The 72,089-nt window shown below is 46.0% G+C and overlaps 1 protein-coding gene across 1 annotated transcript; it reads right to left on the reverse strand.

Annotated features, from left to right (window-relative positions):
- Nucleotides 1-311: 311 nt before the first annotated feature.
- Nucleotides 312-42,565, reverse strand: LOC147684350 (red-sensitive opsin). The gene is made up of 6 exons (XM_086940250.1): nt 42,323-42,565; nt 18,747-19,043; nt 17,999-18,167; nt 17,503-17,668; nt 2,459-2,698; nt 312-2,086 (listed from the first exon to the last, which is right to left on the reverse strand). The coding sequence occupies exons 1-6, from the start codon at nt 42,429-42,431 to the stop codon at nt 1,970-1,972; spliced, it is 1,098 nt and encodes a 365-aa protein (XP_086796376.1). The 5' UTR covers nt 42,432-42,565; the 3' UTR covers nt 312-1,969.
- Between the last annotated feature and the right edge of the window lie 29,524 nt (nt 42,566-72,089).

A 72,089-nucleotide genomic window follows, 5' to 3' on the forward strand; every position in this document is an offset into this window, starting at 1 on the left:
TTCATGATTTTCTAGGGCCATCTTAGTAAATTTCTTTTGCAGAAATGCATTTTCAAGATAGTGTTTGGGACAAGTGTGTGGGTCATTTTAGCAAATACTGCTCACTCTAGCTCTTGAACAATCATATCAATATCCATTTACAAAGGACCATCTTATTGATCTTAGTGGTTTCGAGTCGCCCAGAGAAATATCAAAGTTGCCCCGCCCAGCTAGATCCTCTGCAGTGTGCTTCATCGTTGTTGGGTCAACAGCATATCAGGATGGATGGAAAGGGGACCATATGGTTGATTGCGTGCTATCACGAGGTTTACTTCTAGAGGCAGGAGCCCATGAGGTCTGCATTCTTACTCGCTATCACCCAAGACATTCCCTTTTCAGAGGGCCAGTTCCTTTCTTTGTGGTGGAATTCCATGAATACTGTCCAAGAAATGGAAATTGTTTACAATGCTCAGAGTTTGCATTTCCACCTAATACTTAGTTTTGTTTTTTATATTTTGCAGAACGTTGACACCCATTTGATGGGCGTGAATACATTCTATAAATCGCTATAATACAAATAAAGGAAGGTTTATCTCTGAGATATTCAATGCATCTTCTAAGGTGATCTACTGCCAGTCCTTCACATTTTCGCGCACAGGATTTATGTTGACTTTGGAGAAACTCTGCACTCCACATTTGCCCAGAGGCCTGAGAACAGGAATGGGCAGAGACAAAAAACAACAGCTTTCTCATTTTACATCTAGTGTACAACCAGATCCCAGGATTATGAGACCAGTACCATACCTCTGGCATCCAGAATTGAAGGGTGCATCTTAAATGGCTAGATTTAAATCGAATCTCTGGGATACATATACATACATACATGGCTGTACTTATTGCATTATTTAATATATAAACATCCATTTATAGAGAATATACTAGGGGCAAACACACATTATGGTCCTAAGTAAGATGCCTATGTGCACCACCAAATGCTCCAAACTTGCTTCTTGCCCTTTGCACCTTGGTGCACCATGCTAGAAACAATACATACATGATAGCATTGAATGATTCTGATGACGTCATAACGAACAGAACCACAGGTCGAGACGTTTGCACTCGTCATCAGAATCATGAGATGGCACTGTAGGACCATACCAGAAAAAAAATAACCATTATATATTTTATATTACATGATGTATTTTTGTGTCTTTCCACATTTAGCAGTAGGTGTACAGGAAGGCCGGAATCGAGTCTGTGGGTCAGCCACGACGAGAACTTGTTGATATCTTGCTGTTAATGAGTTCCAACCTTCGAGAGGTTTGCATTTTGGCTGGTATCTCGACACCACAAAGGGCCTCCCTGTTCCTGTAGTCCACTTAAAACAAAATCTATGCCTTAGAACTGAAGAAAAGCTAGCTAAAATGAAAAAGGATAACCAGAAAAAGGGGCAGCAGTCTTTCGTAGATCAGAGATATCCGGCTTCCAGCCTTCTGAAATATATCAATAGATAGGTAGGTGGACGGACAGACACACTAATCGATGGATGGATGGAGAAGGCATGGGCAAATAGTTTAGAAATGGGTAGCAAGGGGAAAAAAAGAAAGTAGAGACAAAGGGACAGAGTAAACAGGAGATAAATAGATATGCTGGAGGCAGAGAGAGGGAAGAGGGAGAGATACAGAGTAGTGGAAAGAGGGGAAATAGAAAACAAGATAAAGAGATGGCCATATAGATAGGTGAAGGGGTAGATATAAACGTTGGACAGGTAGGCGGGGTGATAGGGGGGTGATAAAGAGGTAAGTAGACAGAATAAATGTTTACACCCCTAAATGAAGAAGGCCGTGAAGCCTCAAGGGACGGTTCAGTGTTTTTTTAAGTGAACAGATGGTATTATTTAGAAAACTGGGGTGAGGATTGGGTAGAGATATGCAATATGGAGACAGGGAAAGGCTCCAAACTGGATTGAGTGGTTTCTCCAGTGCTGGAATTATGCAGGCGACACTGAAGAATTGGAGACGGAGGAGACCTCTGTTCGAGAAGAAGTAGACAGTTCAGATCCATCGTCCACCTTCTTTCCAAAGAGCTGATAAATGCAGTTACGGAACTGGAGGAGGAGAAAAAGAGAGTACAGCATAAGTTAGTACTTGAGCGGAAGCAGCTAGGTAATTGCAAATTGGTGTCACGTGGGAAGGTGGTGATGATTTAAATATTTGTCCTTTCATTAATACACTAGTTTTTTGTGTTTTTGAGAAAAACTTTGGGTCTTTTCACTCATCTTTTTTATGTGCACAGTATTTAGTTCTGCTGAGAGCTTCAAGACATTTGCTTTAATCAGAAAGTCAACATCATTTGAGGACTGTTTGGCTCCTGCTGCTAGGTGTTTCATTCAAACAGATTTGGTTCATGCCACCCCTTCTGTCCCATCCTCAGCCCTGCCCCAATCCCACAGAGAGATCCCATACGGGGCCCCACTCACCTGGCGGTTCATGAACACGTAGATAATGGGGTTGTAGATGGTGGCGCTCTTAGCGAAAAAGGCAGGTAAGGAGGCGGCCAGCGGGTGGAAGGAGTAGCCAGGGTTGGCAGCAGCAAAGCATGCAAAGAAAGTGTATGGGCCCCAGCAGAAAATGTAAGCTATGATCATGACCACCACCATTCGGGACACCTCTCGCTCAGCCTTCTGAGTTGATTCTGATTCTTTTTGCTGCATGGCGACCTGTGGATGAATACAACCATCACTGTATTAATCAATCTCAGCTCTTTGTTAAGTCATCACATTTCTTGTACATAAACACAGTCCTCTTTTTTTTATTTATTCCCCAGTAACTCAAATGACTCATATATACATTGTCATAACTTCATATATGCATATGATCAGAAAACAGTCCCCAAATCCCGCGACCAAGTTTACGTTCCTTCATTCCTTTAACTGAATACAAACTTAACTCTAAATTAAATAAGTTATACATCTTTGCCCTCCAACGTTCAAAGGAAGGGGTGGCAGCTTGTAGCCATTCAGCCGCAGTACACAACCGGGCGGCCATCATAGCCATGAAAATCAAATGTTGGTGCTTAAACAAAGGAGTATCCTTCACAAGTTCAGGCCCCACACCCAATAATTACAGGTGTAATACTTATTGAACTTCTGATAATCCTAGACAAAAATTGCTCACATACTAACAATGTAATTCGTCAAATGACCACAACTAAAAAAGATATGCAGAATATCCGCATTGTCTCCCCCCCGTACCGAAAACATTTACCATCATGTCCTGCCCCCCATTTAAGCATACGAGTCAGCGTATAATACAAATTAAAAACCGCTTTGAAGCATTGCACTTACAAATTGGCTGAGAGCAATGCTTCCCTAGATCTTATAATAACATATTTTAAAGATATATTGTCTACTCCCAATATCATAGACCATTCAGCATTATATTTATCTAAATCATCCTTTCTATACAACAATAATAACTTATAAACCACCCCAATTTTATCCTGCCGCAGAATGGCCTCAACTACTGCATTGGGAGCGGATGTAATTTTTTTCCGACTAATGAAATCATGGACTTGAAGAAACTTAAAAAATTAAAGTTTAGACAAATCATACTGTCTAGACAACTCTTCATAAGACATTAAAGAACCAGCTGTGTCATAAAAATTCCCCACTTGAACAATACCGTTTGCCCTTCAGCCGAGGCAACTCTGTCCCAAAAAATAGGAGGAAGGAGCTTTACTACATTCGTTGGGGTATATTTAGGCAGTTTTGCCACTAAACATAGCTTACGTATTCTTTTCCATACGTTAAAAGCAGAAATCAACACCTTAAACCATGTCTGTTTAAAGTAGCTGCCATCTATTTCTTTAAATAAACATTGTCGCGCCTCTGTTCCCAACAAAATCTGAAAAATAGAAGGAGCCTCTGCAGCATTGGCTATATCTTCCCCAGTCAACAAGATCCGATCCGCATCTTTAACAAAAAAAAAGCATAAAAATACAAAGCAAAATCAGGAATGGCTAATCCCCCCCGTTCAATTGGTAGCGTCAGAAACCTCATGGCCCGCCTAGGTTTACCCGGTGCCCAAAGAAACTTAGAAAACACAGACACTCGATGTTGAAGTTGGGCCTGTGTTACTTCAAGAGGTACAGCTCTAAAAACATATAAAACCTCAGGCAAAACATTCATTTTGATGATATTGCTTCTACCAATTAATGTGAGATGTAATCGAATCCACTTCTCTAGTGATTCCTGAATGTTAAGTAATAACATCGTCCAGTTAGCATCCACTAGTTCCTGCAGTGATAATCTGATTCTAATGCCCAGGTAAGTGACTTCTTTCACGACTCGCATATCATCCAGAGTCACCTTTTCAGTAATTAAAACTTGTGTTTTAGTAACATTTAATTTATAGCCGGAAACCTGGCCAAACAATATAGCAAGCTGCTCGATCTCAAGAGCGCTAGATAAGGGTCCGTAGTAGTTACTGGTATATCGTCTGCGTATGCAAACACCGAATAAGGAATATTATGCACTACAAAAGGCTTAATCAGAGAGTTATTGCCTAACTGTTCGATAAACGGATTTATGTACAAAGCAAAAAGCAGAGGTGAACGGAGACATCCTTTCCTTGTACCCCTGGTGACATTAACTGTCTCCGATAATAGGCCCATTGAGGCAATCGTAGCGACTGGAGAAGTGTTTAGAACCTGTAGGGCAGTGACAAACCGTTTTCCAAAACCCAAGTGAGACATCAGTTCCCACAGGTCCTCCCACTCCACACGGTCGAACGCCTTTTCTGCATCCAATAAAATTAAGCCTAATTCCCGTCTTTCTATCTGAGCGACATCGAAAAACGTCACCACCTTGTTAACATGCGTAACAGTACTGTGTTCAGGAATAAAGCCATGTTGGCTCTGCAAGACTAAAGGGCTGATGATCTTGGATAAGCGGGTAGCCAAGATCTTAGAATACATTTTGCCATCGCAATTTAATAATGAAATCGGCCTATAGGATCCCACCACTTCTGGGTCTTTACCCTCATTACTAAAGACCACAATAGTGGCTTCTGCCCAAGATTTAGGGGCAAATCCCTCCTGTGCAGCCCTAAATGTGCTCAACATATCTTCTTTTATTAGTCTAAAAACAATCTTATATATCTCGGCCGGGAGTTTGTCGGGTCCAGCAGCCTTCCCCAAAGCTAAGCCATTAACCGCTGCTTCTAACTCTTCCATCATGATTGGACCTTCCAACAGAGCTGCCTCGCTAGGATCTAACTGTGCTGTAATCCCATCCAAAAGCTATATATATTCAAGCCGAGTGTGTCCTGTCAAGTATATAACTCAGAGTAAAACTGATGAAAGATTGATAGTATCCCTTTAGGGTCTTGACAAACTCTCCCGCACTATCTTTCAGTGCTCTGACCCGGCTCGTAGCTTCTTTCATATGAAGCCAAAGTGCCAAGCACCGGCACAAGGTTTCCCCATACTCATGAAATACATACAAAGCTTAATGCCTCACCTCTGAAACATGCCTTAAACGAGTCCCAAACCATTGCATAATGGGCAGAGTGTCTATTAATGGAAAAAAAACTCATTAACCCACCTGGACATATGGCCTTTAAAATCTTCATTAAAACAAAGTTTCCGATCAAATGAAAATGTTTTTAAAGGCAAATAATGAGCAGTGGCTGTGACTTCCAGTACGATAGGGGAATGATCGGATGAAATCCTCAGCAAAATTTTGATCGAAACCTCACCCAGTGAAGCTGCAGATAAAAAAATGTATCTAAACGCACAAACTTTTTATGAGGAAAAGAGTAATATGTATACCCAGGGTCTGCCGGATTTAATTTACCCCAAACATCAATCAGACCATGGTCATTTAACAGGTTGTACAGAGCTTTGAACACTTGTGGCTTCCGCCCACTGTGGCTTCGAGGTCCTGTCTGCAAGTCTGAAGTGGAATAATTAATATTTATATCCCCGCATATTATCACTGGTGTCCCCCAGGTTGCTAATTCTATGTTTAATTCTTCCAAAAATAGCAGCATCATCTAAGTTGGAACCATATATAGGACAGACTGTGTATTTAGTATCCCCAATCCTGCACTTTGCAATGGCCCATCTACCAACTTTGTCTGCCAAACAGCATCCCAGGGTAACCGTATTACGTTTAACTATTATCGCCACTCCCCTAATCATGGTAGATTGCTGTGAAGCCACCACTAGAGAAAACCCAAGTGTTTCTAGAATTGACCTTTGTGACCAGGGAATATGTGTCTCTTGGAGACATACAAGATCTGGCAGAATACTACGTAGTTCTGCCGTTACTCTATTTCTCTTATTCCAATTGTTAAGGCCAGAGACATTTAATGAACACGTCTTTACCCCCTTAGCCGCCATAATAATATCCAACAAACAAATCAATCCACGGCAACATAGTGAACATAATAACACCAAACATTCCCCAATAATTATAATGCAACACACTTTCATTATTTTCTCCTTGAATTACTGTGGCTGCTTTTACCCTTTTTACTCCACTTTAGTGACCCACCCCAACTCCTACCCCAGAAACCTCTCCCACCTCTCAACCCACCCCGAAACAAGGCTTTAGGACCCATAGTCCTATAGATGCAGTCAACCGAACACCCCCTGCTACTACTCACGGCTCAGCCCATACTCAAAATAAGTTAAAGCACGGCCCAATATCCTGTGCAAATACCAAAAAGACCCCGCAAAGGGAGAAAGGTAAGGGAACCATAACAAATAGACTGTCACCAAATAAGTGATCCACTACTACAATATTGATTTAAATGAACCCAGCAATCATTAAATCTAGCTCAAAAACTTTAGCAGAGCCTTCACTAGAAAAAAAATAAGGACGATCTTTGAGGATCACTTTTAACTTTGCCGGGTTCAGCAAATATGCTTGGACTCCTTTGGCCTGAAATCGGGCGATCAATTCCCGTAACTGCCATCGAAGCTCAACCGTGTGTCGACAAAAATCTGGTTGCACAAATAAACACAGACCTCAATGTCAACTCTGTAAGACACCCGAATGCGGCTTGCCACTGTGTGGCTCCACTCAGCCTGCCCCTTGCTCCTTTTGTGTCTTTTTGGAAAGTATCACAGGCAAACTCCTCTTTCTATGCTGTTGGTAAAGCTTCTTCTGTGTGATGACATAAAGACATATAGGCACCGGTTGCCATTTATCCATTGGGCTGAAATAGAGGAACACTCTGAACTTTCCATTAATGGATCTGAGAAATACCAGGCTCCCTTCCCAATCTTTGTTATTATCCATCTTCAACAAGCTCTCACCCCACATCAAATTATGTTGAATCCATACAATAATGGGACACTTTGTATTGCCCTGACAGGAAAGAAAGCATTGCCCTGAAAGGAAAATATGTATTGCCTGAGTGGGAAGACTATATTGACCTAAAAGAGAACACAGTTTTGCCATCAAAATGTAGACCTGCTCCACAAGATATTCCTATGTTCCAAACTCCCTTCCTCACTGATTGTCTCCATGGACACAAAGGTAACAGAAGTCTACTGTCTTCTAACAGCACCTTGTTAACAGTCATTGAGGTGGGAAAATCCAGTCTTCGAGGTAAACACTTTCCTATCCTGGGCTCACAGGCTTTAAATGCCACTACTAAATCTGGAACCTGATTTTCTGAATGGATGCATTCCATTAAAACAAGTCACTTCCAGCAGTAGACAGGTCTCAGCTGTTCCATGCTTGCTCCCAATCTTTACGTATCACTGCAGAGACAAAACAAGTTACTGACCTGTATACTGTGGTTCTCCAGTATTGACATATTTCATAGATTCACATGCATGAATATTCCCTGTTGTCGAGGTGGGAGTCCCACGGTGTGTATAAGTAGTAGTCTTAAGACTACTAGTTATACACACTGCGGGACTCCCACGCCAAAGCCTCATACAGTAAAACCAAAACCATTTCGGGTAGAACCAAACTTCAGCCAATCAATCAATCAATCAATCAAGTACTTGTAAAGCGCGCTACTTACCCGTGAGGGTCCCAAGGCGCTGAAGGTAGGGGGGGGATGTGCTGCTATAGCTCGAAGAGCCAGGTCTTGAGGAGTCTTCTGAAGGTGAGTCGGTCTTGGGTCTGCCGTATGTGGGTAGGGAGGGTGTTCCAGGTCTTGGCGGCGAGGTAGGAGAAGGATCTGCCGCTGGAGGTCGTTCGTTGGATGCGGGGGACTGCGGCGAGGGCGAGGCTAGCAGAGCGGAGCTGGCGGGTGGGGGTTTGGAAGCTGAGTCTGCTGTTCAGGTAGGCTGGTCCGGTGTTGTGGAGTGCTTTGTGTGCGTGGGTGAGGAGCTTGAAGGTGATCCTCTTGTCGACGGGGAGCCAGTGTAGGTTTCTCAGGTGGGGGGTGATGTGGCTGCGGCAGGGGATGATGACGATCAGTCGGGCGGAGGCAATTTGGATGCGTTGCAGTCGTCGTAGGTGTTTGGCTGGGATTCCTGCGTAGAGTGCGTTTCCGTAGTCCAGTCTGCTGCTGAAGAGGGCCTGTGTCACTGTTCTTCTTGTTTCGGTCGGTATCCACTTGTAGATCCTGCGGAGCATGCGGAGGGTGTTGTAACAGGAGGAGGAGACAGCGTTGACCTGCTTAGACATGGAGAGGGAGGAGTCGAGGACGAATCCTAGATTGCGTGCGTGGTCGGTGGGTGTTGGTGCTGTTCTCAGTGTGGTCGGCCACCAGGAGTTGTCCCAGGCTGAGGGGGTGGATCCGAGGATGAGGACCTCCGTCTTGTCCGAGTTCAGTTTCAGACTGCTGCTCCTCATCCAGTCGGCGATGGCCTTCATTCCCTCGTGGAGGTTCGTTTTGGCGGTGTGTGGGTCCTTGGTGAGGGAGAGGATGAGCTGGGTGTCGTCGGCATAGGAGATGATGTTGAGGTCGTGATGGCGGGCCACTAGTGCGAGGGGGGCCATGTAGACGCTAAACAGCGTCGAGCTGAGGGATGAGCCCTGGGGGACGCCACAGATGATGTGGGTGGATTCGGGTCGGAATGGTGGGAGGCAGCCGCACTGGGTTCTGCCCATGAGGAAGGATGTGGTCCAGTCAAGGGCCTTCTCTTGGATTCCGGCTTCTAGGAGGCGTGTCTTTAGCGTGCGATGGCAGACCGCGTCGAAGGTGACCGACAGGTCCAGGAGGATGAGGGCTGATGTTTCGCCGTTGTCTAGTTGGCGCCTGATGTCGTCTGTGACGACGATGAGGGCTGTCTCGGTGCTGTGGTTTCGTCTGAATCCGGACTGGGACGGGTCCAGGATGTTGTTGTCTTCCAGGTGGCGGGTCAGAGCATGTTGACGATTTTCTCTATGACTTTAGCCGGGAATGGGCAAACACAACAGGTGATTGACCGAATGTGGATCAATGTCACACACTCACCCCAGTCCAAAGATCTGGGCCCAAATCCATCGTTTTTTTGCACTCCACACCACCCTGGGTTAGACAATGGCGATATGCAAATCAGCTCTGACCCTGTGCCCCATGGGAACAGTCCAGTCCGAACTACAAAAGCCATGTCCTTCCCAGAACGGAATCAAGCATCCGAGGACCGGACCGGTTTCGAGGTAACACCTCTCATCAGCCCGGCTAGCTTGACTCCAAGTGGTGTGGAGTGCCTGGGACCCACGTCTGGGCATCTCCAGCGCACTTAGGGCGGAATATGCAAACACAACAGGTGATGGACCGAATGTGGATCAATGTCACACACTCACCCCAGTCCAAAGATCTGGGCCCAAATCCATCGTTTTTTTGCACTCCACACCACCTGGGGTTAGACAATGGCGATATGCAAATCAGCTCTGACCCTGTGCCCCATGGGAACAGTCCAGTCCGAACTACAAAAGTCATGTCCTTCCCAGAACGGAATCAAGCATCCGAGGACCGGACCGGTTTCGAGGTAACACCTCCCATCAGCCCGGCTAGCTTGACTCCAAGTGGTGTGGAGTGCCTGGGACCCACGTCTGGGCATCCCCAGCGCACTTAGGGCGGAATATGCAAACACAACAGGTGATGGACCGAATGTGGATCAATGTCACACACTCACCCCAGTCCAAAGATCTGGGCCCAAATCCATCGGATTTTTGCTCTCCACACCACCCTGGGTTAGACAATGGCGATATGCAAATCAGCTCTGACCCTGTGCCCCATGGGAACAGTCCAGTCCGAACTACAAAAGCCATGTCCTTCCCAGAACGGAATCAAGCATCCGAGGACCGGACCGGTTCTCGGATGCTTGATTCCGGTCTGGGAAAGATATGGCTGTTGTAGTTCGGACTGGACTGTTCCCATGGGGCACAGGGTCAGAGCAGATTTGCATAAAGCCATTATCTGACCCAGGGTGGTGTGGAGTGCAAAAAAAGATGGATTTAGGCCCAGATCCTTGTACTGGGGTGAATGTAAGACATTGATCTACATTCTGTCCATCAAATTGTTTTTTGTAATTTTCTCCCTGAGTGTACTGGGATAGCTCAGACGTGGGTCCCAGAGCCTCCACACCACTGGAGTCAAGCTAGCCGGGCTGATGAGAGGTGTTACCTCGAAACCAGTCCGGTCCTCGGATGCTTGGTTCCGGTCTGGGAAAGATATGGCTGTTGTAGTTCGGACTGGACTGTTCCTATGGGGCACAGGGTCAGAGCTGATTTGCATAAAGCCATTATCTGACCCAGGGTGGTGTGGAGTGCAGAAAAAGATGGATTTAGGCCCAGATCCTTGTACTGGGGTGAATGTAAGACATTGATCTACATTCTGTCCATCAAATTGTTTTTTGTAATTTTAGCCGGGAATGGGAGCAGGGAGATTGGCCGGAAGTTCTTGAGTTCCTTTAGGTCTGCTTTGGGCTTCTTGAGAAGGGCGTTGATTTCGGCGTGCTTCCAGCTTTCCGGGAATGTCGCTGTTTCGAAGGAGATGTTGATGACCTTCCAAAGTTGGGTTGCGATAGCTGCGTCTGCTTTGCTGAATACGTGGTGTGGGCACGAATCAGACCTTGCGTCAGTCAGGTCAGGTGGTTGGCGCTGGTGGTGTTCAAAGGGGAGGTGGGGTCTAGCGTAGTCGGGGCGGTCGTGGTGTTGAAGCTGTCGTGGATGTCAGCGATCTTGCGATGAAAGAAGATGGCTAGTGAGTCACACAGTTCTTGTGAGGGCGGGATGTCGTTGGTGTTGGCGCTGGGGTTGGAGAGTTCTTTTATGATGCTGAAGAGCTCTTTGCTGTTGTGTGCATTGTTATTCAAGCTGTCTTTGAAGGAGGATCTCTTGGCTAATCTGATGAGGTGGTGATGTCTGCGGGTAGCGTCCGTGTGGGCTGCGTGGTTGTCTGGTGTGCGTTTGTGGAGCCATGTCTTCCCCAGTTTTCGGCATGCGCGTTTGGAGGCCTGGAGCTCGTTGGTGAACCATGTGGCTCTCTTGCTGGTGTGGCTGTTGGGGGGTTACTTGAGCGGGGCGAGGGTGTTGGCGCAGTTGTCAATCCACTGTCTGAGGTTGAGGGCTGTGGCGTTAGAGTTGGTGGGGTCGGTGGGTGGGTTCTTGGCGAGGGAGGTGAGTAGCTGGTCTTCGGTGACTTTGCTCCAGCAGCGGCAAGGCAGCTGTTGAGTGCGGTGGTGCGTGGTTGGTTTCTTGAAGGTGAAGTGGATGCAGCGGTGGTAGGTCCAGTGGAGTTCGATGGTGTGATTAAAGGCGATGTGGGAGCCTGTGGAGAAGATAGGGTCAAGCGTGTGGCAGGCGGTGTGGTGACGAGTTGTCTGAGGCCGAGGTTGGCGATCAGGGTGGTGGAATTGGCGTTGTTGTTGTTCTTGAGGTGGAAGTTCAGGTCCCGAGGAGGATGTAGTCCGTGGAGGCGAGTGCGTTGCTGCTGGCGAGGTCGGCTATGGAGTCGCTGAACTGAGCCCGGGGTCCGGGGGGTCTGTAGATGAGTGTTCCTCTGAGGGTGGTGTTGGGGTCGGTGTGTATCCGGAAGTGCAGGTGTTCGGCGGTGTTGAGGGTGTTGTCTGCGTGGGTGGCGACCTTGAGGGTGGACTTATGGACGATGGCTATTCCTCCTCCAATTCCGTTGGCGCGATCCCTGCGGGTGATCTTGTAGCTGTCCGGGATGGCTATGGCGATGTCGGGCGCCTAGGAGTCGTTCCACCAGGTCTCGGTCAGAAAGGCCACGTCTGGGGCGGAGGTGTCGAGCAGGTCCCAGAGCTCGATGGCGTGTTTGCGTGCAGAGCGGGTGTTGAGGAGTATGCAGCGGAGGTGGTTGGGTCTGGTCCTTGGAGGTTTGGTGGTTCTGTCACAGGTGAAGCTGCAGGTGTGGCAACTGAAGGGTCTGTGGGTCCATTTCGGGGCTGCCTGGAAGCAAGCGTGGTTTCGGCCGGCGTTGATTGCGTGGAGGCTGCTGGCGTCGTAGTGGAGTCAGGTGTTGTGGCGTTTGTAGGGTCCAGGGGTTCTGGCGCTGGGTGCGGTGCAGGCGCGGACGGGCCCAGACGGGCTTGCCTTAGGCGCACCTTCTGCGCGTCTAAGGCGCGCCCACTGCGCGCGGCCACTTCTCGGTCTGCATAAGAGGAGGCTTGGGAGGGAGGAGCAGCTGGGAGGCGGGAGCAGGGAGGCCAATGGGAGTGCTGGGGGGCGGGCCGCAGGGAGGCAGCGGCGGGTGGGGGGGGAAGACGGTGGCAGAAGGGGCACCAGGAAGCGGCAATCAGCGGGTCTGCAGGCGACGAGTGGCGGTGTGGGGGCGACCTGCCTGAAAGCAGGGTCAAATGTCACTCCCGAACACCGTCGCTCGGCCTGTATTTAGAGGAGGCCTGGGAGGGAGAAGCAGCTGGGAGGCGGGAGGGAGGAGACCAATGGGAGTGCTGGGGGGCCGCAGGGAGGCAGCAGCGGGAAGGCCGGGTAGGGGGTAGTGGGGGGCGGGGGGAAGACGGCGGCAGAAGGGGACCAGGAAGTGGCAATCAGCGGGTCTGCAGGCGACGAGTGGCGGTGTGGGGGCAACCTGCCTGCAAGCAGGGTCAAAGGTCAGATGGCAGCTTCTGAATCATTCCTCTTCCTCAGAGCCACTATAACTCAGATTTCAGAGTATGAGTGTGCAAAGTATACTGGCAGTCGCCAGTACGTTGTTATAGTTAGGGCCATGTTTCCAGAGGAAAAGCGTTTTGTGACTTGCCTATATCTTTGATGAATCCTCATGAAACGAACCAAAAAAGGGTGCTGATGATTCTTGTTGTGCATGGAAACCTTTGGGCGATTTATCATGCGGGGCTGAGAAAAGGGGGGGGGGGCAAAATATCGTGTTTCCCATGTTAAGTCCCATAGACTCTTTAGATACGGCTATAGATCGAACCCCTGGACGGAATTACACCACATTTGGCAGAAAGATAGTTTTTAGTCTGCAGATTGTGCTTTTTGTTATTTGGTGTAAATACGTTCAGTAGTTTTGTGAGCTATTAAAGAAAATCCAAATTTGTAAATCTGTGACCGCAACTAATTTGCGAATAATAACAAGCTAGTACAAAAATCTGCAGCGCTCTGATTGGCTGCTAACACTTCAACTAGGAAGTGTTGGCATCCACATAGAGACTCTTCTTCATCCAAGTCCAAAAAATAAATGCAGAAAAAAAGAAAAGGTGCAGAGTAGGAATACCCTTACCCTCTAGCTCGGGTGCTGGAGTCCCAGAGGGACTCCACCAGGGCTAAAAAGCATTTTGAAAAAAGGTTTTTGCCATAAATTTGCAAATTTGAAGAAAAATTAAAAAGACAAAACAAGCGCAGGCTCCTGTGCTTGTTTTGAAATGGGCCCCCTGGTGGGCCAGGTCCTGGGGTCATTTTATAAAAAAAAGGAGGGGGTCTATGGGGCCCTTCATCCTGAGGCTCTTTGAGCCCCGTGGGCCATCACCTCCTGGGGCTTTATTTAAATATTGAAGGGCGGCCACACTAAACCCCTCCATGGAGTCAAATGAGCCCTATGGTCCACCACCTCCCTGGGGATTTAATTAATAAATGGAGGATGGTGTGTGGACCCCATTTCTGGGGCTGATTGAAGAAGGGGGGCCGCGCGGACCCACCTTTATTGCATGCAAGAGCCCCAGGGATCACCACCTCCCCACAGCTTTTTTATGTATTACAAGCTGGGGGCCATGTGGCCCCTCTTCCAGTCCTTTCTTGGCCCCGGGGACCACCACTTCCTCGGGCAGGCCCTTAAAATTGAAAGAAGAGGCTAATGCGGCCCCCCTCCTGGAGCCATATAGGGCCCTGGGGAACGCCATCCCCCAGGGCTGGCTCCTGCTATTTCCTGTGGTGCCCACTGCCGAGATATAGTTGTTTGCTATGACTTGATGGGAGCTTCCGCCAAGTCAGAGCAAACATGAACTCTTCTCCCAGCAAGAGGGAGCTGTATAAGTGTTCCAGCTTGCTGGGAGCTGAGTTTTTATCTGTTTTCCTGCCCGCTGCCAAGCAGGCAAAAAAGTTTGCTCTCTCAGTCAGGGAACTGCATATTCAACAGCTCAGTTTGTGTGACAGCAATGTCGACTCCAGCAGGAGGCAGGGAGCCGGCATGGACCGCTGTGGGATTCAGGCTCCCCCATGGTCCCCAGCGGTGCTGACTGGGAGCCCTAGGTGAGCTGCAGGGCACCCAACAATTTAAGGCGAAGCCCCAGAAGATGGGGTCCCCGGGGCTAAAATCGACCAGGGGAGGGTGGCCACATGTCCCCCCACTGAATTAAGGCCTGGCCCCAGGGGATGCGTTTCTCGGCCAAAATCAGCCTAGGAGGGGGGCCACGCAGCCCCCCTCCCCCATTGTTTATATATATATTTATATATATGTGTGAGTAAACATGTATATATATATATATATATATATATATATATATATATATACATATTTACTCATATATATATATATACATATATCTCTATCAAAACATACTTATAAAGCGCAGCTTCTCAACCCTAAGAGTACCCAGGTATGGTGCTTCAGGTGTTAGTTGAAGAACCAGATCTTGAGTCCCTCCCTGAATTCTGTCAGAGATGTGCGGAGGCGGAGGGGAAGGGTGTTCCAGGACTTGGTGGCGAGGTGGGAGAAGGAGCTTCCTCCGGTGCAGCAGCAGCGTATGCGTTGTATCTGTGTTCAAGTTCAAGTTCAAGTTCAGGAATTTATATAGCGCACTACTCACCCACAGGGTCTCAAGGCGCTTAGGGAGGGGGTTCATTATTTATCGAATAGCCAGGTTTTAAGTTCTTTTCTGAAGGATATGTGGTTCTGAGTAAGGCGGAGGTGAGTGGGGAGTGAGTTCCAAGTTTTGGCCGCCAAGTAGGAGAAGGATCTTCCTTCCATGGTTGATCTTTGGATGAGCGGAACTGCGGCGAGGGCTTGATTGGAGGATCTTAGTTGGCGGGTGGGTGTGTAGAAGGACAGTCGAGTGTTGAGGCATTCGGGTCCTATTTTGTAGAGGGCCTTGTGTGCGTGGGTGAGGAGACGGAACGTTATTCTCTTGTTGACGGGAAGCCAGTGGAGGTCTTTCAAGTGACCGGTAATGTGATCTTGGCGAGGGTTGTCCAATATGAGTCTCGCTGATGCGTTTTGGATGCGTTGGAGTTTTTTCTGTAGTTTGGCTGTGATTCCGGCGTAGAGGGTGTTTCCATAGTCCAGGCGACTCTTGACCAGTGCGTAGGTGACAGTCTTTCTTGTCTCGGAGGGCAAGGTGGGCAGAGCGGAGGTTCCTGGGTGGTAGGCGGAAATTCAGGTGATGTTTCATGTAGGTAGGTCCTTGGTCGTGGAGGCTTGTGTAGGTGTGGGTCAGTAGCTTGAATTGCCATCTTTTCAGGATGGGGAGCCAGTAGAGGTCTTTCATGTGCTGGGTGAAGGTGGTTCTCTTGGGTAGCTTGAGAATCAGTCTGGCTGCTGCATTCTGAACAGTCTCATGAGTTCAGTGGTGGTGCCTGCATAGAGTGCATTGTCGTAGCCCAGCTGACTGGTGATGAGGGCCTGTGTCACAGTTTTCCTGGTGTTGGTGGGTAGCCACTTGAACATTTTGCGGAGAGCGTGACAGTCCATGCACAAATTGCTTTATTAGTCTAGCTGACCATAGAGACTTTTGATTCAGATCAATCTTGATCTTCTGAATCTTAATATTGCAGCAAGATGAACATTGATTGAACTGTGTGATAAGGCAATGTCAAGTGAGTTAAGCTTAGCAGGTATGGTTATATCTGCACAGAGGTTGAAGGGAAATGATGAAATTGCAGAACCTCATCCATTTTGCCTTATGTGATTTATTTGTAGATTCAGCTCTCACTTTGGCCAGTATGTCTCTTCATTTGTGTGAGATATTGAATTAGTGGAACTCATTATATTCAGGAGCCAGGCAGATAAATTAGGTGGTGCTGGATTTGGTGAATCGTCTGATCGCTCTTCACGGATAGCCTGGGATTGGTTTGAGTGGAATGTGTTACTGTTCCAACATGAGAATAAGTTCTGTGTGCCAAAATTGTCTTGGCCACACCGGAGCTATTAGAAGAATTCCCTCTTTAACTTGTTGAGGATCCGTGGAAGCAAACACATTTGTGGAAAGGTGTATGCGAAAATTCCTGTCCATGCAATTTGAAAGGCATTTCTCCTAGATCCTTTGTAGAAAAACCTGCTTGCATACAGTGTTTAATTTGAACCACTTGTTTCCGGAGCTTGGCACCGGCACTTAATTACCAACACCAGCGCTTATGACATCTACCACATGGTGACGCTGTTTGCATAATTTAAAGATAAGCAAAACAACAGTTGTTTATTAATTCAATATGCATTTAAAAGAAATAATACCTGCTCTCAAGCCATTCTTAGAGCTGTGGGGCCTAAAGCAGTCTGACACACCCGGAGAACCTACGTACTTTACCTCAGTTCCCCATTACGGCCACAAGCCAACGAGTAAGGGCAAGCGGATTTGCTTCCCTACGTTGTCCGGCCGCATACCCAGCGGCGGATTTCTCGATCCCTTACACCCACCTCCTGACGCATTTCAAGCAACTTCTTCTCGCGTCTACCATTAATTATACCCGATCAGGACTGGGTTGGAATTATCACTGGTCCCCCGATACTGCCCTCAGCCAAACTATACAGCCCTGAAGAGTCACGGGTCTCCCCCGTTATTGACGAAACACGTGTCGGCTGGTTTCTTGTGAAAGAAAAACTCCCCTTTTCGTTAAGGGAGCTTCTCACCAGATGAATAAAAAACAAACAAGACAATAACATTTGAGTATGATCTTATCCTTTCCTTGAATGATACAAAACATTGCCTATTAACTAATTTAGGTTGTGTGCGCTTGACTTTGTTTGCATTTTCACAGAAGGTAGAGCTCCTCTCCCCCTTCTTTTTTCGGAGACCAGGGTTATCTCTGATCAAGAAGCACCAACCACCTAGACCTCGCAACTACAATTTGACCACTACCTGTAGAGCGCCATCTTATTTCTGAACACTTCCATAACCCTCCGCTGAACTTTTCACTCATAAGAGTCTTACCTGTCGGATCGCCCACCAGACCTGGATGTAGCAAAGTATAATGATGCTAAGAGGCAGAAAGCAGCAGGTGATCATTAGGACTATCATGAATGACTGGACTCCAGGATCAGAGTTTCCGCTGAACACATCAGGACCACATGAGGTCTTCAAACCATGAGGCCAGTACCTGAAGAGAGAGGGAATAGCCTTAGTCACTGCCCAGAACTGACGGGAGGGAGAGGGGTTGATGGAGTTAGAGCTCCTGCCCTGCCGCTTGTTTTGCATACTGAGTAATAGCTTCCTATAAGTGTTTTACTTAAGCCTGGCCTAGCATAAATTCTGAAGGCTCTATGTAAGAAGACTGGAGTTGGACATGGCATGTATCTAGAGAGCTTGTGCAAATCATGGTGCTGAAGAACTGGTCCATGCATCTTCTTGGTGCCCATTATTGCTCCAGTTGCACACATGCCTTTGAAGCCATCAAGCGCATCCTTTCTCAAGTCATTGGTGGCCTTACCTGCTCCAGCCAAAGATGGGTGGGGCACACCAACACGCCGACCACACCCAGGAGAAGACTATGCCGGCTGCCGCTAGTTTTCCGTCAAACTTGATGTTGCCAAAAGGTTTGCAGACCACAAACCACCTTTCCCAAGCAATGATCGTCAAGGACCAGAGAGCCGTGATACCTGAAGGAGAAGGTATGAACATAAAGAAGGTGAGGAGCCAGATTAGCTGTGGAATGCTGAATGAGGGCATGAGTGCAGAAAGTCATTAGGTGGGCCCCAAATAGAATATACAAATGATATGCAACAAATTATCATGTCCATTTTGAACTTACTAAACCTTTAAAAAAAAATATATATATATACATACATGTATATATATATTCTTTCTTTTCTATATGTGCATAATTGCAAGATACCTCTCTGTTCATATTAAGGAACTAAATGAACTGTCAGCTTAAGTTTGGAACAATTAAGGAGCAAGTAAAAAAGGAAGAGGGAGAAATTAAAAGCCAAAAAGGAACTATATTGAATGCTCCTCAATGTCTTGGAATGAACATTAAGAAAAAGTGTTGAAACTAAGGATTGTTGATATAGTGGATTGATTCTTTAGTGTGACTGTGCTCCGTCCGTTGCCAGAAAATATCCCTTTTATTATCTGAATTAGAGAGAGCAGCCTACTACTTCATCTGAGTACATCATAGATCTTGAAAGTCAACAGTAAAATTCATGTTACAGCCCAAGCCCTGCTGAGTCGCTTACCACATACAGAGACTGTGTACCCCTCGATAACGCACAGGGGGTGCCCCAGGATGAAGTAACCAAAGATCTGGTTGATGACACTGATGGTGCTGGCGATGACTGTCTCCCCGAGGTCAGCAATGGCCAGGTTGACCAGGATCCAGTTCAGGGGGTGTCGCAGCTTTTTGAATTTCATGGTCGCCACCAGTACCAGCCCATTGGTAAAAACCGAGGCGCCGACCACGAAGAACATCCAGAGGGTGGTGAGGTTGTAGACCCATCGTGGAGCAATATGGTAGTTGGGCCCTTCGAAGGGACCTGAAAAACATATGTCAACATACTGTTAGTAATGACAACTTAGTGCAAAGTCGAGGCAATTTCAGAAGGTTACTCATGATCAACTTATGCGGCTCTATCGACAACACTCATCAGTGCTTCATATCTCCTCTAAGGTGAAGCTTACCGTTAAGCTGAATAGTGATAACGTGATTGCAGATTCCACCTTTTCGACTGCTACCCACATCACATAAGCAGATGTTTTGGCTTTATCTAGTCTCACAGGTGGGGCTTTTGGTTTATCCCCAGTTAAATGGACAGGTCACTAGCCTACAGACTCTACTCACCTCTTTCTAATGTTTACAGAACAAATACCTTTCTACTGTTGTCCTTTTCAGACTGTTCAAACCAGTGCAGAGCACATGCACTGCTCGGGATAAAGATGGCAACACAGTCCCGCAATCTTGCTTCGCTCACACCAATTATATTCTTAGGACAGCCTCAGTCTGCAGTGTTTAAAATTATTATTATATTTACATCGGGAGCAACGAGCGTGGCCGCAGCTTGCAAAACGGTCAGCAGAAGTAAGCTGGTGGTTCTTCAAGCCACTTGGGGATTTAATAATTTTAAAGACTGCATTTCACCGGAATGCGCTCACTGGAGTAACCATTGACTTACACTACCGGGACCAGAATGCCAATGGGAAATTGGCTCCGCCCACTGAGGCTGTCCTAAGAATATAATTGGTGTGAGCAAAGCAAGATGGTGATTGCGGGACTGTGTTGCCATTGAGAAAGGGAACTTCGATTCTTGAAATGCGTCTGGCCAAGTCAAGGACTCATGCTTGAACTTACCAGCAATTCTGTATGCCCTAGCTGCTGCCAATAAATTCGCTTTATCAACGTTTCTGTGGCCTCTCTCACATGGGTGCTCTTTGTGTTTTGGATATATATTTATATATATATATATACATATATATATACTGGCACGCACGACTAAGATCCGAAGGTGCCGAGCTGGTGGTCGCTCTTTTAGGCATTTGGCGCCGAAGCTGTGGAATTCGATCCATCTTGGGGCTCGGGCCACTTCTAACCACCTGCTGTTCCGTAAACAGATTAAAACTTGGCTGTTCTCTTCCATCTAACTTCATCTTCTCTGTTGTGTTGCACTGCTCTTAGGTATGTCCACAGCGCTGGGACGCCCCATTGCTGGGGTAGCCATGCGCTATACAAGCAGACTTAACATAACATATATATATATATACTAGCAGCCCGTCCCGACGTTGTCCGGGTATGAATTGCTGCCGGCCAGTAGTATATTGTTTAGCAGTATTTCGTTTAGATAGCATTTCTTATCTGTGACAGGCCTGTGAAAGGGTTCTATTCACAGTGCACTGCTGATGCACTTAAGAGTGCGCGTTCAGTAGTGTGTGAACTCGAGTTTCCCTACTTTATTTTTCCTTGCAATATTATATAGCGCGAACTCGACAACATGGCATGAGCACAATTTACATTACAGAAGAACACATTCATTTGTGGTAGGCATGGGGAGACAGAGCGATTTGCCTGGAATCACAGGATGTTGAGCTGATGCCGAGATTCGAACGTAGCTCCCCAGCTCTAAAGTACGCAATTCTAGAACTTATGGCGGGAGGTGTGTCTAAAAGTGTATGTCGGTGCTGGCCATCAATGACAAAGATCTGTGCATTTTTCAAATGGGTGGTGAAAAAATATGAGTATGTTGCTGGAGATGTGGGCCGCCGTGCCACCAATGTACTTACCGGGCGAGGGTAAACACCCATTATTCCGCAGCTTTCTTTCCGCATACCATCACTCCGCATACTTTCATCACAAAAGTACCATGACTCCGCAATGCCATTATAACGCATGGCATTACATTTTATATGCTTTTACCACGCATACATTTACAATGACATTCGTTGTAAGTGCATGAATGGTAAAAGCATGTTTTTTTTAAATGTTTCGATAAGGTAAGTATGGGTATAGGGGTATATGTTTTGGGGTACTGAGGTATATGTTTTGGGGTGGTTGGGTATTTTAAGGGTTCAGATATAGTTTTGGGTTATGGGGTACAGGGGTAGGTTTAGGGTTTAGGGATAGGTATGGGTTTTGGGGTACAGGGGTATTTTTAGGGTTCAGGGATAGGTTTGAGTTTTGGGGTATAGGAGTATTTTTAGAGTTCATGGGTAGGTTTGGGTTTTGGGGTACAGGGTTATTTTTAGGGTTCAGGGCTAGGTTTGGGTTTTGGGGTACAGGGGTATTTTTACAGCTCAGGGGTAGGTTTGGGTTTTGGGGTACAGGGTTATTTTAAGGGTTCAGTGCTAGGTTTGGGTTTTGGGGTTCAGGTGTATTTTAGGGTTCAGGGGTAGGTTTGGGTTTTGGGGTACAGTGGTATTTTTAGGGTTCAGGGCTAGGTTTGGGTTTTGGGGTACAGGGTATATTTATAGGGTTAAGATGGGTTAGTGTTTAAGGGTGTTGGGGTATTTTAAGGAGTAAGGGTGGGTTATGATTATGGGTCGCAGGGGTATTTAAAGGGAGCAGGGTGGGATTAGCACACGATATGAGACATGGCATGAAGGGCGGAACGTACCACATGCCCCCAGCGTTTGTGACGCCCCCAGCACAAGCCCACAACACAACGCAGACATGCCCACAAGGGACTACTTTGCTGGCATGTTTCTTTTACCTTTTAAATGTATATGATGGGCGTCTGCATAGCCTATGTCCTTCTGCTGCAACTGCCCTTTCCAACGCTGTATTGGGTGTTGTGATTGGTGCTGTGGTTCCTGAGATTACCCGCCTCAAAGGTTTGGGCTCTCTCTTTATTATTTTAGTATGGATTACATATAAATATATATATTTATATGTATATATCACACAATCCTCTGTCGATGGGGGCCCCCAACCCTGCAGGGCGGCCTCAGACTGACGGGGACAGACATCCTGTTAATCAAATGCAAAGAAGGTTTGCTGAGGCCACTTTACAGAAAACTGTAACGTTTGTTTGATAATGTGGCTGCAGGTACACTCTCCTGACGCGTTTCAGCGACTGCCTTAATCATAGGAATGGAGGTAGCAGGACACAGGTGCTTTATAACAATGTCCTCACATTACCATGAAGCTCAGTTCATACAAGTCCCATAATACAGCGATATTGCCATCGGGAAACTCGATGTTGTGGTGTCCTCTCAAATGTTTCTCAGTAGCGTACGCTGCGGAGGAACCGCAAACCCTCCCGATCTCGAGCCTGATATCTGATATCTTCAAACCAGGAAGTGTTGGCAGCCATCTTGTGACTTGGTTGAACCGAGTCACAAGAAAGAAGGTAAAAAATCAAGAAATAGGGCAAGGTAGAAACACCCTGGCCCACTAGACCTGCTCAGGGGGACCCACAGGGACTCCCAGGGCCACTGCCTGCTCTTAAAAATTGTTTTACAAACATTCACAAAGGGGAAGGATTCACAAAGGGGAAGGGATCCCTTGGGGACCCCTTCCCATTTGCGAATAGGTTACCAAGTCGGTGGTAACATGCAAATGTTTTGCGCCCACAAATGCGATCACAAAACATTCATAAATACCGATGCGATTCGGTATTATGAAGGGACGCCCTAAACACGCCCCTTCCTAATACCGAATCGCAAACCCATTTAGCGATTCAGTAGCAGGTTACCGAATCGCAAAATTTGTTTTGCTGCATCGCGAAAGCAAAAATGCTTGATACATCTGCCCCAGTGTGTGATAAAGGCATATTTGTGGTAAAGGCAATGTGTGGTAACAGCATTGTGTGGTAACGGCATTGCTGTAAAGTGTGCATAGTAATGGGCATTTTGTTACAAAGACAGCGTTGCAAAGTACTTTTACATTCACACCTACATACACATATATTACACAGGCGCTTCAGACTGGTATGAATCATCTGGTGTCTGTAGGTATGGTCATGCATTGCTACAGAATGTGCAGCACAGGCCGATGACGCCCTTGTAATTGTAAAAAAAAAGATTCACTTCTGGGTCATTTAGTAGCACAAGGCTTAGCTTCAGGGTATGGACCCCTCCTGATGCTTCCACGCCTTAAAGGCCACTCAGCCCCTCCAGTGATCACAAGTGATTCTTCACGTTTTAGCCGGTTATCTCACTGGAAGTCCAAGCTGGTCACTGACGCTTGTTGAGCTCCCACCCAAGTAGTCAGTGTAATATTTTGAGGGTGTGGTGGTGTCTGTCCACACCTTCACTTTGTGGGGAAAGGTTTTTAGGGAATAACGTGTGGATTTTAGCCCTTATCACACCAAAATCGGCATGGTCTGGTAACTATCAGCCATTTTCCCCTCGGTAAATTGTGTGTGCAGAGACGCTTTAAGGCATGGGCCAAGTTGGCTCTGGCTTAGGGCCCCAGCCTTTCAGGGGGCCTCTGATTCAGCTAGCTTTCTTCTACAGAATTTTGCTTTGATGACATTGAATAATTCTTAAAAAGATTGTTTCAAATACTATTTTCCAATGTGGGTGATGAGTAAAAAAGTTTCTTTTAGATCAAACAGGACCTCACATATTAGAAATAGGAGGGGTTCACAGAGATTATTTGCAGTAATATGAGTGAGCTGCTGCTGTGTTACAATATTGAAAACAGACATCACTATCTCTGAATATTAGATGCAAACACATTTAGATTTTGAACAAGTGTGTTTGTGCGCTGTTGGTGACCTGGTCAAAGAGGGCACGAAAGAGCTGAAACTAGCTACTAAATTAACAAGCATTTGCAATGCAACAGGTCTTGCATTTATTAAAGTTAGAGCTGTTGGCGATGAAAATAACAATGTCTTTTAAAAAAAAAATTTATTTACAGTGGGGTAATTATATTTACATAGCACTATTGCCAATTGTATAAAAACGCAAAAGTAAAAAACATTTTCATTTTCAAAGCCAACAGCTCTAACTTTAACACATGTGAGACCTATTGCATTGGAAATGCAATTGCTTTTGCATTTGTTGGAGTTGGAGTTATTTGCATTATAAATGCCAATGTTTTTTACCTTGTCATGTAGCAGAGTGCTGTACCATGGGACCTCTTTTGGCCACATATGGTACTGCACCCTGTACAATTGTTATTGGCATTATAAATGGCAGTGTTTTTAACCTACCCATGTTGCAGGGTGCAGTACCATAAAAGGTCCCTTGGGACCTCTTTTGGTCACATATGGTACTGCACCCTGCAAAAGATATGGTACATCCGCCCTACCCATAATGCATTGCATGCAAGACAATACCACGAGTACATTCAAATAGTCATGTTCATATATACAATTAGTAGCTTTGAAATGTGACAAAAGAATTAATATATTAATTCTGGATTAGGCTGTACTCTGGTGAAGCTGATGAAGGGAATGTATAGAAGGTCTCATATAAATGTGAGATGTGCTAGTGTGTAAAGTGACCACTGCCAGCCAAGCGTTTGTCCTGTCTGCAGCCCTTTAAGAAAATAGTGCTCTGAGGCTGTAATTAAAACCTATGGAGTAACAACACATGTGAAAGGGGTGTCCTCATGAGAGGTTACAAGAAGAGACAAGATTGTACTAAGGAGGGACTACTAAGCCTATTTACCAATGAAGAACCACCATTTACAAAGGACAAGGACAGAGGCCAATTAAAAAGATGGGCAGAAAGTGGGCAGAGCTTTATGCCCATATCCTGAATACAGCATGTCTCGAAGAGACAGCGCAAGAGCTGCCTAGGCGATAGCTAAAAAAAGAGGCCTCTAATATATGTTTGGCCCAAGGCTCCCAAAATCCTTAAATGACCCTGTGTATGAGGTGTGAACCACAAAGCTCAGAATGCTGTTACATGTAGTAATAACAGGAGTAATGGTTAATTCCCGAATTTAACAAACCACTCAATAAGGAACGCAGTCACCAGCTTTTTGATTTTACAAGCTTCTTAAATCTTTCCATTCAGTTGGGAATAAGGGTGCATAGATTGTCTCCGTTCTCTCTACCATCAGTGCTACATGCCTTTTCTTTCTTTCCTTTTCCTTTTTTTTTAATAGGTGATGACCTTCCACCGCCCCCCCCTCCTTGCTCCTAAATTTCTCCATTTCCTCACTTACTTGGTCCAGAGCTTCAGTCCTGCTTCCCAGAACCACTTCTACATTCTGAGTACCATTGTACCTTCTCCGGTTCGTGCTTATGTTCTCCATAAGTCCTGTGGAATCTGTCTATCCATTACCCAACAGGAACTATTGTTATGCCAGTTAAGTTCCAGATGACTTTCTGACAGAAACAACTAGGCAAGTTGTTACTCACTCACTCAGACATAAGGGCCCTGGATAAATAGTAAATCTCTTCTGATGCAGATTTAAATCTGGTCTGTGTTTTGGGGTTCACTCTGCTACCCTCCTATGTGCGTCAACATGAAAGAAAAGAGCAAAGAATGCCATGTTTAGCACTTCTGTCTGGTTTGCTGATTAAATTTAAGGACGCCTGTTGCTTACCATTGACTTTGTGGTTTATGGCTCACTTTTTCTGGCTTTCTATTTGCTGGCTTTGTTTTAGGCTGCCCAGTATGAGCTTGTCCCTCCAAAGGAGTAAAGCCTTTTCACTCCACCTCTCCTTGCATTCTGCCACAGTGTTTTTTCTGTAATAAGGCCTGTAAATCTTATTCTTATATTGTCACATTTGTGGTGCATTCAAAGACAGAGTTCAACTGTCAGGCTCTGTCTTCTGAGGGAGCTTGGTGTTTGCTTTTCTTTTACTTCAAAGTGAGAGGATTTAAGTGACAATCCTGCTCGATACTTGGGGTAGGAAAGGTTTTTTCTAGCACACATCAATTTTTAAATGTACTGCAAGTAGTTCAGAATTAGAAAAGCACATATGAAGCACATTTTGTGGTAATTCTGAAGTGTGTTGGAAACAAATACTTTAATATGATCAAAACAAATAAATACACTAGGGGACGCCATTTTGACACATTGTAGTTTGTGCAAGGTTTAGTTCTATTAGTAAAACTGCATGTCTGTGCAAATGTAATGGTCAGGCGAGAGGTGTGGGGCAGCGGGTAGAATGTTGACTCAGGAACGCAGGGCTCACGGTTCGATCACCTGGGGATCTCTCAGCTCAGCACCATGTAACTCTAGGCAATAGCTCACTTAATCACCCCGACTGCTCCCAGCACCTTGAAACGACAGTTGTGGCCTAACGGCTAGGGCGGTCGCGATCTCAAATCTGGGAAACCCAGTTCGAGCCTCGGTAATAACGCTCAACATCCTGTGATTCTGGGCAAATCACTTAAACTCCCCTTCCCCAACAAAAATGAATGTGTCCTTGTGTAATGCAACTGGTGCTCATGTAAAGCTCTCTGATACCTGATACCTTTGGATCAAGTACGCGCTATGTAAAACTCTGAAAAACGTGTTGTCTGTAATGGCAGTGTTCTACCACACCATGCATACGCCTCTCTACACCACTCCACTCTACTTTGCACCACTCAACGCCACTGCACTCTATGCCACCTTACTCTACACCTCTCTACTCAACTCTGCACCATCCACTCTATGCCAAAGCACTCAATGCCACACTACTCTAAATGCTAGAGAGACAAAATATCGAAATAAAAATATCGATATACAATAATATCGATGTTTTAATTTCGATGGTATAGAATATTGATGTGCAATAATATCGATAGACAGAATATCGATATTAAGGTATGTATGTTACTAATATCGAAATTGTGTTTAGTATTATGTATTTTATTATGTTGTTTATATGTTTGTTAATTATGTTTTTAATGTATGTTTTGAAAAGAGTAATTTTGTTTACATGTTGAGTTTTAGTATCAGAGCGGGTTGTGGGTTTATAGGGGAATAGGGTGGGAAGTAATTTAATTATAATTAATTCATTATAATTTAAAATTTGTTTTTATTGATAAATAATTATTAATTATTAATTAATAGGTAATATTAAGTGATTAAATGACAATTACATTTTTATGTGATTTATTTATGTGTAGTGGGTTGTGTGTCTATTGGGGAATAGGGTGTGACATTATTAAATTAAATTCATTAAAGAGATTGTATTTATTTATTGGTATTTAGTGTTAATTAATTGTTAATTAATTAATTGGTAAGTAGTTTTTTAAATTATTTCATAATATTAATTATAAATAATGTACTATTAAATATTGTGTATTCTTGTAAATATCTTGTTAATCAATTATTAATTGGTAATTAATTATTAATTGGTAATTAATATGTGTTAATTAGTTAATTAATAATTACATCAATGTAATAATAATAATTGTTATTAATTGATTAATTGATATTTATATTAATTGTGTTTTTTTGTATGTGTAGCGCGTTGTGTGTTAAAGGGGGAGTAGTGTGGGAAGTAATTTTTACCCCCATGCTATCCAACGCTTTCCCTACTGTTGCACCCTCTGGAGTGGGAATAGTAATTTTTACCCCTACGCTATCCAACGCTTTCCCTACTGTTGCACCCTTTGGCGTGGGAATAGTAATTTTTACCCCTACGCTATCCAACGCTTTCCCTACTGTTGCACCCTTTGGAGTGGGAATAGTAATTTTTACCCCTAGGCTATCCAACGCTTTCCCTACTGTTGCACCATCTGGAGTGGGAATAGTAATTTTTACCCCTACGCTATCCAACGCTTTCCCTACTGTTGCACCCTCTGGAGTGGGAATAGTAATTTGTACCCCTACGCTATCCAACGCTTTTCCTACTGTTGCACTCTCTGGAGTGGGAATAGTAATTTTTACCCCTACGCTATCCAACGCTTTCCCTACTGTTGCACCCTCAGGAGTGGGAATAGTAATTTTTACCCCTACGCTATCCAAAGCTTTCCCTACTGTTGCACCCTCTGTAGTGGGAATAGTAATTTTTACCCCTACGCTATCCAACGCTTTCCCTACTGTTGCACCCTTTGGATTGGGAATAGTAATTTTTACCGCTACGCTATCCAACGCTTTCCCTACTGTTGCACCCTTTGGAGTGGGAATAGTAAGTTTTACCCCTACGCTATCCAACGCTTTCCCTACTGTTGCACCCTTTGGAGTGGGAATAGTAATTTTTACCCCTGCGCTATCCAACGCTTTCCCTACTGTTGCACTCTCTGGAGTGGGAACAGTAATTTTTACCCCTACGCTATCCAGCGCTTTCCCTACTGTTGCACTCTCTGGAGTGGAAATAGTAATTTTTACCCCTACGCTATCCAACGCTTTCCCTACTGTTGTAATATGTGGAGTAAGTATATATATTAATTTATATGTAGAGTTTTAAATTTATTTTAAATGTATATGTATTAGTTATTATTTTTTAAATATGTGTTAATGTTTATATTTATAATTTGTTAAATTATATGTATTTTAAAATTATTTTTACTTTATTATTAATACGTTTAAAAAACGATTTTTTTAACATCGATATTTTTGTACTACGATATTTTTTTCCGATATTTTTGTACTTACCTTTATGTAGATAGAACTCCGATATTATTGATGTCGATATTTTTGTGTCGATATTTTTGTGTCTATATCCTGTCTGTCGATATTATGTCTATGATTCACTCTAAACCACTGCACTCTTCGCCACTGCACTCTAGGACACTCCACTCTACTCTGCACGCCAATCTACTGTACGCCACTCTGCAACACTACACTCTATGCCAATGCACTCTATTCTGTACCACTCCACTCTTCTCCCCTGAACTCAATGCCTATCTACTGTACGATACTCTAATCTACTGTGCACCACTGCACTCTACAACCTCTTTACTCTACGCTATTACACTCTACGGCGCTCTACTCTATGCTACTGCCCTCTACGCCACTTCACTCTACTCTGAAACACTATACTCTACTCCATTGCACTCTACGCCACTCTACTCCATGTCACTCCACTCTACTTTATGTCACTGCACTCTATGACACTGCACTCTACAACACTCTACCCTGCAACACTGCTGTCTCCGTCACTGAACTCTATACCCTTCTACTCTGATCTACTGCACTTTATGCCAATGCATTCTATGCCACTTTACTCTACATCACTGCACTCTACACCACTGCACTATATATCACAACACTCTATGCCACTGCACTCTATGCCACTGCACTCTATTCAACTGCGTTCTATGACAATATACTCTGCAGCACTCTACTCTGCTTCATTTCACTCTATGCCACTTCAGTCTACATCACTCCACTCTGCACCACTTTACTCCATTACACTCTGCGCCGCTCTGCTCAATGCAACTGCACTCTATTGCACTTCACTCTACTCTGAAACAATATACTCTACTACATTGCACTCTACGTAACTTTATTCCATGTCACTCGACTCTTCATTATGTGACTGCACTCTATGCCACGGTACTCTAAACCACTGCACTCTATGCCTATGCACTCTATGCACCTGCACTGTATGTCACTGCACTCTACACCACTGCACTCTGTACCACTGCACTCTACAACACTCTACTCTGCAACACTACATTTAATGTCACTGAACTCTACACCACTCTACTCTGCACGACTGCAATATATGCCAATGCACTCTACACCACTTAACTCTACATCACTGCACTCTAAGCCACTGCACTCTATGCCACTGCACTCTACGCCACTGCGTTCTATGCTAATATACTCTACACCAGTCTTCTCTGCTTCATTGCACTCTATGCCACTCCAGTCTACTTCACTGCACTATATGCCACTGCACTCTATGCCACTGCACTCTGCTTCACGCCACTCTACGCCACTGCAATCTGCATCACTCCACTTTGTACCACTGTACTCTGCATCACTCCACTCTGTACAATTTTACGCCACTGCACTCTCAGCACCACAGTACTCTGCCTCACTGTACTCTCCATGACTGCTATACTCTGTGCCACTGCATTCTAATCTACACCACTGTAATCTAATCTACACCACTGCATTCTATGATGCTGCGTAGTACGCCACTGAATGCTATACCACTGCAGTCTAGGCCACTGCACTCTATGGCACTATGCACACTGTAGGCCACTGCACTCTACTCTGCACCACTCTACACCACTGCACTCTATGCCACTCTGCTCAACACCACTCTATTCAACACCACAGTACACCACACCAGTGCACTCTATGCCAACACACTACACGCCACTCTACTCAATATCACTACACTCTACAACACTCTACTCAGTAAAACAGCACTCTACACCACTGCACTCTGCAGCACTCCACTCTACACCACTGCACTCTATGCCAGTAGACTCTGCAGCAATATATTCTATATCACTACACTCTACAACACTCTACTCAGCAAAACAGCACTCTACACCACTGCACTCTGCAGCACTTCACTCTACACCACTGCACTCTATGCCAGTAGACTCTGCAGCAATATATTCTATATCACTACACTCTACAACACTCTACTCAGCAAAACAGCACTCTACACCACTGCACTCTGCAGCACTCCACTCTACACCACTGCACTCTATGCCAGTAGACTCTGCAGCAATATATTCTATATCACTACACTCTACAACACTCTACTCAGCAAAACAGCACTCTACACCACTGCACTCTGCAGCACTCCACTCTACACCACTGCACTCTATGCCAGTAGACTCTGCAGCAATATATTCTATATCACTACACTCTACAACACTCTACTCAGCAAAACAGCACTCTACACCACTGCACTCTGCAGCACTTCACTCTACACCACTGCACTCTATGCCAGTAGACTCTGCAGCAATATATTCTATATCACTACACTCTACAACACTCTACTCAGCAAAACAGCACTCTACACCACTGCACTCTGCAGCACTCCACTCTACACCACTGCACTCTATGCCAGTAGACTCTGCAGCAATATATTCTATATCACTACACTCTACAACACTCTACTCAGCAAAACAGCACTCTACACCACTGCACTCTGCAGCACTCCACTCTACACCACTGCACTCTATGCCAGTAGACTCTGCAGCAATATATTCTATATCACTACACTCTACAACACTCTACTCAGCAAAACAGCACTCTACACCACTGCACTCTGCAGCACTTCACTCTACACCACTGCACTCTATGCCAGTAGACTCTGCAGCAATATATTCTATATCACTACACTCTACAACACTCTACTCAGCAAAACAGCACTCTACACCACTGCACTCTGCAGCACTTCACTCTACACCACTGCACTCTATGCCAGTAGACTCTGCAGCAATATATTCTATATCACTACACTCTACAACACTCTACTCAGCAAAACAGCACTCTACACCACTGCACTCTGCAGCACTCCACTCTACACCACTGCACTCTATGCCAGTAGACTCTGCAGCAATATATTCTATATCACTACACTCTACAACACTCTACTCAGCAAAACAGCACTCTACACCACTGCACTCTGCAGCACTTCACTCTACACCACTGCACTCTATGCCAGTAGACTCTGCAGCAATATATTCTACTTTGCACCACTCTATGCCACTGCTCTCTATCCCTTTCTACTCTACACTAGAGCACTGTACACCACTGCATTCTAATATGCAACACTCCAATCTACACCACTGCATTCTATGACGCTGCATTGTGCGCTGCTTTATTCCATGCTGCAACACTCTACGCCAATGCACTCTACACCATTCCACTCTACTCTACACCACTTCATTGTACGCCACTGTCCGCAATTCCATTCTATGCCACGACACTCTACTCCACTAACTTTTAGCCATGCTGAAAAGTAGCTACACTGGTGCACAACATGGCTAAAACACATTGGCAAAGCCAATAGCTCTTCAATAAGCAATATCCAAAGGGTGGCAAAGTGCTTGATATGGAAACAGATTTGTACAAGCTCTAGAAAAGGACAACTAGTTGACAAAATATAGTATTGCACTACAATAGAAGTGTACAGTACAGTAATGTAAGCAGTTGCAATAGTTGACTGGGATATGTAGTATGAATGATATAAAGTGGAATCGAAACATTGTCAAGTATAGTGCCCTGTCTGAGAATCACAGTAATGAGAAAGCTTCTTTCACGTTTGAAAATGTTGTTTAATACTGTCATCTTAGCCTGCTTCTAAACACTCATAGGAGTTAACAACAGGAGACACAGCAAAAAGGGCTGGGAACTACCTCTACCAGGGCCTATTCAGACAAAGACCGCTTCTCCACTCCTCCCAACTTATGACATTTTTAGCGCTTACTTTGGCCTCCATCTCCATCATTCAAACACCACTGTATGTCCTCTCCGTCATGCAAACACTGCTGTATGTGCTCTCCATCATGCAAACGCCGCTGTATGTCCTCTCCGTCATGCAAACACCACTGTATGTCCTCTCCGTCATGCAAACGCCGCTGTATGTCCTCTCCATCATTCACACACTGCTGTATGTCATCTCCATCATTCAAACACCGCTGTATACTCTCTCCCAATGTTGAAAACACCACTGTATGTCCTCTACATCAAGCAAACACCACTGTTTGTCATCTCCGTCATTCAAACACCACTGTATGTCCTCTCCGTCATGCAAACACTGCTGTATGTGCTCTCCATCATGCAAACGCCGCTGTATGTCCTCTCCGTCATGCAAACACCACTGTATGTCCTCTCCGTCATGCAAACGCCGCTGTATGTCCTCTCCATCATTCACACACTGCTGTATGTCATCTCCATCATTCAAACACCGCTGTATACTCTCTCCCAATGTTGAAAACACCACTGTATGTCCTCTACATCACGCAAACACCGCTGTTTGTCATCTCCGTCATTCAAACACCACTGAATGTCCTCTCTGTCATGCAAACACAACTGTATGTCATCTCGATCATGGAAACACTACTGTATGTCCTCTCGTTCATGCAAACACGCTGTATGTCCTCTCACCATGCAAAAACCGCTGTATGTCGTCTCTGTCATGCAAACAAAGCTGTGTTGTCCTCTCTATCACGCTAACACCACTTTATGTCCTCACCATCATGCAAACACCACTGTACGTCTTCTCCGTCATACAAACACCGCTGTATATCCTCTCCATCAACCAAACACCGCTGTATACTCTCTCCATGTTGCAAACCCCGCTGTATGTCCTCTCCATGTTTCAAACACCACTGTATATCCACTCCATCATCCAAACACCACTGTATGTCCTCTCCATCATGCATCATACCACTGTATGTCCTCTCCATCATGCAAATACCATTATATACACTTTCCGTCATGCAAACACAGCTGTATGTCCTCTTCACCATGCAAACAACACTGTATGTCCTCTTCATCATCCAAACACCACTGTATGTCCTCTCCATCATGCAAACACTTCTGTATGTCCTCTCCATCATGTATCATACCACTGTATGTCCTCTCCATCATGCAAATACCATTATATACACTCTCTGTCATGCAAACACAGCTGTATGTCCTCTTCATCATGCAAACAACACTGTATGTCCTCTCCGTCATGCAAACACCACTGTACATCCTCTCCGCCATACAAACACCTCTGTATGTCTACTCCGTCATGCACACACCGCTGTATCTCCCCTCCATCATGCAAACACCACTGTATGTCCTCTTCATCATGCAAACCCTGCTGTATGTCCTCTCCATCATGCAAACACCGCTGTATGCCCTCTCCATCATGCAAACACCGCTGTATGCCCTCTCCATCATTCAAACACCGCTGTATGTCCTCTCTGTCATGCAAACACCACTGTATGTCGTCTCTGTCATGCAAACCCAGCTGTATGGCCTCTATGTCATGCAAACACCGCTGTATGTCCTCTCTATCATGGAAACACCGCTGTATGTCCTCTCCGTCTTGCAAACAACACTGTATGTCCTCTCTGTCATGCAAACACCACTGTATGTCCTCTCTGTCATTCAAGCAAAACTATATACTCTCTCCATCATGCAAACACCACTGTATGTCCGCTCTGTCATGAAAACACCACTGTATGTCCTCTCCATCATGTAGACACCACTGTACGTCCTCTCCATCATGCAAACACCACTGTATGTCCTCTCCATCATGCAAACACCACTGTATGTCCTCTCCATCATGCAAGCAAAACTATATACTCTCTCCATCATGCAAACACCACTGTATGTCCGCTCTGTCATGAAAACACCCCTGTATGTGCTCTCCATCGAGCAAAGACCACTTTATGTCCTTTACGCCATGCAAACACCACTGTAGGTCCTCTCCGTCATACAAACACCACTGTACGTCTACTCCTTCATACAAACACCGCTGTATATCCTCTCTGCCTTGCAAACACACCTATATACGCCATCATACAAACACTGCTGTATGTCCTCTCCGTCATGCAAACACTGCTGTATGTCCTCTCCGTCATGCAAACACTGCTGTATGTCCTCTCCATCATGCAAACACCTCTGTATACTCTCTCCATGTTGCAAACACTGTATGTCCTCTCCATGTTGCAAATACCACTGTATGTCCGCTCCATCTCATGCAAACACTTCTGTATGTCCTCTCCATCATGCATCATACCACTGTATGTCCTCTTCATCTGCAAACACTGCTGTATGTCCTCTCCATCATGCAAACACCACTGTATGTCCTCTTCATCCTGCAAACACTGCTGTATGTACTCTCCATCGTGCAAACACTACTATATATCCTCTGCTTCATGCAAATGCCCCTGTATGTCCTCTCCATCATACTAATACATTATGCTCTCTCCATCATTGAAACACCGCTGTATGTCCTCTCCATCATGCAAACTCTGCTGTATGTCCTCGCCATCATTCAAACACCGCTGTATGTCCTCTCCATCATGCAAAAACCGCTGTATGTCCTCTCCATCATGCAAACACCGCTGTATGTCCTCACCATCATTCAAACACCGCTGTATGTGCTCTCCATCATGCAAACACGGCTGTATGTCCTCACCATCATTCAAACACCGCTGTATGTCCTCACCATCATTCAAACACCGCTGTATGTCCTCTCATAATGCAAACATTGATGTATGTCATCTCCGTCATGCAAACCCAGCTGTATGGCCTCTATGTCATGCAAACACCTCTGTATGGCCTCTATGTCATGCAAACACCACTATACGTCCTCTCCTTCATGTAGACACCACTGTACGTCCTCTTCATCATGCAAACGCTGCTGTATGTACTCTCCATCGTGCAAACACTACTATATATCCTCTGCTTCATGCAAATGCCCCTGTATGCCCTCTCCATCATACTAATACCTTATGCTCTCTCCATCATTGAAACACCGCTGTATGTCCTCTCCATCATGCAAACACCGCTGTATGTCCTCACCATCATTCAAACACCGCTGTATGTCCTCTCCATCATGCAAACACCGCTGTATGTCCTCACCATCATTCAAACACCGCTGTATGTGCTCTCCATCATGCAAACACCGCTGTATGTCCTCTCCATCATGCAAAAACCGCTGTATGTCCTCTCCATCATGCAAAAACCGCTGTATGCCCTCACCATCATTCAAACACCGCTGTATGTGCTCTTCATCATGCAAACACGGCTGTATGTCCTGACCATCATTCAAACACCGCTGTATGTCCTCACCATCATTCAAACACCGCTGTATGTCCTCTCATAATGCAAACATTGATGTATGTCATCTCCGTCATGCAAACCCAGCGTTATGTCCTCTCATAATGCAATCACTGCTGTATGTCCTCTCCATCATGCAAACACCACTGTAGATCCTCTCCATCATGCAAACCCCGCTGTATGTCCTCTCCATGTTGCAAACACCACTGTATGTTCTCTCCATAATGCAAACACTTCTGTATGTCCTCTCCATCATGCATCATACCACTGTATGCCCTCTCATAATGCAAACACTGCTGTATGTCATCTCCGTCATGCAAACCCAGCTGTATGGCCTCCATGTCATGTAAACACCTCTGTATGTCCTCTCTATCATGCAAACACCACTGTATGTCCTCTCCATTATGCAAATACCACTATATACACTCTCTGTCATGCACACAAAATGTACATCCTCTCCGTCATGCAAACACCGCTGTATGTCCTCTCCATCATACAAACACCACTGTATGTGCTCTCCGTCATGCAAACACCGCTGTATGTCCTCTCCATCATGCAAACACCGCTGTATGTCCTCTCCTTCATGCAAACACCCCTGTGTGTCCTCTCCTTCATGCAAACACCCCTGTATGTCCTCTCCTTCATGCAAACACCCCTGTATGTCCTCTCAATCATGCATACACCACTGGATGTCCTCTCTGTCATTCAAACACCACTGTATGTCCTCTCTGTCATGAAAACACCACTGTATGTCCTCTCTGTCATACAAACCCCGCTGTATGTTCTCTCCATGTTGCAAACACTTCAGTATGTCCTCTCCATCATGCATACACCACTGGATGTCCTCTCTGTCATGAAAACACTGCTATATACTCTCTCCGTCATGCAAACACCACTGTATCTCCTCTCCATCTTGAAAATACTCTAACATACACACTCTATGCTGCAAATGCCACTGTGTGCTCTCTTCGCCATGCAAAAAGCATTGCATGCTTTCCCAATCATGCAAATGCCACAGCATGCTGTTCCCACAGCCTGTCTGCCTACTCTCTCCGCAACATGCCACCTTTCTCCATCCTCTGTCCAATCTGCACGCGCCTTCCATAATCCATCGACCTCCTCCCAAAGCCCCCATCTGCTCATGTCACAATCCGACTGTCTGTAGATGCACACTCCCTATTCTGTAGGTTCAGAGCCTTCCTTCTCCCTACACGCCCACTCTCTCCTCCACTCCGAGTCTGTAGTCGCTCTCCACAAGCCACAAATCTCTGTCTGCTCTCTCTTTCGCTCCCAGAACTCCTTTGCCTTATCCTTCTACAAGCCACCTCTCTGCCTGCATTTTGTCTTTGTATATCAGTCCTGAGCCTGTGGCGCTCTATCCACTCCTCTGCTCTCTCTCGACATTTCTGCCTTTTCCTTGTCTCTCCATCTGCCTCTCTTTTTCAGGTGCTCCCTGTCTCTTTTTTATCTTTCCTCTCCCACGTTCTCTCTTCCTTGTTCAGTCCAATCTATCTCCCCCCCAAATCATTTATTTTGTTGTTTTTCTCCCTTCTTATCCTCTTTCTCCTTAACCCTTTCTTCCTCTCAATCTTTGATTCTCTCCGACCTCCCTCTCTTGCTCTAGCTCTTTTTTTCTGTCTTTATCTCTTCCCGCGAATTATTTTCCACTCCCTCTGGCACGTCCCTCTTTGTCTGTGTTTGCTCTTTATTTCTCTCTCTCTTTCACTCTCTCTTTTATATCTCTCGTTCTCTTCTTATCCATTTTTCTTTGTATTTCTCTCTATTGCTATCTCTTTCTCTCCCTCTCTGTCTCTCTCATTCTCTTTTTCATTCTTTCTCCCACTCCACCTTTTTGTCTCTCTCTCTCTCTCTCTCTCTCTCTTCTGTATCCTACTTTTGTTCTTTCTTTCTCTCTTTTTATCTATATACCAGCCTGTGCACATATTCCTTTAGTTTAATCCATTCCACGCCATTTTCTCTCTCTCTCTCTTTATCTCTGTCCACTTTTCTCCACTTTGTCTCTGTCAAATTCTCTCTCTCACACTCTTTCTCTCATCTCCCTGTTTCTCACACTCACTGTCTCCATCTCCTTGTGTCTTCTACTTATCTCTCTTACTCCACGTCTTTCTCTATCTCTCTGTTTCTATTTCCTTCTGCCTCTCTCTTTCTCTTTTCTTTATGTGTCCTTCTTGCGCTTTCTCGCTAACGCCCATTCTGTCACTCGCCCTGCCTCCTTCTTTGTCTCTCCATTCGTGTCACTATTTAGATTTCTCACTCTTATTTTCTCTCTTTCTCTTCCTTCCTTCTCTTTCCCCCCTTTTTGTCTTTATCGTTTTTGTCTCTCTCTTTCTCTCTGCGCCTATCTCCTTGTTCCCCGTTTTCGCCCCTTTTCTCTTTGTTGTCTCTCTATAGCTGTGTGCATCTCTCCGTATTTCTCTCCTCTCACTCAATTTCTTTCTCTCTGTCACTCTACATCTCCCTGTAATTTTCATCTCTCTCTCCATCTTTCTCTCTATCACTCTCCTCTCTCTCTCTGTCTCTATCCCTCATTCTTTTTCTCTCTCTACCTTTCTCGGTCTCCTTGTTTCTTACTCTCCCTGTCTCTTTTTGTAGCTCTTCTTTCTGTTTCTGTTCTTCTGCTTTTCTCTGTTGTTGTCTTCCTGCCTGTCTCTCTCGCTGGTCATGTTTTGTTCTCTTTCTCTCACTCCGTCTCCTAGCATTTCAAACTCCCTTTCTCTCCTCTTGTCTCCCTCTCTGTATATCCCTCATCATCTCTCTTTATCTCCCTCTGTTTCTCTCACACTTCTTCTCTCTCTCCCACTCCCTCATCATCTCTCTCCTTTCCCACACTTACAGTATCTCTCTGGCTAACGAAGTCTTTTTGTTCCTAAGTCTCCCTTCCTCTCCATGTCCTTTTCTTTGCATCTCCCTCGTCTCTGTTGTTCTCTCTCTCTTTCTCCTTTGCTCTTTCTCTCTCCGTCTCCATGGCACTTTTCCTGTCTCTGTTTACCCTCTCTCACCTCTTCCTTCGCTCTCCCCCCTCTAGCCCCCTCCCTGCTTCGGCCTCGTCTTTCTCTCCGTCACTCCCCCTCTCTCTTCTCTGTCTGTGTCTCCCACCCTCTTGCTCTCTCTCTGCGTCTGCCAGTGTCTTACCCCGTTTCCCCCTCTCTTCTCTCTCATCTCTCCAATCAATTTGTACTTAGTGAGTTGCCGAACTGACTCCTATTGATGTGGCTGATCAGTTCCTAACTGATGCCGTTCACGGCATTCTGGGGTGGTCACACGTGGCCTGCACCCATCGGTGATTGATTGATCTTGTCTTATTAGCTTCTCTCATGGTCCTTCAGAAAGGTAAACAAACTGAGGACATGTACCATAACCTGGTGAGCACATACGTTCTCCCTTCACACTCGTTGAGTTCTGCCCTGAACTCACATGGAGACATGCGCCTAGATCCATATCGCGACATGGAGAAAACGCCCTGTCTCCACCAGCGAGGGGCTAGTGGTAACACCACAAAAGAGTGGACACAAGCCTGTGTTCAGGCGCTGCTGCACATTAAGAATCAGTAGGTTATACCTGCTGCAGCATCTCATCCCTTGGGCCCTATCATGGACCAGTGCGCTGGGGCACAGTGCAGCTGCACTGTGCGCCTGTCCTTGTCAAGCATTGCTTTGTCTAAGGTTCATACATGTAACTCGGAAATCCCAGTTAGTCTACTGGATGCTGACTCCACAGCTCGTACCCAGGGAGCAATGCGCGCCTTTCCATGTTGGCGATCTGTGCTGGACATTTTCCAAGTTAAGTGTATGGACTTTAGACAGTGAGAATCTTAAAGTCGGGATGAGTGCTCTGTGCCACCCAGTGTTGGATTGGGATTAAAATTCGGCCCGGGCATGCTAAAAAAAAGTGGCCTACATTTGCATATTGCTTTTCCGCAAAACACTGCTTCTTCGAAGTTTTCTACAAAGAAGGGGGAGTCTCTGACAGAGGCATGTTTTTTCAAATTTACTTAGATAGAGATCTAAGCACTCAACCGAGTCTCCTGTCATTCAGAAGTTCTCTAAAAACGAATGACTTCTGATTGTACCTGAAGTGGTTGTTTGACAGAATATCAAGGACAAAAACATCGCCCATCAAGAAGATCGAAGACAGAATATCAAGGACAAAAACAGTCCATCAAGAAGATCGAAGGCAGAATATCATGGGAAAAAAACATCTCCCATCAAGAAGATCGAAGACAGAATATCATGGAGAAAAACATCGCCCATCTAAAAGTTTGAAGACAGAATGTCATGGACAAAAACATCGCCCGTCAAAAAGATTGAAGACAAAATATCATGGACAAAAACACCACGTTTCAAAAGATCGAAGAAAGAATATCATAGAAAAAAACATAGTCCATCAATAAGATCGAAGACAGAATATCATGGACAAAAACATCGCCCATCAAAAAGATTGACGACAGAATATCATGGACAAAAACTTCGCCCATCAAAAAGATCGAAGACAGAATATCAGCTTCTACAATACCATGAAGATAAGTGAATATCAGTGTGTAGAGATGTAGTATTCTTAACTCCACAGCTATGTACCTTGAAGATTTATGGTACCATGCTACATATATGTAGAATTAAGAATACTAGCTCCATACGTAGCTATGTATTGTTTATCTGGCTACAATATTTTTATAGTGCATTTTAAACATGATATTCTTATTGAATTCCTATGAAGTACATCAAAATACAGAAGCTGGTGACACCCCCAGACCTTTCACTCTACCTTATTCCCAACCCGTGTATTAAGGACACATCTAGATTACCTTACAATCTAGTCTCTCATAAATATTCTAAAGTCCCTGCAATACCATTCTATGTAAGGCACATTATACCTTTGGTTACAGTAGCAGTATATAAAACCGTTATATAGATCTCCTTCAGTAGCTTGTTGCTTTATCTCCTGGTTTGCACTGGTTATCATTACATTCTTTGTATTTCTAATTCATGGCTTCCTTATCGGTGCATCAGCTCTAGCTAATCCATTGACATTCATCCTCAGGGGTTTTTTGCCCAACTGCTGGTACCTGCTTAGACTACCCTCATCAATCTGTAATCCTGGAGTGCAGCAGATACTTTAAATACCACCTTTCCCAAAATATTACCTGGATAATTTTCCTTGTCAGCAAATTGGTGTTAAGTGTGGGGTAGGACTACACATAGCTTTTAGGTCCTGAAGAAGCGTCACGGATCCTTCTGGGCCACCAGACAGGAAACATGCCGACCTGACCACACTCGTTATTTTAAGACTTCTGGGGTACATTATTTGCCCCAAAAAATTAATAGGGGGGAGAATGGACCATTTGTCCTGTGTCACCAGGGTCTTAATTATGCTTGTTCCTACATAAAAAACCCTCATATATGTACACAGGCCAACGGCGGTATATCTTGATTCTCCGCCTTTGTGTACTGTTACAGCGTCATCATTGGGTCTTTATTTGTATGTATGCTGACCTCCACCTGGAGGAAGACCAACTGGTTTATCAGTAGCGTCCAGAGATAAAAAGATGGAGTAAATGTGCTCAGGTGTGGTGAGGTTAAATTCTCTACATCATTAAATCACAAATCTTTATTGAAAAAAATCGTGATGTGAGAAATTAAAAATAAAGGGGTGTGTATGTAGACCCCCTATTGATTTTTTGTGCTAACCATTGGAAGCCGAATGGATCACAGCTTCTCTTTCCCCCATCATTGATTATTACGTACATTATTTGCCTACAGGAGCCCTAACCTTGTTATGGTTTTTTAACCCTGCCAAGAGAACCATCATATTAGATTCTAAGTTGGCATCTCTTCGCCAGTGTTAACTTCCTTCACTTGATTAGACACCCTCACTCCACTCCACTGTATATACTCTTGATACCCTTACACGCTCTCCTCTCATCCTACAGCAAACAAATAAAAAGATCTCTACTAAAGCGACCCTTTGTGGGTCCTCGAGGGCATTGCCGCTCCGGCTCTATGAGGGGCACGGCCAACGATGCAGCCTGACATCTCCAGGGATGTGTGAGGGCACCAGCGAGTAGTCCCTAGAATTCCCACCCCACCATCCTCGCTTCGACTCCTTTACTTCCTGATAGGAACAGTACCTCCCCAATGTATCATATTAGCATTTATCGAGCCTGGGTACTGGACCTTTATTGGCTGCCAGCCCCCCCCCCCTCTTTCTCGTTGAATTTTCTTTGTCCCCAAACAAGAAAGTCAGTTTTGGGTCAGGTGATTGGGTCTGTCATTGGCACTGGCAGTTGCTTAGCACACAATCTGCGATGTGTGTGGCCTTGCCGTGCTTTAGGTAGTCCAGAGAGGATTTTCCAAACCTCTTCCAGGTTTCTGACGCAAATCACAGGGTGACTCGGCGTCTAGGGGTGATGGCTATGCTCCTATGGACCTGAGTATGCGGTGCATGCCTACAGACATCTCTGGAGGTTGGAGTTGGAGACTCATATTGCAGGAGCCTCCTTTGCATGAACTGGAAGTTCAAGGAAGGCGACAATAGAGCAAGGGGTCAAGCACGAGCCATTGTGCCGCCGCAGATGGGTGATGTGCGCAGAAGAGGGTGCCTAGCATCCATGTGTGTCACCAAGGCCTACGTTCTGCGTCTAGATTGCTATGCTTCCCTTGTGCCCACCTTGCCACTCTCAAGGGTCTCCGGAGAGCCGGTACTCACCCCGCGTGTTGTTGCTGTTGGTGTATGTGAATATGCTACTCCGAGTGGTGTCCTCGTCATCATATCTCCGCCGAGCTGCATAGGCGCCCGAGTTCCAGGAGTAGGCCATGACTGGCGAGCGCCCTCTTGACTTCCTTGGTACCGAGGTCCGCGACCCCCACTTCCTTGTGCTCCCCTTGTGTTCACCGAGGGGCTCCCTGCTGCACTTCCTCTCAGGATCCCAGTGGGCCCGCCCTCACCGCTCCCAGGTGGCTAGTACTAATATGCCAGGTGGCCCCCCTCTCTTTTTATACAGGCCCTCCCGGATTAGCCCAGGCCCTCGCAAACAAGCTCAAACCCCCTTAAACATTTGATCTCTTAATTGGGCTTGTGAGTTTTAAGCCCACCCTCCCTTCTGGCCGGAGCGGGCCCTGCGTCACCAGTCAGGGCTGAGAAGAGTGACTTTTCTGGACACTTCAGGTGACTGGATCAAGCCCTGAGCGGCCTCCTTTGGGCGCGATTAGCGCGAGGAGGTGGCGGAGGGGATGGCAGGAGGTGTGTGAGGTGGACATGCGAGCTTTAGCTCCTGTTCCACCCCACCCCCCAGGAAAGACCGGCTTCTAATCCCACCTCATCTGCTCAATGTCCTAATGCCCAATTTGGTTAAATCAAAGGCCCCCGCTGACCTGGTTTCCCTTATTCTCTTTCTTCACAAAATTCACAGTCAAAGAAACCTCACATATGAGATTTTGTGTCAAGGGGGTTCTTGTGGCAGTGGAAGCCACCGATCGATCGGTCTATCGGCAGGGACTGTGGCCAGTCATTCAGCAATAATCGATGCAATGCACGTGAGTGAAAGTGCCCACGGATGCCACATAGGCTTCTCTTCCAGCCCCCACCCCCAGCAGCCCTTGGAGCCTGTTCGATCAGGCCGCCCCTGCCGGGCTTTAGATATCTGGGCAGCATTGTGGGGCCCTCTGAGATATGATGAAAGGCGCCCCTTCCTGCCTTTCATCCGTCCTTGATAACATGCAGGCTTTCATCGACTCCCACTCCTCCCAGGGCCCTGCCGAGCAAGAGCGACGCTCTCTAGGCCAGAAACCGGCACACATCAGAAGAGAGCAGACCTGGCGTCCTTTGCAGCCCTCCCCTTACCCACGGAGGTATCATTGTGTAAAGGGGGAGGTGTCAGCTCGGTTAAATGGCATTTTCGGACATATTTCCCATCAGAATAAAACTTAAAGGAACTTGACTAGTGGGAGGAAAATGGAAGATATTCTAGCATTCGGGTGCCTGCCACAGGCTGGCTGGGCTGGGATGAGGGGGTCACTTTTCAGGCCAGCCTTATATGCAAGCGGGTGTGTACCAGCCCAGTTGGAATCTCTCAGGTTCCCCACAGGTTAAAATAAATGAGTTGACATAGAAGCTGTCGCGATCAGTAGCGCCAGGAAGGTCAGTCCATGGGAGCTGGGGTTTGTGGGGCTAGATAGTGGGGGTCGGTGAAAGTACAAGGATCCTGATAGGCAGAGTACACCCTTTAGGTATTTGATATGTGGTCATATTTTTGAAGTTGTTCAGCTGGTGACGTATTGTGTCACATGTAACCCTGGGTGGAGTTTGTGGAGTTGCGCTACGCGAAACTCCGTGATGAGGTAAAAAAAGTCCGCAACGCTATGCGGAGCTGTACAAGTGGCAAAGTGCGATAGAAAAATGCTGTTCGCAGTGATTACACAGTGCCGGATGCTTGTCCGCAGTGTGCAATCATTGCGAACCGCACCATGCACAGTGCAAGCTTACCTTTTCTGCTGCTAGAGTAGATTTTTACTTGAGCGGCAGCTTTCTTAACGCAAAAGGGCAGTTTCTCAACGCAAGCATACGTGACCACTCGCAATGAGAAACCTGGGAGGTTTATTTTCCACGCTCGTGCTCGCCAACTTGACGTTGGTGAACGCGAGCGAGGGAAAAAACTCCGCTGCGCGAAGCAGAGTTTTTCGGATTTCCGCGAGCTTTGCGTAACGTGGAGTGCGAAAAACTCCGCGAGCGGAGCGGACTTCACCACCCAGGTTAGTCACATGGTGTCAGTGGCTGATGAGCTGCGATGCTCCATCTAACTTGTATGCTTGGGAGAAACAGCTCTTGAAGGATCGAGTTTGTGAGACCTAAGTCATTTTTGTGTCTCAAATGAGGCCAAAGGTATTCCTATGTAGGACAGAGAGAGACAAGGGGCAGGCGACTGCTGCTGCAGGATCATTCCTATCAATGGCTTGTCTCTTGGAAGAGAGAATGCCAGAGGAGCAATGTGTAGACGATGCAGACTCACCCTTTCTGTGGATTCTGAGGATATGAAGGGTGGCTTGGGTCCCACTCATTGCCACTTCTGAGCAGAGACATCTGAAGCTTTATAGCAAAGGCCGCCCCCGTAGGGGGCCTCGAGGGCCGGCGCCATAACGGCCGCCAGAGCCCAGAAGGAATGGATCCGGTTCGCGCTGGTTTGCGCCACCCGGCAAAACGTGCCCGAGGCCCTCTCCCCCCGCTTCCAAGAACAAAGGGAGGAGAGGATATAAGGCAATGCTCCCCCTGGGCAGCTCACCTTTACATCAGGGAGCTGGGGGAGCAGCGCCCATGATTTATGGCTGCTGATTTATGATGATCAGGCAAAGTGATTTATGACAACAAAATAGCTGATTGCGGCAGAATGATTTACAATACTCTACGATTTATGACCCATGATTTATGATGTCCAAATGAAACCGAGTGATACCCAATTTATGATAATGCATGATAATGATTTATGACCCCGGCCCCAGGAAGGTGTCCATGGGAGTTGTACAAATATGATGTATGTAATGTGTAATAAAACTGCGGCCAACAACCACCACAAAAATAAAGTGACTGTTGGCTGTGTGTAGTAATGCAAATACACAAGTATGGTACGGTTCCTGGAATGGGCACAGTGCAGCTGTTATGGCAATGAAAGAAAGGGACACAGTCCAAGGGCATGTGGCCCACAGGTCTGGGCCCAGGGAGGCGAGATGATGGCAACATGATTGGGTACTTGTTAGTATGTGGCCTGAAAGAGCTGCCTGGCGTTTGATACCGCAGAACGTCACGCATTAGCGGCTTCGAGTGCTGGCACCATAACCCTCCATTTGAAGGCAAAGCTGTGTTTTATCCAAGTACACATAAAAAGACATGCTTAGGCGAATGCAAGAGCTATGCACATGGTAATAAGTATAAGTTAAAAAGGATAGCAATTCAGGAGTTAGATGGACTCCCTATTCCTGTAAAACTTTGCATCAAAGTACGAAGAATGATTGGCTTCAATATAGGGTGGCTCTAATTGTGCCGCCAGAGGCTAGACACTGAGCGCGTAGACTGCTCTCATTGTTCAACAAGGCCGAGAAATCCAAAAAGATTTCTGGGTGACACCGTTCTATCTCCAGCGGTTCCTTTGGACAAAATGTTAATGCTGACTTCCAAGAGTGAAATAGGATGACTTCTGCTGAGTCCCACATGGTGCTTCTGCAAATTTGGATCAACAGAGTTCACTGCCTGATAAATGCAAAGGAGACACACATTGTTTGTAGCAATTTCTGGGGTCAAGGGATTTGAGCTCTTAGGATCTTATCATCTCCAACACCTTATGCTTTATTAGGGGCGTACAGCAATGCTTGCTGCCCTGTCTCTGTTCAGCGTGGACAAGTCGTTAGCAGTAAATAGGTCCTCATATTTAGATTCACTTTACATAGAGCCTTTCATGAGAGAACAAGACAAATATTCTATCTCACTCTGATCAATTGTTAAAAACGTGACTCTTATTTTCCTATTGTTTATGTTTAGTTAGACTTTTAGGAGCCTGTGTAAGAAATTGTATTATTTTGGATAAGCGACTACCCACCTCAGGGAACAACCACAAAACTTGTCAAGGTGAACCCTCAACGTCACTGAATTAACCAGAGCTCAATCCCCTGCTATTACCTGTGGCACTACAAAAAGACAATTTGCTAGCCCTCCCACTTATTTCGTCTCGCTAAAAGCTCATGAGACTAACAAACAAAAGGCCGGGTCAGTTTGTTTGTATGGGTAATATTATTTAACCCTTTTATTCATATATTTTTAATTGAAATGTATCAATTTCATGGGCAAGAAGAACACTTCATAACCATTTGCAGAACAATATTTACAAAAAAATATTTACAAAAAAATACGAGAACATTTACACATATTTACACCAACTGGACATATATCACATATACTATACACAACAAACTTCTCATGTGAATGGTATTTCTTGACTCTATGAAAAAATAGTTGATTTTTTGAGAGCTAGTCAGGCCACTGTTAACCAGAAAAAGGGTAAACAAGAGATGTCTACGGCAGCACTCAGAAAATAAATCAAATTATTTCAAACCAAAGAGTGATTAAACCCAACAAAAAAGGGGGCACTGATTCTGGAATTTGTCTGCCGTTTTGCCGACGCGTTTCGAATCTGTAGTTAGTTACAGATTCTCCTCAGGGCTCTCTCAGTGTTATGATTCTGCACAGAAAATAAGAAACGAAGTTTGTTTTAAGATTTTATAAATCATATTTATGAAAGATTCCCTACTATTGCTGTGTTTAAGTGGGTTGGTTTACCTTTGTATCCGGAGCGGAGGGCTCTCGTGGATTAGATTGGGCACGTGGAACTGTGCATCGCAAATCAATGGGAGTGGAGTTTTGAATCTGTAAGACATTAGTTCACGGACTCAGAAGGCCATCTCAAGCGGAGCAAAGTGACTACTACAGACCCAACCCGGCATGTTCATACCTTTATCGAGTCAGGCGTAGATTTCTACTTCAATTCCTCATTCGGCTCGTTCTACTTAGTTTGTGCGACCTAAGAAGAAATTAAGGTCGCGCTCAGTTTCGGTCTTTATTGCGGTTAAAACAGTAGGACATTGGTAGGACAAAGTGGAATTGTTTGAAACGCACATACCTAGAGTATCGGGTTTTGACACAGGGCGGCGGTCGCCATGCCGTGTGTTTGGTTTCCTCGTTGGACCCGGTCTCTGTTTGTAGCGGGAATAAGTTTTCCCAGTCCTTTTCAGCAGCGCTGCTTACTCGCGCTGAAAGACAAGAGTGGGTGGGTGGGGGTTAACTTAGTTTATGCTGCGGCGCGCCGCCGCCGGTGAAAAACTATGTGATCTCATCGGAGCATGAATTACACTAACCTTCCTCTCGCACAGGCGAAGGTTAGTGTAATTCATGCTTTCAGCGCGAGTAAGCAGCGCTGCTGAAAAGGACTGGGAAAACTTATTCCCGCTACAAACAGAGACCGGGTCCAACGAGGAAACCAAACACACGGCATGGCGACCGCCGCCCTGTGTCAAAACCCGATACTCTAGGTATGTGCGTTTCAAACAATTCCACTTTGTCCTACCAATGTCCTAGTGTTTTAACCGCAATAAAGACCGAAACTGAGCGCGACCTTAATTTCTTCTTAGGTCGCACAAACTAAGTAGAACGAGCCGAATGAGGAATTGAAGTAGAAATCTACGCCTGACTCGATAAAGGTATGAACATGCCGGGTTGGGTCTGTAGTAGTCACTTTGCTCCGCTTGAGATGGCCTTCTGAGTCCGTGAACTAATGTCTTACAGATTCAAAACTCCACTCCCATTGATTTGCGATGCACAGTTCCACGTGCCCAATCTAATCCACGAGAGCCCTCCGCTCCGGATACAAAGGTAAACCAACCCACTTAAACACAGCAATAGTAGGGAATCTTTCATAAATATGATTTATAAAATCTTAAAACAAACTTCGTTTCTTATTTTCTGTGCAGAATCATAACACTGAGAGAGCCCTGAGGAGAATCTGTAACTAACTACAGATTCGAAACGCGTCGGCAAAACGGCAGACAAATTCCAGAATCAGTGCCCCCTTTTTTGTTGGGTTTAATCACTCTTTGGTTTGAAATAATTTGATTTATTTTCTGAGTGCTGCCGTAGACATCTCTTGTTTACCCTTTTTCTGGTTAACAGTGGCCTGACTAGCTCTCAAAAAATCAACTATTTTTTCATAGAGTCAAGAAATACCATTCACATGAGAAGTTTGTTGTGTATAGTATATGTGATATATGTCCAGTTGGTGTAAATATGTGTAAATGTTCTCGTATTTTTTTGTAAATATTTTTTTGTAAATATTGTTCTGCAAATGGTTATGAAGTGTTCTTCTTGCCCATGAAATTGATACATTTCAATTAAAAATATATGAATAAAAGGGTTAAATAATATTACCCATACAAACAAACTGACCCGGCCTTTTGTTTGTTAGTCTCATGAGCTTTTAGCGAGACGAAATAAGTGGGAGGGCTAGCAAATTGTCTTTTTGTACTGCTATATTGGGTCCAGCTGCCCCCCGTCCAAGGACCAAACTCCATTCTCTTACCAATTACCTGTGGCACAGCACAGACAGGGTTAAGCTATTGTATTGTGTAAAGTATATATGCAGTACCAAAACAGTAATAATGTCAAAATGCAAAACAATAAAAATCTCCACCCTAATTAGAAAAATAGAGTAACATTTAATAAACAAAATTACACCAAAATGGCAAACATCTAATAAGGGAAACTGAAGATATGAAATGTGAAAGTTTTAAGTAGAATAGCTCCAAAAATGGTCATGGCCGACCTGGACCAAGGCGTAATTTAAGACTGACCGTGAAGGAGTGTGGTTGAATACACCAGCCAGTTTCGCCTTGGGCAAAGATTTTGCCTTTTGGCATAATCTTTTAAATCTCAATCCACCAAAGGAATACACTTTTAAAGCCCCACAGGACCTTGGGGAGGAACTTAAAGACTCACAGAGTGTCAGGCAGAGGCCAGTAGCAAGGTCCACTCCATCTTCAGTTGCTACTGATCAGCTGACCAGTTACAGGAAAAGGCCTCTTATGCGTTGTTGTGTTCCTGTAGCTTTAACAAATGGTCAGCCTTATGACCCTTGGTATCCACTTCTTTGTCCCGAGTACAAGAGGGAGCTGGTCCGGTCCTTCAGTGCTTCTTTCTGGTCACATACAGGAGGCCACTTCTTTTCTCCCTCAGGTCCAGAAAGTGTTTTGAAGTGGATTCCTGGAGATGCCACATTTATGCCTGGCATGAGCTAGTGCATGAGAACGACTCCTAGGTGTGACCCAACCAGTGGGGTAAAAGTTCATGAGACAACTCTACCCACTTTGGGCATTTTCATGATGAAGAAAGTCTTTAGCCAAGCTAAACTTGGACTCTGGTGGATGGTGGCGTGTGTGGAGAATATAAAGTGGCAATGTTCGTGTCCTAAAACAGCTACACTGAAATCCAGTTTGGGGCAGCCATTTACCCCCAATAAACTAGGAAACAGAAGTCTAGAAGAACAAAAGTAGGGTTTTCCAGCAACTGGACAGTGGATTCACAAGAATTGTTTTGGCATTCTGTTGCCCTTCCTTTCAAGTTTGCCACTAGCGTTATATGTAAAACCCAGAGAAAGAAATCTGGTGAGGTGAGAAAAAGCAGGTCCTTCAGCAACCAAACATTGGATATAAAAGAATTGATTTTGCATCCTGCGCCCTGCCTTTTAAGTATGCCCCAAAGTGTTATATGTACATCCAGCAGACCTGTCAAGCAGGAGTTGATACTCAAGCAGAAATTTACATTCTAATGTTAAAAAGAATGCTCACATCCCCTATCCTGCACATTCCGAGAGGTTCAGAAGAGTATCTCTGCCCAGTCAGGTCTGCCTATTATTTGTTTCTGGGAGGCATTCAGTCCTTTTTCACACTGATGCAAATGCTAGTTACTGGCTGGTAGAAGTGGAAGAATAAATGTAATTATAACCTCCAAGAACTTCAGGCAGGGAAAAGGTAACTTTCTAAAAGTTACTTTTCCTTATTATTTTAAATCTGACTTCACCATTGAATTGGATTTTTAATAACTATTAAACTTAGTTGTTTAATATTTGTCTAACTAGTCCCATTCCTGAGATACAGCTTTAGGATTTTAATCTGTGCTCTGGGTTTCTAAATTTGATAGCTAGGACTGCCACAGTGAGACATAGCTTTTGGGTACCCGTCACTGCCAGGACACGTTAACATTAGATTTCTTCATGTCCTACTTTTAAATACCATGCACCCCGCTTTGTGGGCAACAAGGCCTATATACGGGTGACTTATTAATATTTAAACTGAAGATTTTGACCAGTGAGAAGGGTTTATTTTCACATGTTGAATTGCAGTTTTTACACTGCTGCAGGCAGTCTACATAGGGTAGGCCTGAAACCGTGTTTGTACTACCACTGTAGTGGATGGCACATTAGGTGCTGTAGTCCGCTACTGGAATTTAACTTCCAGGCTCTGAGTAACCTCGTACCATACCCTGGGGACTTAAAGATAAGTTAAATATACCAGTTGTGAGTATGAACATTCAACCATTTGTAAAGGGGGAGCACACGCGCTTTATTTCTGGTTAGCAGGTATAAAGTGCACAGAGTTCATTTACAGAAAAATTAAAGGGCCACTGAAAGGTGAAAAATATAAGGTGACCACTTAAAAAAAGCAGATTTCCTACTGCGTTTTCATGCAGTGTTCAACCTGCTCTTTTTGTAAGGAGTCACGAGTTCCATTAAGGAGTCTCAAGTTCACTGGTGGCATGCTGTTTGAAAAGGTACTTCTTCCTTAATTCTTCAACATTAGACCCCAGTGCTGCGTAACAGGCAGACTTATTTTTCATAAATCTGCCCATCTTCATTCCTACCACCATGGCCATGTTCCACTGGGCATCCGGTGGGGTGGTGGGCGGTCTCTTTTTTTGCCAGGTCCCTTCAATGGGTAGTCAAAGACCCAGTGCAAGGCCCAATAGTAAATATTATGCACAGTTCGGTGTAGGGTCTCTAATACTTTGCTTTTGACATAGTCAGGGCCACTGGAATTATGCGGCAGGGGAGAGCCAAATTATGCAGTGTAATGCGGCACATTTTGTGATACTATTAATTCATTATTTTTTCATTTTTACACTTGTTAACACTGTCTGGACATTAGTTGCACTTCATTAGTACCAGTTAAACACACAAATATAGCAACTGTCAACAGAAAGTGACCAGTCAACCTTTTGGAAGGGCCTTCCACTTCACATCAATGTGTTGCTTCATTTTTAGTAACTTTTGGACTGTTGGAGCTCGAAACAACATTGTTTTTTAGTTAACATCTGCAGATTATGCAGCAGATGATGAATTATATGGCAAATGTGGCACATATATAATTATGAGAAAAACACAGCAGAGTTCCATAATTGCAGTGGCCCTGAATATAGTTGGCAATGAACATAGCTCCATCACTGGATAATCAAAGCCCAAGGACAATGCACGGCAGACTGAAGCCTTTATGGAGGTTGCCCCCAGCAAGTAAACCATATATTATGTCAGCACCTCTTCCTTTTGAAGACCTAATTTCTGTCAATGGTGGACAACGTCCCCCCATAGACCCTCTCCATTTTGTGCCAGCCTACATTGCTGCTGATCTGTAGAGGTGCAGGCTTACATTCTGGTCTGGTACGGTATGAACACTATGTGATATTGCAACTAAACATCGGTAATGTCTCCATCCCAGGCAGCAGGTCAAGGAAGCATCCAATATTATTCTCCTCACATGGAGGAAACTTGAACACCATAATATGGAACGTTTATTTAGAAACTACTGTTGCAGGAGGCCTAGTGGTAATAAACACAAACGTGACTATCCTCAAAGTCGTGTACTGCCCTCTGACAAGGAGAACACATAAGTATTCATTCTGCACCTTCATCTCTCATGCAAAATGGTTTGAACATTTAAAAACAGAAATCATTCTCCGCTCCCTTCACAGACAGAGGCTCTTACTCCCTCCATGAGTGAGTAAACCCAGGAGAGTCCCACGTCTACCCTGGCAGCTCAGTGAATAGTTAGGCAGCACCTGCTTCACGTGAGGAGGTCTGAGCTCCTCTTGGGATCACTTAAGTATCAGGCTATCACCCTGGACTGCCGCCTGCCCGACAAAATAGGGAATCCTACCTCATTCCCTGGCAACCCAGTGCAAAGTTAACTATGTTGGAAGGCAGCAGTGCTGTATAATCATGAAGCACCTGTGGCATCTCTCCATTTCTGGGAGCTGCGATTGGCCAGTGCGAGGCCTGCGGCACAGGCTTCTTGTAAGTTAAGATGGTGGCCATATCATGCGAGGTTACCCAGACCCTGATCAGGGCATGCAGGCTCTGTGAGACTAGGTGGCACCAACTCAGCAGCGGGCTGCTTACAGTGGCCATGGCAGTGAGGTGAGGTGGGGAAGGTAACTTGGGCAACAAGAGATGAACGGCCTCTCTTCAGTCAAGCTGGAGGCAGTACTGGGCTGAAAACGAGGGAGTAGGAGCCCTTTGCTGCCCTGGGCACAGGACGAGTACAGCTGTGAAATGGACCCGCCTACAGTGTCGCCCATCCACATTTTTAGGTCTCGCCTTTACCATTCCGCAGGAATGGGAAATGGGGAGAATTCAAGTCGGCTATTTTCTCTTCAAACCAAAGGGCTTTCAGCCGCGGTTTTCTTGCAGTTCATGTGAATCACGTGATCAAACATGCACGAGCATTCACGTCCAGGGCTTCTCCTCCCCTAGCAGCACTCCTCCCACACCAGCAACTCTCCCCTCCCACACCAGCACCTCCCCTCTCTCTCTCCGCAAACACAGCCTTGCCCTAGCAGCACTCCTCCCACACCGGCAACTCCCCCCTCCCACAACAGCACCTCCCCTCTCTCTCCCCGCAAACACAGCCTTGCCCTAGCAGCACTCCTCCCACACCAGCAACTTCCCCCTCCCACACCAGCACCTCCTCTCTCTCTCTCCGCAAACACAGCCTTGCCCTAGCAGCACTCCTCCCACACCGGCAACTCCCCCCTCCCACAACAGCACCTCCCCTCTCTCTCCGCGACTTCCCCCTCCCACATCAGCACCTCCTCTCTTTCTCCCCGCCAACACAGCCTTGCCGTATCAGCACTCCTGCCACACCAGCACCTCCCAGGAAAAAAAATGGCGGCCGCGCATGTAGTTTGTTTACATCTCTGCCACATGCGTTCTTAAATAGCATACCCTTCGTCACTACCTTTTATCTACACAGTATATTGATCCAATTCGGCAGCTCCCTCCTAATGCACGCACAGATCACAACACTCCGACACATATATAAAAAAACTGTAGCATCGACATTTACACGTGCATCTTGTAAACAAAATCCCCCTGCTACTGTCTCTTCCGAACCACACCTCTACCTCCAGCACATTTCTGACACATCTTTGTCTTTATTTTCACAGTAAATAATGTTGCACGTGCATTTCTTTTGAATATATATCTTGTGGTGACTTGGCCTGTCACCTACAACGCCCTATAGGTTCCTTCTGAGTAAACACCAAGCACAACTCACCATGCCTCTCCCCTCTCCCTTGCACACACTCTTTCAGAGACAGGCTTTCCGTTCGTGCAGCAGGTGCAGTGACACCGGATTCAGCAATCCATACTATCAAATTATTTTACACTATTTCAATGGCTGGGACACATACACGAAAAAACATCTCTGTTCGTGTCTCTTTGTTATCCTATCCCAATCACGGCCGACAACATGCACAAACAGACAAACACGTGCATCTTGTAAACAAAATCCCCCTGCTACTGTCTCTTCCGAACCACACCTCTACCTCCAGCACATTTCTGACACATCTTTGTCTTTATTTTCACAGTAAATAATGTTGCACGCGCATTTCTTTTGAATATATCTCTTGTGGTGACTTGGCCTGTCACCTACAACGCCCTATAGGTTCCTTCTGAGTAAACACCAAGCACAACTCACCATGCCTCTCCCCTCTCCCTTGCACACACTCTTTCAGAGACAGGCTTTCCGTTCGTGCAGCAGGTGCAGTGACTCCGGACTCAGCAATCCATACTATCAAATTATTTTACACTATTTCAATGGCTGGGACACATACACGAAAAAACTTCTCTGTTCGTGTCTCTTTGTTATCCTATCCCAATCACGGACGACAACATGCACAAACAGACAACAGACTTTCTCTTTTGCATTCACGCACAGAAACACGTACACGTTGACCACATTTACACGTGATTCTTGCAAACAAACACCCCCTTCCTTCTGTCTCATTCATTCATTCATCTACACCTTTCTGCCTTTCTTATTCAGACGTGCACTTTTTATTTTCTTTGAAGCATAACACCGTGTCTTTCAATTGCTGAAACAATAACATCAAAACATCTCTCTGTTGCATTCAGCACGCAAGGCAACATGCACAAACAGTCCACCAAAATCAGCTTTCTGGTCGTGGCTCTTCCTTATTCTATCCCAATCAGGCCCGTCCACACGCACGACAGTAACACACAGCCATCACACTCTATCTCTTTTCCTTTCATCCACGGAAACATGCACACGTTCACAACATTTACACGTGCATCTTGCAAGCATACCCACCCTGCCTTAGCTTATCCCTCCCTGTCTTAACTTCAGTCTTATTCATTCATCTGCCCCTTTCGTCCTTTTACTCGCGCAAATACGCACTAAAACAAACAGGCTAGACTCTTTCACTTTCATGCACGACTTTCTTTTCCCCTCTGTAAGGTGGGGAGGGGGCCAGAGTCAAACGTCTGGGGCCTAACCACCCCAGGAGACTGAATTGCTTTCATCAGAGTCGTAAAGATTGTAATCTGTTGTAGGCCATCCGCGGGGAAATGCAAATGTTAACTAAAGAGACTTTTTTTCCGCCAAACCATAAAGCAAGGGAAGCAACTTTAGAAACAAGCGGCACGTTCTTTTACACTGTCGATGACATGCACGTACAATGGTCTTATTGTTGTTTATTATTTTTTATACTTACGTTTCATAGTGGAAACTTTCACATTCACAACATTTACACGTGCATCTTGCAAGCATACCCACCCTTCCTTACCTTATTCCACCCTGTCTTAACTTCAGTCTCATTCACAACACACATTCGTCACATAAATGCACACCCTCGAAAAACAACACTGCTGCTCACTCAGTTTGCACATGCAGATCACACCACTTCGCTACATCTTGAAAAATATTTTGCGTGAAAAATAACAGAAAATATTACACGCCATTTTAGACACATTTGTCCCATGACTCCATAGGCCATCCTTCCTACTACGCTATTCCATCCTTTCGTTTTACATACAACTCAGAACACTTTAAATAAGTGAGGCATTTGACGACAAACAAATTATTTATAACATGCATCTTCAATACTATATACCAACTACAGCTGTACGTGCTCTTAAATAGCACACCCTTCGTCACTACCTTTTATCCACACAGTATATTGAGCCAATTCTGCTGCTCCCTCCTAATGCACGCACAGATCACAACACTGCGACACATATATAAAAGTCTGTGTCATCGGAATTGACAATGTTTGGCAAACTATACACAACTTGGCCACACATCACACTAAATGTACACTACTTCTCAACACACATTAGTGACATGCATCTACACAATCGTGATCCTATTCGGCTACTCACTCATTAGGCACAGGGAGCTCATACCACTTTGCCACATCTCTTGAAGGATTTGACCTGCAAATACGAAACGAAAGTGCCTATGCTTTGTACATATAATAATTCCATGCCTGCACACACTAGCTTTCAGAATCTGCAGCTCACTCCTTTTGCAAACACACAGGGCACACTATTTCTAAACATATCACTAACGCATTTCAATCAAAAGAAAACTGTAAGCAAGTGCGTTACTCAGTGAAAGCACTCACACTGCACACAGGCCTCACTCAAAGTGCACACAGCCCTCACTAACACTTTACACAGACTTCAGAAAACACACTGCATACAGTACGCTATCAGTGCGTACTGCACACACTTACTGCACACAGACAGAACTTACAGTGCACCCAGCACTCACTCAAAAGAACGACACACGTCTTCAATACTATATAGTAACTACAGATGTATGTGTTCTTAAATAGCACACCCTTCGTCACTACCTTTTATCTACACAGTATATTGATCCAATTCGGCAGCTCCCTCCTAATGCACGCACAGATCACAACACGCCGACACATATACAAAAGTCACTCACCCTCAACACCTCACCCTCACCCTCACCCTCACTCACCCTCAACACCTCACCCTCACCTTCACTCAACATCACCCTCACTCACCCTCAAGGCCTCACCCTCAGTCAGACACACTCACCCTCAAACTCTCACCCGCAATCACACTCAACCTCAATCACCCTCAACACCTCACCCTCACTCACCCTCAACACCTCACCCTCACCCTCACTCACCCTCAACACTTCACACTCACCTACACTCACTATCACCCTCAACTTCACTCACGCTCACTCACCCTCAACACCTCACCCTCATTCACCCTCACCCACCCTCACCCACACTCACATTCATGACCACAAAAACACACCCTCACATGCTCGCACACTCACACACCCCCACCCTCACACACACCCGCCCTCACAAACAATCACACATCCTCACACACCCACACACATTCTCAATAAGCCTCACACACTCACACTCGCCCACCCTCACTCACCCTCACCCTCACACCATCATCCCGTAACCATAACTCACCCTCAACATCACTCACCCTCAACACCTCACCCTCAACAACTCACTCACCCTCACTCAATAACGCTCACCCACCCTCAGCTTCACTCGCCCTCAACACCTCACCCTCAACACCACACTCACCCTCACTCTCACTCATCCTCACTGTCACTCATCCTCACTCACCCTCAACTCCTCACACACACCCACCCTCAACACCTCAACCTCACTCACCCTCAACACCTCACACTCACCATCACCCTCAACCTCACTCACCCTCACTAACACTCAACACCTCACCCTCATTCACCCTCACCCACACTCACCCACACTCACCTTCATGACCTCAACAACACACCCTCACATGCCCCCACACTCACACACCCCACCCTCACACACACCCGCCCTCACAAACTCTCACACATCCTCACACACCCACACACACTCTCAATAAGCCTCACACCCTCACCCTCGCACACCCTCACTCACCATCACCCTCACACCAGCATCCCCTCACCCTAACTCACCCTCAACATCACTCACCCTGAACACCTCACCCTCAACAAATCATTCACCCTCACTAAGTAACGCTCACCCACCCTCACCTTCAATAACACTCAACAACTCACCCTCACTCACCCTCAACAGTTCACACTCAACACCTCACCCTCAACACCTCACTCACCCGCACTCATTCATCCTCACTCAGTCTCAAATCCTCACCCACACCCACCCTCAACATCTCACCCTCACTCACCCTCAACACCTTACCTTCACTCACCCTCAACACCTTACCCTCACTCACCCACAACACCTTACCCTCACCCTCACTCACCCTCAACACATCACCCTCACCTACACTCACCATCACCCTCACTCACACTCAACACCTCATCCTTAACACATCACTCACCCTCACTCATCCTCACTCACCCTCAACACCTCACACTCACTCACCCTTAACACCTCACCCTCAGTCACCCTCAACACCTCCCCCCCTCACCCTCAACACCTCACCCTCAACACCTCACCCTCAATAACACTCCCTCACTCACCCTCACCATCACTCACCCTCACTCACCCTCAACACCTCACCATCACCCTCAATCACCCTCAACACCTCACCCTCACCTTCACTCAACATCACCCTCACTCACCCTCAACGACTCACCCTCAGTTACCCACACTGACCCTCAAAAACGCGGCCGCACTCTGCCTCTCCATCATTCACCCACTATCCATCATTCACCCACTATCCATCATTCACCAACTCTGCATCATTCACCCACTCGCAATCATTCACCCACTCTCCATCATTCACTCACTCTCCATCATTCACACACTCTCCATCATTCACCCACTCTGCATCATTCACCCACTCTGCATCATTCACCCACTCTGCATCATTTACCCACTATGCATCATTCACCCACTCTGCATCATTCACCCACTCTGCAAATTTAGGAATGTTATGCCATTTTCATACACATAAAAAAAATTCACGACGGAAAAAAGGGGGTCTACGGAGTACTGCATAAGATACGTTAGACACAAAATCTACTTCACAAAATTGACCTAAAAAGGATGCAAGGATGTTAATCAGGCTTCGGGCCAAAAAGTACATCAAATTCGTACAATATTACAACAATATTACACAAACAAAACAAATACAAATATGTGGCAGGAAGCGAGGACGAGGATGTACAAAGACAACAGTGAAACAGCCAACTTTTTCGTGGGGCAATAAACAAGCACTATTCAGCCGGAGAATGGGACGGATTAAAGACAATAGTCAACAGTTACACTAAAAACCGTACGCATACAACAATAGCACATCTTCACACGGAATTCCATCTAATATAAGAAAAATATTACTAAAATACAACTATTCGGAAACAGCCAACTTTTTCTGGGGGCAATAAACAAGCACTATTCATCCGGAAAATGGGACGGATTAAAGACAATAGTCGACAGATACACAAAAAGCCGTACGCATACAACAATAGCAGTTATTCACACGTAATTAGTTCTAATATAAGAAACATATTACGAAAATAGAACTATTCTTTCACAGAAAGCAAACAAAAAAAACATTACATCACTGTACATCTACTTCATACATTGCTACGAAAAATAAAGTCAGCAAAGACACGAAGTTTCCTTTCATACATCAAGTACGTCAATAACATATAATCCGGCGACTTCAGCATCACACGAAAACATAATGCAGACACAACTTACATCAATATATTAAAAAAAAATTAGCACTACAAAGTTAGAAAAACAGCTTTTGTACGTCAAATAACAAAAAATAGCAAATAATACATTACATTACAGTTTAACAAAACATATGCATTACATATCGACAATAAAAAAACAAACTTTCCGTTACATTACAAACATTTACAAATATTACGAGCAAAATAAATACATTTCGCAAGTCTTTAACTTAAACATAGTATATATACTACATTACATTACATTAAAAAAAGCTTTGGAATACATTCTTACCTGTCAAACGACGCAGCAACACCACAGGAACAAGAACACGCCTTCCGCGCACCAACATTCTCGATCTCTGGGGAATTCCACCGTTGACGTATGCAAATCGGAACGCTACGTCAAAAACGTCGCGCTCCGATTGGCTAAAAAAAAACGTAAACAAAAAAGAACACACACAACACAAAAATAAACTAGAGCGCTAAACATAGACAACGTCGAAGTGACGCAATACGTCGGCCATTTAAAAAAAAAAAAAAAAAAGGGACTCCACAAACACGTTAAAAACATAACACACAGTTAGTACAAAACATGCACACTTACATTACATACAAATATACACATAAGACAGAAGGAATACAAAGGGAACATCTGACACCTTTTGTAAAACACAACACATATTACTTAATTAATATTAACATACACACACTCATAACATCACCCTCACACACCAAAACTATCACACTCCTTCACACCCGCTCAATAACACTAACACAACATCTCCCTCATACACCATCACACACCTTCAGCCTCACACACACACACTCACACTCACACACACTCACACTCACACACACTCACACACCCTCACTCCCCTCAAAAAATAACACCCCTCACAACAAGCTCACATTCACTACACCGGACAGCCGCACCCACTCACACCCCTCACACTCTATCTACATCAACACCACTCTGCCTCACACAGCCTTAGCCTCATCCCCTCACCCTCACACACGCACAATAACTATCACACCATTACCCTCACACACTCTAACTCTCAACCGCAACAACTCACTCACACTCACACTCCCTTGCTCACCCTCACACTCACACACTCACACCCCCTCACCCTCACACCCCATCACCCTCACACCCCCTCACTCACACTCACTCACACTCAATGACAATAACTCACACTCAGACTCACACACCCTCACGCTCACACACCCTCACCCTCACACCCCATCACCCTCACACCCCCTCACTCACACTCACTCACACTCAATGACAATACCTCACACTCACCCTCACTCACCCTCAACGCCTCCCCCTCAACTCCTCACCCTCACTCACCCTCACTCACCCTCAACACCTCAATCACCTTCAACACCTCACCCTCAACACCTCACCCACCCTCACCCTCACTCACCCTGACCATCACTCACCCTCAACACCTCACTCACCCTCAACCCCTCACTCACCCTCAACACCTCACTCACCCTCACTCTCACTCATCCTTACTCACCCTCAACACCTCACCCTCACTCACCCTCAGTCACCCTCACTCACCCTCACCCTCACTCACCCGCAACGCCTCACCCTCAACACCTCACACTCAACCCCTCACTCACCCTCACTCTCACTCATCCTCACTCACCCTCAACCCCTCACACTCACTCACCCTCACTCACCCTCAACCCCTCACCCTCACTCACTCACCCTCAACACCTCACCCTGAACCCCTCACTCACCCTCACTCTCACTCATCCTCACTCAACAACCCTCAACCTCACTCACCCTCAACCCCTCATCCTCAACACCTCACCCTCAACACCTCACCCTCAACCCCTCACCCTCAATCCCTCACCCTCAACCCCTCACCCTCACTCACTCACCCTCAACTCCTCACCCTCAACCCCTCACTCACCCTCACTCTCACTCACCCTCACTCACCCTCACTCACCCTCACTCACCCTCACTCACCCTCACTCACCCTCAACACCTCACTCACCCTCACTCATCCTCACTCACCCTCAACACCTCACCCTCACCCTCACACACCCTCAAACCCTCGCCCTAACTCACACTCACCCTCACTCACCCTCACCCTCACTCACCCTCACTCACCCTCACTCTCACTCACCCTCAACCCCTCACTCACCCTCAACCCCTCACTCACCCTCACTCACCCTCACTCACCCTCACACACCCTCACCCTCACTCACCCTCAACACCTCACCCTCACACAGTGCAATAAGTCTCGGAGCATTTGAGTTAGAGCTTTTAGAATTGTTTAGGGCTTTTTTAATTTGTAATTCTTTAGCATTGGCTACAGGGAACCAAAAAGATTTACAAAAAAAAACAATAAACAATTCTAAAAGCACTAACTCTAATGCTGCGAGACCTATTGCATTTCCAACGCCACTGTCAACTACGCAACGCTACTACTCAACACAACTACGCAATGCCACGAAAATACGCAACACTACTCAAATACGCAACGCCACTCAACTACGCAACGCCACTCAACTACACAACGCCACTCAAGTACGCAACGGCACTCACATACGCAACGCCACTCAACTACGCAACGCTGCCCACTCAACTACGCAACGCCACTCAACTACGCAAAACCACTCACCTACGCAACACCACTCACCTACGCAACGCCACATACCTACGCAACACCACTCATCGAAGCAAAGCCACTCATCTACTAAAAGACACTCAACTACGCAACGCCACTCAACTACGCAATGCCACTCAACTACGCAACGCCACTCAACTACGCAACGACACTCACACATGCAACGCCACTCACACATGCAACGCCACTCACACATGCAACGCCACTCAACAACGCAACGCAACTATACTACGCAACGCCACTCAACTACGCACACATGCAACGCCACTGCCACATGCAACGCCACTCACACATGCAACGCCACTCACACTGCCAACAACACTCACACAGCCAACGCCACTCACACAGGCAACGCCACTCACACAGGCAACACAAATCACACAGCCAACGCCTCACACACAGGCAACACCTCGCACACAAGCAACGCCACTCACACACGCAACCCCACTCACACACGCAACGCCACTCACACACGCAACGCCACTCACACACGCAACGCCACTCACACACGCAACGCCACTCACACACACAACGCCACTCACACACGAACAACACTCACGTTGCCAATAGATCGCGCAGTACGACAGGTGGAACTATTACAATGGCAAATAACAATGCCTTTCACTGTTGTTATCATTTAGAATACATAAAGGGCTTTGTCATTTACACAACCAATAGCTCAAACTTTCCTACTGCGAGACCTATTGGCAACGCCAGTGCTTGTTTAACAAGGAGCCTTCACCCAGCGAGTGCACCATCACCAGGTCACCATTTGTTGTATTTTTTAGAACTGCTAGGAGACCGAAACGTAAACGCACCGAGCACACAACGTGTCCCCCACCGGGATCTGGATAGGTTTCAGTGAGGTTCGCGATTATCTATTATTCACAGTACTACGATTGTTAGCGGCTTATTTATTAGAGTACATGAAAATTATCGGCAACATTAGGTACACTTGGTACATTTGTAACGTTACAACTAGTATAGAACAACGATCAGTCTTTTACCCACATAGAGATTACGTGCATGACATATTTATACGTCTAGACGATGCAATATCAACCAACAGCATCTTAGACAACGGGCATAGTTATAGTTACTGACAACAAGAGGCACACGCCTTTATTCATTAATATATCCGTCTGAACCTTGCTTTAGGGATACCTCCCAGACGTGTTCAACATATTGGGATTCTGACTACTTTGAAGAACAACTACTTTAGCATCGCTTGACTCAGGTACCTATACTTGGTTTCACTAAACTGCATGAGTAATTATACTCTAAGATTGTCTATTCACAGACCATCGCAGGGTACACACACATGTACTTGAATAATGAGCACATTCACGTTCTCCTTTAACTCGAGCATATTCCATATTGAAGCATGACAGACACACCCACACTGAGGGTGGATTTTCCTGCTGGTTTCTTTAGACTCCTGTGGTATAAGGTTTCTAATTTCAACACAACACGGCACCCCCTGCTGTGAATTTTGGATTTCTGTTCAGCCATGAGCACTAGATACTTAAAATCCTTTGTACTGGTATTCATAGGATATTGCCCCTGATGAAGGGAAACGTCTTCCCGAAATGCATTGGGAATTGGACCACAAGAAATGAAGAATAACATCCACAGGAAGAAGGGATTTCTTCTCAATATTAATTCTCTGTAAATAGTCCCTTTGTTTGAATAATTTTATCTGCTATGATTTGCTATAACACAGAAAATTGAAAAACCAAATGCAATCATGAAAATGAATTGTAGCACACAATGTATAATTTTGAACTACTTATGGCATTATGACACAATAATATGATTTATTTAGTTTACTGCATCAATAAATGCAAATACTGTTTGAAACTATAAGAATTTTGTTAATATTGTGGAAATAGTTTTCTTTCTTCGGGAACAGTGTGCATTACTTGCAGACTTCTTCTGCATCTTCCCTTTCAATTACAGGAAGGCGATGTGGAAGGAGTGTGGGGTAACTTACAAGCTCACAACTCCTTACCACCCCCAAAATAATGGGATAGTTGAAAGGTTCAACCGCACCCTTAAAGGTATGATTATTAGTTTAACCGAACCCATGAGGGGTAAGTGGGACGTCCTCCTGCAATATATTTTGTTCGCCTACAGAGAGGTACTGTAGGGAAGTGCCCCTCCCCCTACGCTTTCCGCAAGATTTCTGATGCACTTTTACTGAGTGTGCCGTGGGTCCCTGACAATGAGGTTCCCAGGGCCTGTGTTCTTTCCCCAAAACTGTATACCTTTCTTTCACAATTGGCACATCTCTGGCTAACACATAAGTCTCTTGTAAAAGGTGCCAGTGGTACCAAGGGCCTTGCGACCAGAGAGGGTCTCTAAGGGCTGCAGCATGTATTGTGCTACACTCAGAGACCCCTCACTTAACACATACACACTGCCATTGCAGCCTTTGTGTTTCGGTGCAGACATAACTTCAGAGTTGACATGGCACACATCCCTGTGTGCCATGTCATCCAACTACTGCCTGTGGCATAGGTAAGTCACCTCTCTAGGGGGCCTCACAGACCTAAGGCAGAGTGCACTATACAACAGGCGAGGGCACAGTTGATTGAACAAATGTGCCCTATAGTGTCTGTGCCGTTCACAGACATTGTAAGTACAGTGGACCTATATTGAGTACATGGGCTGGGAGTTTGTCATTACGAACTCCACAGCTCCATGATGGCTTTACTGAATGCTAAGGAGTTTGATATCAAACTCCTCAGCATAATAAACCCACACTGATGCTGGTGTTGGTTTGATTACCAAATGCTCAGAGGGCATCTTAGGGATGCCCCCTGAAAAACGATCAACTCCCTTGTGTCCAACTGATAGGTCTGCACCAGCCTGCCACACACAGACATGTTTCTGACCCCCTGAGGTGAGAGCCCTTGTGCTCTCGTGGGTCAGGGATAAAGGCTGCTTGGGGTGGAGGTGCTTCACACCTACCCCCAAGCAGGAACAGCATTCAGGGCAGTGGGTCTCAAAGCCTTCCTGCTCTTTTTTATGCTAGGTAGGGCCTCCCCAGCTAGTGGAGCTAGCCACACCCTTGACCAAGCCTCACTTATGGCACCAATGTTGTCTGGAAAATTAGTAGTCAGAAGAGTTATGTCTACTCTGTGCCAGGACAACCCCTATGGTGCCCTGGACTGAGGTGACCTCCTCTTTAGGAAATCCTCCATCTTGCAATAGGATTTGACCCAATTAGGTTAGGGGGATGCCATCTCTCTAAAGGGAGGGGACATTCTAAGGGTGTAATTAGCCTAAAGGCAATTAGCCCATTGGCTACCATCTGCCAGTACCTGTAACACACCTAAAAGTATTTAGGGGCACCCCTGAACTTTGATCCCCAGATTCCTGTGACCCAAGAAGAAAAGGACAAAGAAGACGCTGTACGGCCGAGCCTGGAAGACGACTACAGATTTGGCCCTAGCCCTACTGGCCTGTCCTCTGCTCAAAGACCCTGCTAAGAAGACGATGCCTGTCCCATGGTCAGAGTCTTCCAAGAACCCCAGGAAGACAGCCATTCTTTAGCCAAGACCAGATCTCCCGAGGACAGCGGCCCTATCCAAAAGAAACAACACCAAGGATCCTGGATCCAGGCGGATCCGCAACCCCTGCCCACTCTGCACCCAACACTCACGGCCCGAGTTCGAGTGGCTCTAGTGAAGTCTCCCCAGTGATCCTGATCTTGTCTCCTTTGATGGCTGACCTCTCCTGGACCCCACAAAGTTGCCTGCAGCCTCCACACGAAGGGTCCCCCTGACTGCGACCGGCTCCGACTAAGAAGAGCCGACACCAAAAGATATTCCTGCATCCTAAGCCCTCTGGCCTTGGAGAGCCCAACCGATTATACCTGTCTCCCCAGTGATCCTGATCTTGTCTCCTTTGATGGCTGACCTCTCCTGGACCCCACAAAGTTGCCTGCAGCCTCCACACGAAGGGTCCCCCTGACTGCGACCGGCTCCGACTAAGAAGAGCCGACACCAAAAGATATTCCTGCATCCTAAGCCCTCTGGCCTTGGAGAGCCCAACCGATTATACCTCGACCTCCCCCAGCCCTCCAACTTACCTGCCCAGCTGGTGGTTACCTTCAGCCAGCCGCCTGCAGTCCCTTTGCGCGATTGAGAATCCCCATTTGAACGCATTGGATGCCCAATGCTGAATGTGCACCCTGCACTGGCCACCCTTTTGTCCTTGGTGGTGTAGCTTTGGTGATGCCTTGTGGCCCTCCCTGTGCAGATCTTAACCCCCAGGGCCTGTGCCCTGAAACCGCAGATACCTACCTGCAAACCATGCCTCTTCAAAGTATCCCCAGTCTCTATTGACTGACATTGGGCTCAGTGACTTCTGCCCCCCCAGTGCCGCTGGTAGTGCAGTACCTACCTTGAACTGACCCTTGCCCATTGTTAGTCCAAACCCCTAAAGACTGGAATTGTAAGTCGAGTATTTACCTGCTAACGCTTAACACTGTTTTTCTTCCATAAGATTGCATTACATTTACAAACCTATTGCATACAAAAGTCTATCTAGGGCTAATTTGCAAATCATACTGTTCTAAATCAATTCTACAAAAGTATTCTATTTCTGTAAAGCATTTTCTGTTGCCTTGCAAAACTATTCCTACTGCATTTGAAAAGTATTACTGCTTTTGAAACTGTTACTTACCAGCAACTGAGTTCCCCTTGGATCTGGGAATAAAAAAAGAAAGTAATTACTTTTTATGCAAAGCAATTGATCTGGATTCAGTCTTTGACTGTGTGCCATCATTTATTGTCTGAACGTGTACAATAAATGCTTAACACAGCCCTCTGATAAGCCTCACTGCTTCAACACACTACCACAAATAGAGCTTTTAGTGTTATCTACTTGAGCCTCTGTAATCCTCTGGGGATTTATTGTACTCTGTGCACACTATACCTTACTTTGGTATAGTATATTAGGAGCCAGCTTCCTACCGGTACCACAGAAGGGGATTGGCTTCAACCCTTTTGAACTTCTGTACGGACACACTGCGAGAGGACCTCTCAATCTGGTCAAAGAAGGCTGGGAGCAAGTTCCCAAATAGCCAACCCAGGATAAAGTTAGCTACATGCTGGCATTCTGCACCCAGAAAGCTCACTTCCAGAAACTTCCACAGCAGAATCTAGAAGCTAGCCAGGTGGACATGAAACATTGGTATGACCAGAATACCACTCTAGTTGAGTTTCAGCCTGGCGAAAAGAGTAGGTAAGGGAGCCAGTGGAGCCCCGGGCCCTGCAAGATGATTGGTCTGGGCCTTTTGAGGTGAAGGCATGCAGGAGTGATGTCACCTACCTGGTGGACCTCAAGACTCCTAGGAACCCTTTGAGAGTCCCCCTGTGATTTGCCTCAAGCCCCCCTTTGAGAGAGATCTGAGAGTACCATGCTCCTGTTTACTGATGATGAGGTGGACGAGGAGAGTGAACCTCTCCATGACCTCCTATCTTCCACTGAGCAGGATTAATCAGTGGAGAGTGTCAGCCTTTCCCTTACTCTGACCCTAGCTCAACAGAGAGACTGCCACCAGTTGTAGGGACAGTTTGCCTCTTTGTTCTCCCTTACCCCAGGACTTACTACATTGTGTACCCATGATATTGATACTGGGGAAAGCACACCTGTGAAGAACACATTTTACAGATTTTCTGATAAGGTGAGAGGTAGAATTAAGGAGGAAGTCTCCAAGATGCGCGTATTAGGGGTTATTGAGCACTCAAACAGAGTCTGCCCCTCCAGGTGTCACACCTGAACTTAGGTTCTGTGTGGACTATCATGGGCTTAATGCAGTCACTAGGACTGACACACACCCCATCTCCAGAGCTGATGGTCTTCTAGATTGGCTTGGAGCTGTCACGTGCCTTAGCACGTCCAAAATTCACCCAGACCCGGACAGAAGTGAGAGCCTTCTTAGGCCTCATTTGATACTACAGGAGATTCATCAAGGGATATGGAACCATTGTTGCCCCTTGACAGAGCTGACTTCCAAGAAGCTCTACGCAAACAAATGATGGACGGAATGCTGAATAAATCATACATTCACCCCCAGTCAAGAGATCTGGATAAATCCATTGTTCTTTTGCTCTTGTACCCCAGTTTAGATCCAGCCATATGCAAACCAGTCTTGACCCTGTGCCTCATGGGAACAGTCCAGACCAAACTGCCAAGCCAGGTCCTCCCTGGACTGAAAACAAGCATCCTAGGACCTGTTTCGGGGCTTCACCCCTCATCAGCCATGATAGCTTGACTCCAGCGGCATGGGGAGCACGGGACCCACATCTGGGCATACCCGTCCCACTCGGGTGACAGATGCAAAAAGAACAATTGATGGAAAATATGCAGAACAATGTCATACATTCACCCCAGTACAGAGATCTGGACCTGGCTGATGAAGGGTGCTACCCTGAGACCGGTCCTAGGATGCTTGTTTCCTGTTTGGGGAAGACCTGGCTTGGCAGTTCAGTCTGGACTGTTCCCACGAGGCACAGGGTCAAGACTGATTTGCATATAGCTGGGTCTAAACTGAGGTGGCAAAGTGAGCTAAAGAATGATGATGGATTCAACCCAGATCTGTGACTGGGTGCGAGTGTCTGAAAAGTTTCAGCTCTCCACCCATCATCTCCTTGTGTTTCCTTTGTTCGTCCTACGTTGGCAGGGTATGCCCAGGCGTGGGTACCTGGCTCACTTTGTCACTTGATTTAAGCTAGCCTGGCTGATGAAGGGTGTTACCCAGAAACCGGTCCCAGGATGCTTGTTTTCAGTTCGGGGAAGACATGGCTTTGCAGTTCGGGCTGGACTGTTCCCATTGGGAGCAGGGTCAAGACTGATTTGCATATGGCTGGGTCCAAACTTGAATGGCATGGTGAGCAAAAGAATTATGTATTTAGACCCAGATCTCTGTACTGGGGTGAATGTATGACATTGTTCTGCATTCTATCCATCAATTGTTCTTTTTGCATCGACTTCCAAGAAACAACCATTGCGGGTGATCTGGACAGAAGTGTGCCAGAAATCTTTTGATACCCTGAAGGAAGCCAAGTGCGCAGCACCTGTAGTCCCTGGTTTCTCCCAAGAGTGTGATGTGTAGAAAGACACCTCAGAGCACGGCATAGCGGTCATGCTCTCACAGCTAAATGAAGGGGGCCTGGATCAACCTGTAGCCTTCATCCGGTACAGGTTACTTGTCAGGGAACAGAGGTAGTGCTCAATAGAAAGGGAATCATTTGCTGAGGTCTGGGCTCTGAAGAGGCTAAGACCCTACCTGTTTGACACTCACCTCTGGGTTCAGACAGACCACAGGTCCCACTAATGGTTAGTGCAGATGAGAGATGAGAATCCCAAACTGTTGAGTTGGCGCTTCTCCTTACAGGGAATGGACTTTACAGTGGAACACCCTCCTGGCACAGGCCACACCAATGCTGATGGTCTCTCCAGGTTCTTCTGCTTTAGTGAAGAGAACTCCCATGGGGTTATGAAGCTCTCCCCTCCTTCAGCTGGGGGGACCCGTGTTAGACCTGGCATCCTTGGTTTGGTTTCCCCTGACTTTTTGCCTTCTGACCTCTTGTTTTTCCGACTTCATTTTTGCTTGCTTTAGGATTTTGATAGCTCATCACCAGGCTGATGGGCCTTCCTGAGCTAGATCAGGAGGGATGAGCTGACACTTGCACCTGAACAGGGCTGTGCCTGCCCCACACAAAGAGCTATATAGCTCCCTGTAGCGAGTCTGGGACCAGTACAGGAAAGCTAGAGACTTTGTACTTCAAAGGCCTCTTTGAAGTCTCCCCCACTTCAAAGGCTCAAATGGGTGTAAGTACTGGGCCTCTGATGCCATGACTTCAGAACACTGCTGGAACTAAGGACATTCTGACGGGGACAAGAGTTGCTGTGCTGTAGGAGGGACTGCTACCTTGCTAACTGCTTTGCTGTGTTGGCCTGCAGCCTGCTGATTGCTGTGCTGTAGGAGGGACTAAGAAAACACAAGGAGATGATGAACGAAGCGCGGAAACTTTTCAGGCACTTACCCCCAGTCACAGATCTGGGTTGAATCCATCATCATTCTTGAGCTCACTTTGCCACCCCAGTTCAGACATAGTTATATGCAAAATCAGTCTTGACCCTGTGCCTCATGGGAACACTCCAGCCCGAACTGCCAAGCCATGTCTTCCCTGGACCGGAAACAAGCATCCTGGGACCCGTCATCAGCCAGGCAGGCTTGAATCCAGGGGCAAAGTGAGCAAGGGACCCATGTCTGGGCATACCCTGCCAACTTAGGGCGAACAAAGCAAACACAAGGAGATGATGGATGGAGCGCTGAAACTTTTTAGACACTCACCCCCAGTCACAGATCTGGGTTGAATCCATCATCATTTTATAGCTCACTTTGCCACCTCAGTTCAGACCCAGTCATATGCAAATCAGTTGTCAGGGAATGCCCAGACGTCGGTCCCTTGCTCACTTTGCCACTGGATTCAAGATAGCCTGGCTGATGAGGGCTGTGGCTACACCTCAAACAGATGGGCTCACCTCACATGGATGGGTTAACCTCACATAGATTGGCTAACCTCACATGGATGGCCTCACCTCCCATGGAGGGGCTCACCTCTCATTGATCGGCTCACCTCACATGATTGAGCACACCTCACATGAGTGAGCACACTAATATGGGTGGGCTAACCTCAACTGGATGGGCTCACCTCACCCGAATGGGCTCACCTTACACAGATGGGCTCACCTCACATGGATGGGTTAACCTCACATAGATGGGCTAAACCTCACATGGATGGCGTCACCTCCCATGGATGGGCTCACCTCACATGGATGGGCTCACCTCACGCAGATGGGTTCACCTCACACAGATGGGCTCCCCTCACACGGATTGGCTCGCCTTACATGGATGGGCTCACATCACATGGATGGGCTCACATCACATGGATGGGCTCACCTCCCATGGAGGGGCTCATCTCACATGGATGAACACACCTCATATGGATGGGCTAATCCCACACGGATGGGCTCACCTCACACAGATGGGTTCACCTCACACGGATGGGCTCACCTTACATGGATGGGCTCACCTTACATGGATGGGCTCACATCACATGGATGGGCTCACCTCCCATGGATGGGCTCATCTCACATGGATGAGCACACCTCACATGGATGGGCTCACCTCACACGGATGGGCTCACCTCACAATGATGAGCCCACCTCACACGGATGGGCTCACCTCACATGGATGTGCTAACCTCACATGGATGAGCACACCTCACATGGGTGGGCTCACCTCACATGGGTGGGCTCACCCGGATCGGCTCATCTCACATGGATGGGCTCATCTCACCCGGATGGGCTAACCTCACATGGATGAGCTCACCTCACACAGATGAGCTCACCTCTCACGGATGGGCTAACCTCACATGGATGAGCTCACCTCACACAGATGAGCTCACCTTACACAGATTGGCTCACCTTACATGGATGGGCTCACATCACATGGATGGGCTCACCTCACACAGGTGGGCTAACCTCACATGGGTAGCCTCACCTCACATAGATGGGCCCACCTCATATGGATGGGCTCATTTCACATGGATTGACTCATTTTACATGGATAAGCTCACTTCGCATGGATGAGCTCACCTCACACTGATGGGCTCACCTCACATGGATGGGCTAACATCACATGATAAACAACTGTAGGAAAGTAGGATCTGCTTTCATGGTTACCCCCACTTATTGCTTGGTGATAGTATGTTTTTGTCTAGCCTGACTGGGATCCTGCTAATCAGGACCCCCGTCACTGTGATTTCTCCCTAAATTGGCCATGGTAAGTACTTCTGTACATCCACAAGTGGCTATTGGTGTACTCTTGTCAGTCCCTAGTATATGGTACTGGGGTACCCAGGGCATAGGTACATTGGCCGCAGCATGCGTTGTGCCACCCATGGGCGTCTGCTTAAACTGTGACTACAGGCCTGCCATTGTAGCCTGTGTGAGTTGGTGCTTAGACCTCTCACGACAGATATACATTTTGTTATGTCTGGGGTCAATACATTTAAAACCTATAAGTCACCCCTATGGCAGGCTGTATGTCCTGAGGGCAGGGTGCTTGGCTATAACTGCATGAGAAGGACACCCCTACAAACACCAGAGTCGAATCTCCAAGCTTTATAAGTGTGATCAGCCATTTTAATACATGTAGAGGACATCAGTCATTATGAGATGTCTAACTATAGTTGCTGCACC

This window comes from Lissotriton vulgaris, chromosome 10, assembly GCF_964263255.1.
Source record: "Lissotriton vulgaris chromosome 10, aLisVul1.2, whole genome shotgun sequence".
NCBI lineage: Eukaryota > Metazoa > Chordata > Amphibia > Caudata > Salamandridae > Lissotriton > Lissotriton vulgaris.

Coding starts and splice junctions, on each gene's coding strand:
- LOC147684350 (XM_086940250.1), bottom strand. CDS start 42,431: ATGGCCTACTCCTGGAACTCGGGCGCCTATGCAGCTCGGCGGAGATAT. Junction 17,669..17,998: donor CCCATCTTTGGCTGGAGCAG/GTAAGGCCACCA, acceptor CTCTCTCTTCAG/GTACTGGCCTCATGGTTTGA. Junction 2,699..17,502: donor TCTGGTGGGCGATCCGACAG/GTAAGACTCTTA, acceptor ATTCATCCACAG/GTCGCCATGCAGCAAAAAGA.